Source organism: Adiantum capillus-veneris, chromosome 6 (assembly GCF_014529385.1).
Source record: "Adiantum capillus-veneris isolate H3 chromosome 6, ASM1452938v2, whole genome shotgun sequence".
Taxonomy (NCBI): domain Eukaryota; kingdom Viridiplantae; phylum Streptophyta; class Polypodiopsida; order Polypodiales; family Pteridaceae; genus Adiantum; species Adiantum capillus-veneris.
The window spans coordinates 11,919,708-11,991,796 of NC_140936.1; the positions used below are offsets into that span (position 1 = coordinate 11,919,708).

The following is a 72,089-nucleotide window of genomic DNA, read 5'->3' on the forward strand; positions in this document are numbered from 1 at the left end:
ATCAGGTGCACTACGCATGTTTTCCGCAATAGAGCGACCGATAGTTTGAGCAAATGCTGCCAAATCTCCTATTTGAGCAGGTATAATGGGTGTATGTGCTCCTGGAACCACATGTGAGATGGGAGTTGGCCTTGGCCTTGGCCTTGGCATACGCGCGGCTCTTGGGTCCCAAATCTCGTATGGTGGTGTACCAGACGGTGGTCCAAAGTTTACAGGCGTGGCCCTAGGCATAGGGGGTACCTGATATGGCATGTTATTATTAAATGGCATGGCTCCACTTGTATAAGAGCTTGGATAATTCCATTGTGGATTGTAAGCTCTTGGAATAATCGGAGGTGTAGGAGCTACATGAGGTTGAGGTACGACAGGTGCACATGATTGATACATACATGTAGGTATAGTTGGGGGCACTGTGCTACTAGGCATCGGCGCAGTGTTAACAAATGAACTCCATGGTGTATTTCTTGTCATGCTCACCATTGGGATATGCATGGTAGCCGTAGTGTCATTAAGAGAAAGATGAGCTAGATCTGGGAAGGTAAAGCTGCCACTTGTGGGCTCAGATTGTACAGAGGCTCCCGGCGAAACAACATATGGAGGATCAATGGGGCTCACTGAGGGAGTCTCCATTTGTGATAGGGTTGGTTGGTTGGCCTTTCCCGTATCCAAGAATCTCATTAGGCCTGTTGAAGGCATGTTGATCCCTGTGTTCTGTCTTTCTAACTCGACAATCCTATGGAGGACATCACAGACTTTCTGTTGTTGTTCATCTATGCTAGTAGCACCCGATGTGGATTGTAGAACATCTAACCAACCCACATGATAGGTGTGTCCTGTGTACCGATCAGTTAAAGCTTCTGCTTGTAGGTCATACTCCCAATTTTCGTTTAGGAATATCCCATCTAGGCCTGGCGTGCTGGAGGTTTCCCTTGAAGTGGAAGCATTATTGCTCCCCATAGCTTGCCCCTCCGTGACTGCTACCTTGGGAGCACTCGGTTGCTCGGCTGGCATGATTGTTGTCATAGGAGCCTTTGCTTTCAGGGCTCGACTTTGTTCTAGCCTTCGTAGGTTCTCAATTTCCCTCTCCCTTGTTGGTTGCATATAGCGTTCGATCTCTTGTACTTCGGCAAGACTCCTACCATCGGGTAGTAAAACCTCAGAGGGAGATAGTCCTAAAGGATCAGGAGGTGCAGTGGATGGAACATTCACATGCACACTCTCAAGAAGCATAGGGTCTATTTTAGGTATGAATGACGAATTTACTTCCCCACTCCCTTCATTTATTTCATTAACCGCATGTTCGGAGCGAGTAGCTCTACTAAGGGTCTCTTTTAAGCGGCTAAACACGCTGGACCTGGGCCGTGGGCCCATGGCATGCATGTCTTGACTTGAACTATCAGGGTTTGGTGTAGGATACCCCTCCATGACTTCGTAGTCAGAGGAAGAATCACTATACGCAATATGAGGATCTTGGGTCGCGCTACCTTGAGTCCCGGCTGAAGGTCCAGAACCTAGGGTGGAGGAATAATGGGTGCCCGCGTAAATGGAAGCACTATCAATATGCTCGTGCTCTAACACTCGTCCAGAGCGTAGGTTCATATGACTTGGATCCCCTAGAAGTGTCAGTGAGGGCCCGTGAAGGCTGCTCACCTAGTAATTTTGGGTGTTTTGCAACCCAAGTCTTTTCTTATTTATTTATTTATTTTTTGATTTTTTGGTCCTTTTTTTCTGACCCAGCTATAGAATAGAACGTATGATAGCTCAAAACGAGCGTCTCGGTGAGAGGGATGTGCCGTGCTTTACAGCCCTCCGTTTGGTCACTTTATGCCCTCGGAATCCCTAAAACCGTCAATTTCTAGTAAGGAACTAGGCCCAAATTAGAAAGTCTAAGGGTGCAAGTGGGAAGAGAAAGGAGGAGAGTGGAAGACTTGCCCCACATGCTCTCATTTCCTCTTGAGGGGTAGGGTATATATATAAGAGTGAGTCTAGTACATATCATAGGACTGAGGCCTGGGCTTGGGCTTGGGCTTGGGCAAATGATCCCGATCCCGATCAAAATTTTAGTGTAGCCCCCCAGTCACTCACGCTTAAATATTTTCGATTTTTTAAATTATATATATATATATTTAAATTTTTCTAGTTTTTTTAAATAAAATTTTTTAGTTTTTTAGTTTTTTTTTTTTTAATAGGCGATGACCGCGCGCGGTTTAGGTGACCCTTTCTTGGCCACACACACTGTCACCTACCTAACCTCCCAGTCAACAGCTCACAGACAGCTCACTACCTTATCTACTTACTAACAGTGCTGCTAACCATTGACTAATCTGTTAACTGCTTACTGACAGTGAGCTAACTGTCCACCTACTTCCTCTCTCACTACCTTACTGTGCAAAGACTGTGTGCAGCCAAACCTTGACAGAAAACTGTGTACAGACTGTGTGCAAACAGAAATTGCTAACTGCCTTCCTACTTATTCATTCACTGCAAACAAGCTAACGACTACTAATTGTGCAAAGACTGTGTGCAAACAGAAAACACAACATTATGCAGAAATCACAGAACTTGCAGACAACACAGAAATTAACAACTTACAGAAAAACAACTCATTCCTCTTCCTCTTCTTTCCTACTACAAACAACTCATAGGAGAAGCACAAAGTGCCTCTTGGGCTTAGTGCAGGGCGATTCCCCGGCAACGGCGCCAAAAATGTGCGCTCCTTGCCGCACTGTCGAAGCAAGGGACTTGCCGATACACCGTGTACGAGCCACAAATGGCTCCAAGCACACAACAAGACTAATCTAGCAAGCTCAAGAGAGCAAAGGGTGTGTCACTCACCGCTCTACGCTCGCCTTCGTGGTGGATTCCTCGCCGCGATGAAGAAGAAGCTGCAATCGTGCCGCGCTCAACCGCTTCGCCGCCGTCGTGCCTTCGTAATGCTCGATCGCACACACACTCTCCCTCTCTCTCTCTCTCTCTCTCTCTCACTCTCTCACATACACACACACACAAAGAGGTGAAGAAGAAGAAGATGAAGATGGCGATGGAGCAAGAGCACTCTTCTATTGCACAAATGAGAGAATGAGTAAATTTTAGGTTTAGTTGGCTTTTATATGAGCTCACCCCATTCACACTTGGGCGCCCATGCTTAGCCAACTAATCCCTTGAATGTCCCGGTTAGAGTGCGCCTCTCATCGGCGATCACTCTTACCCTTTTCCTATTGGTCCGACAAGCCCGGTACCTGACTCTACCAAATACATAATACACGTCCGTCGTAGGTGATGGGGTGTCCGTGAGCCGTGAGGGTTAACAGTGTGACCAAAAGATGAGAAATTTTACATGTTTCTTATTTTTTCCATGTGTAGTAGGCCTTGAACTATAACCTCATGAAAGGATTTTACAAAATGAGTGGATCTACTATGGTTTTGGAGGTTTTTTTCAGAACCCTGAAAGGACACTTTTATGTCCTGTTAGGTTACCAACCTAGTGTTAAACTTTGAAATTTGAGCCAAGGAGGGGCAACCACTATAGGTGACCTTAGTGCATTGCAAGCAAGTAGCTACTAGCAAGATTCAAGAACACAAATTTCCTTTGTCCTTTTTGTGTAAGAAGGTGGTTCCACAATCTATAGCTTTTCCAAAAGGGTATTGAAAAGACCCTTTTTGGCTTCTAGGTCACACACCCACAGACATTGAGGGTACACACACACTCATTCAAGGGAGCACACACACACACACACATGCAACACTAATTAAAGATTAATGAGCAACAAATTAATCAAGCATAAGAGTTCCTTGCCTGACCGCCGATTCAGAACCGCTTGTGACAGTTTCCTGTCATACGGAGGCCCGCCCCTATAACACGTCTGTAGGCGCTTAGGGATGAGGGGAATTTATAGTCTATGCATAAGCGTCCATAGCACCAGATTTTGGATTGAGAGTTCAGCTCGTGCAGATTTAATCAAAGTGTTACTTCTTGATGCTTGGGCCAAATGTGGCATAAATTTTTGCATTGAAAAACTCATGAAAGTGTCTACACATACACACACGTTTCAATTCAGTCAATGCTTTCAAGTGAATTAATTTGGCTTGAGAAAAAGAAAACAATGTGCGCAATCAATAAAATGCACAAAAAAACGTACAAAATTAATGCTTAATCTTAATTAGCTCTAATCACTTGGTTAGGGAAGTGGTCATATAGACGTACCCAAATCCAAAGGGAGAGATAATTAGACTTAAGCTTAATTAGCTTACTCTTGATAAGTTATGAATCATTTTAGTGCTTAGAGAGAGAGAGAGAGAGAGAGAGAGAGAGAGAGAGAGAGAGAGAGAGAGAGAGAGGGAGGGAGAGAGCACTAAATATAGCATAAGGATCTAAGTAATGTAATTAGGAGATAATAGTTATATGCAAGCTCTGATACTACATGTAATGCCTATGGTGGATAGACCAATGAGGCATTCATCATAATCTCATCAATAATAGGAGATTCATAACAATTAGGATTATGTAGATTAAAGAGAGTGTACTCAATGCAATAAAAAGAAATGAGCTTGCTTTATTGATTATAATTGGAGAGAGAGATTTACAAGCTTTCAACAATGACCATTTATAGGCTTGTGATAGGAGATGTGAAATCGATGATTGGTTGGATATGCACTGGAATAGGCAATGGCAAGGGTCATGCGAGCTCCGACAAGCAACATGTGACTATCAAGTGGGTAACATGCGTTTTAGGGAATGAGTAGCATGTATATGAGGCTTATAAGGTTCACAAAAATAAAGTGTAACTATGCACAAAATGGTGCATGCTTGGCATAAGGGTTTGTTCTCGTTGTGAGTGTAAGCTACAAGCTTATCTCAACAATGTCTTTGGTTTTTAATTTTGATTTTCTATGAACATCGAAGTATTTTCATCCATCAAGTAGTGATCTCTTGATTTGGCTCCAAATTTGGCCATGGAGAGTAGGATTCTCTTTCGTATGGAATAGTATCTAGAACTATTCCATAACCATCACTAGGTTCCTCATAATAAGTTGTAATTGATACAAGTGCTTGGTTTTCTTGTGGCTTGCTAGGTTGAGTGAATCTAATAGCAACTCAATTGTTATTTGGCAATGGAGGTTGTTCTCGTAACACTCATTGTTGCTTTTCACCCTAGTGCATGTCCAACCGGATATCTAAGTGGTGGTGGTTGATTCATGGGAGAAGGATTATATGGCTGCTCTATAACATAGTTACGATTATAATAGCACTCATTTGTCTCATGGTTTGTCAATTTTTGTTTGATTGTACACCATTTCAATTATCGTGCTACATTTGCAACTAATGGTTTTGGTTGAGTATAGGATTGGGTTGCCAGATGATCACCCCCACAAATGTCATATTTCCTTATTTGAGATTGTATAACATTTTGTACTTGTCTGAAGGCTTGGTTCATCCTTTTGGCTGCCACTTTAGCTAGTTGTTCAACATTAGTTACTAGTTAGGCTAAGTTAATCTTTTGACTTGTAGTCTCACTAATGGTAGAACTTGCATCATTTGTTAAAGCATATGTATCCTATGCAATCTTGCCGTAGGTCCACAAGGTACAAACCTCCCTTCGTCACTCCTTCTGGGGATGCAAAAGCCATTAAGTGAAGATCCTTTTGGAATGTGTCTTTTTTAGACCTTCAATGAAAACCACTACTAGTCATTCTTGTGCGGTACCTCCTGTAGTGGACGTCTCTCAAGGTATTGTTTGAATCTCAATGAAGCTTCCCTCACTTTCTTGTTATCCTTTTGTTTGAAAGCATAAACCTATGATACAGTTTTATGCTTTAGTCCTTGTTTATAAAATTATTTAGCAAATTTCATGAAGATATTTTCAAGCAAGCTTATTGATTTAGTGGTTGGAACCATGCCAAACTTGTTCCTTCCAAGGTCAAGCCAAATCCCTCATATTGAATATGAAAATCACGCACTTGCTCTACTCTCAAGACTTGCTTAAATACAGATTCATGTGCATGAGGATCTTTAAATCCACCATATTTTTTGCTTACACATTTTGCTACTTGAGAAGGTTTCCTTTGTTGTGGTTTGAAAACATATATTATCATCCTCGGGTCTCTAGCAAGATGTCTCTCCCCACATCTTGCCGTCTCGGAGGAATTCTGGCTAGAGATCTTTCTGGTACATGCTATGGCACTTTTATCGAACTCTCTCTCCAAATTGTGGCACTCTTAAACCCACAATGATTGTATAACCACCTGTTTGGTACACTATATTATAAATTGTACTCCTTTGAATAAACATTATGGATGTTTGCGATCCCATTTATCTTGTAGCTTTTGTTCATTTATGAGCCTTACAGGCCCATAGAAGAGTAATCCATCGATGCTCTCCTCGCTTTGTTTATCTTGATAAATCTCACTGTAGGTTTATTTATTGTAGGAGGTTTCTCTTTTGGTATCAAATTTTGTCTTTATGCCGATATAAATGAATGAATGAACCATACAAATAGCTAATTACACAGATCCGGGAAGAGCCCAGAAAAAGAGCCATAGAGATAAAGAGGATGCTCCCCCACCACTATCAACAATGGCACCCCTAAAAGATTGGGAAGAGGATGTGGAAATGGGCTCCTTGACTCACACATTTAGGGAGAATAATGACATTGAAAGAAGTAGTTTTATAACATTAAAGACCTTTCCAACTACGTCAAATAATTTGAAACATAATTGAAAGCAGTGCCTATTCCATCGTTGCCCCTTCTTCTAATCAAGACCAAAACCCTAAGAGAGAACCTCATAATATGCAAGCAATAATGTTAGCGCCTATTAACCGCTGGAAGATTTTAAAAGGGTGCACCCTCAATTATAGAGGGACCTTTTGTAGATTAAATTGTCACCAAATACTACACAAAGCATGTTTTGGATCAAGAATTCCTTGAGTCAATTCCTAGGAAAAAACAAAGACCCATACCTATCAAAAAAATCTCCTATAAGGATGATGATGTGGCTAAGGGAAACATCATCTTGCCAATAGAGTACAAGGGCCACAAGTTTTTGGAAACTTTGGTCATGGGTGTGTGTGTGTGTGTGTGTGATAGCCACAAAAACAATTGGGGAGGAATGGGGTTGATTGGTAGATGGTAGACTAGAAAATCCTACAAGAGTTTTGGAAAACATTTGAGTTACTAGTTATGGGGTGCAATACTTGCACTTTTGGAAGATACCCCAATACTAGGGTGACCTTTCACTAGATAGATCATGGGGTCCCAAGACTAGGATTCAAGTATTTAAACACACGCCACGAGGGGGTGACAATGAGAGTCAAAACCAGAGTCAACCTTGTGACCCACGGTTATAGGGATAGAGCAAGGATCCCTATCACAAATTTAAAACCAAACACAACCACAACCATCCCATTGAGTAGGGACAATGAATTTTATGAAGGGGAGAATAGCTTACTATTGTTTGAGGAAGAAGAGAATGACTTGTTAGCTATAAACATAATAAAAACAAACATGACCTTTCTGACTTGCATGTGCAACTTGCACATGCATTCTGTGTGTGTGTATGGAGAGAGAGAGAGAGAGAGAGAGAGAGAGAGAGAGAGAGAGAGAGAGAGAGAGAGAGAGAGAGAGTCACATTGTAGCGATGTTCGAACGCCCAAGGTGTGAAAGCTTGATTAGAAGAAGCTCTAACGTCGTAGGAACAATCGCAAGAGATGTCGTGCTTGGGCTGACGTGCACGTGCTTTGACCAAGCAGTGTACATAGATGGAATAGGATCTTTGCAAGCTGGTGAATGCACGTAGGAAGGGCAGCTTTGCACCGCACACAATGGACGACTAAGTCTCTCCCATGTGGATGTTGCTATTCGAGCCGCCCAAGGTGCCATAGGTGCTCGATGTGGCTACAAAACTACATAGTGAGGTGCGAATCACGCGATGGTGTGTGGCAGACTCGGAATAGGCAAAGCTGCCCATGTTGTAGTTGCTTACGATGGAGCAATCCTAAGTGCGCAAGTGAGGTGATCGTTGTCCAAGATGCTCATGGTAACATTCCTAGGTGCTGCAAGTGAGGTGCCCTCTGTGTGAGTCCTAGGGTGCACAGTGAGGTGCCCGATGTGGTTGCATTGAAGGTGCATAGGTGAGGATTTTGTAGGTGAGGTTGTGATTAGGTGAAGGAGGACGATACCTATAGGGAAGGGTAACGAGGTGAGGATAGGGTAGGAGCGGTGGGTATAACAAGAGCAGGGGTGAGCTGTACTTACTGAAGGCAAACACAGGGTGTCTATTGAAGGCATCGCATGGGTTGAGTGGCCCAAAAGAAGTCATAAGGAGCATTCAAAGCATCGAAGTGGTGTAGGAGAAATCACACACACACGCGGGCGCGCGTGCGCGCACACACACACACACACACACACACACACACACACACACACACACACACAGAGAGAGAGAGAGAGAGAGAGAGAGAGAGTGGAATTTCAACAATGGTAAGAGCTGCTGCCACATGATAGCCTGCCGTCAAAATTCATCTTGCCTATATAGATAAAATAGGCACTACAAACACTACGATGAAAGACATATGAATATGGACAACTATTTGTTAATAAAAGGTTACATTTCGTGGTTATGAGTACTAAGAGCGGATTTGCACAAGGAGGGTTCTACCCCTGCCATGCGTCAACAATTTTGGCATGGAGTTGTAAAACGCAACGGGCAAGAGTAGCGCCAGCTGAGGAGGGCGGGGTATACACAACGTTTCTCAACTTTGCCAATTTCGGCATAGTTGAGTTTGACAACGTTGGCTGACGTCTGCAGGCGAGGGTTCAACCCCGTGCGTGCAAACGCGCTGGGCCCTAAAATGAGGTGTATATAGACAAATATTTGTCAATTAAAAGTTACCATTTCTTGGTTATGACAAGACTCCGATATTTGGGGGCTGTGCTTTATTTCCAACTTATTTTTGGGGTTTGCTTGGTGATCCCCCGTCTCTCTCTCTCTCTCTCTCTCTCTCTCTCTCTTTCTCTCTCCACCCCCCCTCTCTCTCTCTCCCTCTCACGCTCTCTCGCAGACTGCCACGCTACGAGGTACTTTATCTGATGTGGTTGCGCCCTTGTCCACGTTGATACGATCAGGTGCTGGCTTCGCTGCGCCATGGCGAACGCATTGGAAAGAGGTTGGGAGGTGAGCTTTCATTACCATACGTCATTCCGTAAGAGCTAGGGTTTCCTCTGCAAAATTGGAGATATTCTTGATTCCAGTAGGCTTTTCTCGTTGATTTGATTGCTGCACAACTCAATGTATCTCGCTTACACAATACTGCATCAAGCGATTTGAGTCGCATAAATGCTGCAAAAGTACTGCATGTAAAGAATGTAGATCTCAAGGGTGGGTTTCTTTTGTAAAGGCATTGCATACTAATCTTAAGGATTTTGGGAAGATATGTTGGTTTTAAGCTGAAAGCATTTGGACCTTCTTCATTCTCACAAAGCTAGTTTCTCTGATTTGCAGTACTTGATCAACAACTTTAGTGAATTTCAACTTGCTTCTCTTGGAAGTTTCATCATCCATGAAGGCGTCTTCTTTTTATCGGGCTTACCATATCTGTTCATGGAAATGTGGGGCTTGAAGAAATACAAAATCCAGGTTGGTAGATGCAAGGATACACATTTTGAATGTTTTTGCTTAATGCTATATATAGCATTTTTATGCTGCCAACTATGTGCAAGTGAGTATTCATGAAATCCAATGTTTTGGAAAGTTTTTCTTGAAGGTAAGCTGTTGATCAGAAATGCACTTTTTATGATTGCACAGTTGTACATTTTGCATGTGCATGCTCATATTGGGGTTGTTGCGTGTGACTATGCAAGCAATGCGTATTTGTGAAAACCTTATTTGAAAGGTGGCAACGTTCTAGGAATGATGTATTGACAGCCCTTTGTACATTATACTTTGACAAAGATTCTATGTGGTATGAAGCACAAGTTCTTGCTCAAATAAGCCATACAGTGTTTTGCTTTACAATCTGAGAAAGGTTGCTAGATACATCATCCGGTCTAGGCTTGTTCTTCTTGTTGGTTGTCGCTGTTTTAGTTGTACAGGCCTTCCCTTTTGGTTTTTGGGATCGATTCAGTTTTTACATCTCTATAGAAGAAGCTCGAAGTACTGTTCTAACCAACATTCATTTTTCAGGGTAAAATGAACACACCAGAAGCTCAGACAAAATGCATTATTCGCCTACTCTTGTATCATACTTGTGTCAACTTGCCATTGATGATGCTTTCATATCCCGTTTTCACATGGATGGGTATGACAAGCAAGCTGCCCCTGCCTTCGTGGTAAGCAAGAGTACAACTGATGTGTTTGTGTTTATAGCCCTTGATGTTTTGTGGCCTGTCTTTTACTTACCGCTACATTTTGCAACTTCTGACAGGAAAGTAGTCACTTTCCAAATTGCATCCTATTTTATCCTGGAAGACTTCATTTTTTACTGGGGCCATAGGATCCTTCACACAAAGTGGCTTTACAAACACATCCACAGTGTCCACCACGAGTAAGATTTCAAACACCTTGGCTCTGATCTCATCATGGTTGGAAATGTTACTGGCCAACTTATATTGGCATGCGGATTGTATCCATGCAGGTATGCTACTCCATTTGGTTTAACATCAGAATATGCCCATCCTGCAGAAATACTGTTTCTTGGGTTTGCAACTTTCTTTGGTCCTGGAATCACTGGGCCTCATCTTTTTACCCTCTGGCTCTGGATGATATTGAGAGTTATAGAAACTGTTGAGGCGCATTGTGGCTATGATTTTCCTTGGAGTTTTTCAAAGCTTTTTCCATTATATGGCGGGTACGTTTCAATGGATGAGGAAAAATGTGAAGGATGTGTGAACATGTTATTACTACAAATAAGGTTTCAAAGTTCAGTTCTTTGCATCAGCTATTTGTTAGTAAAGATCTTCGCTAGTTCTCTCGCCTCCCCTCTAAAGAAGGACATTTAATTTATTTAACAAACTTTGCTTTTCTTTGGTTTTCATCTTTTTCCCTTCTCCAGTATACTACTCTTCAAAGTGTCAGGGGAGGATACTGTGGCCTCAGCTGAGGCACAATCGCTTTCTGATAATAACTCTCTGGACAGCAGTCAGCTTAAATATGAAACATGCACACATACACAAAGGTTGTGCAAAAGGGGACAAGCCCTGTTGGCAAACCCTACACACAAGAGTAATACAGCTAGCATGATCTGTTTGCAAGGTTCCCCCCCCCCCCCCCCCCCCCCCCCCCCCCCCCTCCCCCAACCCCCACAAATATAGAAGTACAGCAAAAGTGCCTGATCCCCTCCAATATACCCCAGAACCCATAAATATGGGGAAGGCTAAGGGTCATAGCATAAAGTACGGGTGCCCTCTAAAAGAGGCCCAGTGGTGTGCACCCCGGAGAAGAAGAAGAAGAAGAAGAAGAGAATTCGCCTAGAAACTAGAACCACCTCACAAAACTGGGCACAAGCACAAAGGAGCCCTCACTCACTAGATCTAGATGGAAAACCAAGGCGACGACCTCCAAAGCACTTAATACTTCCTCATAGATCTTTGGTGCACAACAAGACCGGGAATTGGGGGGCCCTCCAAGAGTAGAGGAATCTGACAAGTTTAGTCTACCATTGTATCAAGCACACAACTCTCTAGAGAAACTAAGCAAGGTGCCCCACGCGGTACTTCTTTCATTATTGATGATCATAGATACAATCGTCGGGAGTCTCTCCACAATCTTGTAACCATGCACTGATTTGAGAAGTGACTCATAGGGCACTCTTTTATAGGCATGCATATAGAAAAGCAATCGATATCAAAATTTGAGTCTAAAAGCTCGGGCGACCAAAATCTAACATGTCACAAACGGGAGTGCGCACGAATAGTCAATAGACTTAAATCCGACAGAGAGAATAGGGAGAAGATAGAATAAGAGGATCGACACCGTAGAAGATGGCTTGGTCCACAACCCCCCCCCCCCCCCCCCCCCCCCCCCCCCCCCCCCCCCCTCCCCCACATCACAAACTGCTGACTTATCTAGTCACTGAAGAACGGAGCTAACATTCAGATCCTGACCGAGGGGCCTAAACCCTAAGAAGAAGAAGTCGAAGCAGCAGAAGGAGTTTTACCAACTTGCAAAGTCTTGTCGAGTGGCCTATTTTTAAAGGGAAGTTCCCACCAACTTATGGGACCCCGTCCGATGGGGCCCAAGTGACCCAAAGACATTGAAGTAAAGCAAGCCCGTACACACGCACTCAATTGCGTGGCGAGTTGATGACATGGCAGCAATACAAAGTTCTGGATTTTGCATTGACAAAGCTGTACGGATTTTTGAATTTTACGCTGGCTTGATGACGTGGCTCCTGTACAGATTTGTACCTTTTACGCTGATGATGTGGCAATTGTATGGATTGCCGCAAAACGCGTTGGCAGCTTTTGGGACCAATTTCTTTTGAGTTTATAGCTTTTCATGTAAACTGCTTTTCATAGGCCAAGGGTCTTTAAATATGAGCCAAGGGCTCATTCTCTGGCATGCTCCATGTGAGGTGCAGAGGATGGATTACTGGTGATGAACTGAATTCCAGCAATATAAAGAAATACCGAAAGGGGCGTCTGTAACAAACTTGGACGCTCCAAGTCAAGATTCTACCGCGACACAGCAGAGATTCACTTCAAAACAGTTCACAATTCACAATTGATTCGACACGGCCCGACGGAGTTCCGTGTCTAGAGATATTGGCCCCATAGACTAGCGCCCCTTTCGGTATCTCTTTTTGTATTAATTTGCAACTCAAAGTACAAGGAGTGGGAGGGGTCTCACTCTCGGACTTTGCGTCTTGATTCTCTAAAGAGTGGGAGCCTTGTCCACTTATTTATAAGTTTATAAGGGATGCTAAAAGCAGAGCTCCAAAAGCTGCCAAAATCAAAAGCTCTTTTAAAATAGGCTTAAAATAAAGCAAGGCCCAAAAGCTCTCCCAAAAAGCTTGCGTAGAAATTCTCCTGCGTAAAAAACTACACTTCCGTACAGTTGTTGTAGTGCTTTTCGGAAATTTCGCTACAAATTTTGCCACGTTTTTCGGGGGTCCGTACGTTGCTGCCACGCCAGCACTGCAATGCGTTTTTTTTGGGACTTCCTGCTAGAGAGAGTGTGTGTTTTTGCTACCCAAAATGGCAACGCCACGTCATCGGTTTGTGACAGCATCAAGGTTTGGAGCCAGTGCTCTCTGGGGTGGAACTCTGCCACTCCTCATCTCGTGTGTCATTCATCTCTTTCAGTTCAATTGTTATTTGAAGTGCTAAAAGTCTGTTCAGTCTGTTGTTTTCCGTTGGCACGTGGTGCTCCCCCCCCCCCAAAAGAGTTATCTTTATTTATTTGAAGAATCTTATACGATCACAAGGACAAGAGAAACCCTCCGTTTCAGATCTCAGACTTGGTACTTCCTTTCCTTGTCATGAACTCGAGAGACAGAGCTCTCTACTCGATGATCCTCTGGTTTGATCTTAGAGCATAACCGCTCTGCAAACTATCTTGGATTCTCTTTCCGAAATCCTTCGAGCGCAGGCCATAGCCACCTGTGAAAGTTGACGATGCGGAAGGATGAACTGAGAGAGAGAGAGAGAGAGAGAGAGAGAGAGAGAGAGAGAGAGAGAGAGAGAGAGAGAGAGAGAGAGAGAGAGAGAGAGAGAGAGACTTCTGAACCAACCTGCCTTGGCAATGAATTGTTTATTATACGATGGGGGCTAGATGTGCTTATATACTCACCTTAGCAAATTGCCCCTCCTAAGATTTGACAAATAAGTAAATTACCTAGACAATGAACTTTGAAACACATCTTGTCCCTAATCTGGCCAACAACAATGGATTGGTGGACTCATCCATAGCGTTTTAGATACGTCGCATACGACATCCACTTGACTAGATTCGAGAGTTCTTGCCAGTGTAGTCTCTACCACACTAGCATACTCTTTATTATCCTTCCTTGAGTCATTATCACTGCTTTCCTCATCATGCTTGCCTTTGCCTTTGTCCTTTGTAGAGCTTTTGTCTTTCCCTTTGGATCTGCAATCTTTAAACAAATGACCACGCTTCCGACAATTTCTCTTGTCTACTCGGTCATTTCTCTTCCAATTAGGCATGCCACGTCATCACTTTGTGACAGACTGCATGGAACGAAACTCATCGTAGAATCTCGATCAAACATTCTGACGAGCTTGGACCAGATAGCATTGGCAGTCTTCAAAGTCTTTATGGCTTGAGAAATTTCCTTAGTAAGAGATTTCGCAATGGCTGACATTGCCTTCGCATTGCTCGCATCCCAATCAACTCATGATTTTAGGTGCTCCTCATCTTGAAGGCAGGTGTACTTGTTGTTGGTATCTCTTGTAGGATGCGGCTCCAAGCCATCGACTATATCTTGTAAGCCTTTCTACGTAAACGAGAGTCGCATGATCAAATTCCAATGAGCATAATTATTGTCGTTCAATTTGTTGTTGGCGCTCGAGCAAGCGGGGCCCATGTTGGAGGTGCAAGATCTAGAAATAAATAGTCTCCTTTCTCGCACTTCAAAAGGGCCGCAAAAAGCTCCACCAAGCCGCTCCAAAACTCCAATAATTTTTTTTTGGTGCCCTTGCAAGTCGCTTTTACACTTCCCAAAGCTGATCAGGAAAGGACCACCTTCGATGCCCCTCTGAGCTTCAATCCCCAGGGCACAGCCTGACACAAACTGCTTACGTGTCAAGTCACTGAAGAACGGAGCCGACTTGCAGATCCCGACCAAGGGGCCTAAACCCTAAGTGAAGAAGCAAAAGCAACAGAAGAAGTTTTACCAACTTGCAAAGTCTTGTCGAGTGGACTATTTTTTTAAAGAGAAGTTCCCGCAACTTATGGGACCCCGTCCGATGGGGCCTAAGTAACCCAAAGACATTAAAATAAAGCAGCTGATGACGTGGCATTAGCACGAACATTCCGCAAATTGCATTGACATGCTGACGTGGCAACCTGTACGGATTTTTGCGATTTGCGTTGTTGACGTGGTAGTTGTACGGATTTTCGTAAATCACGCTGGCAGCTTTTGGGTATCTGCTTTTGGACTAGATGCTTTTGAGTTTGAAGGCTTGTCATGTAAACTGCTTTTCATAGGCCAAGGGCCTTTAAATAAGTGCAGAGGGCTCAATCTCTGGCACGCTTCAGTGAGAACGTGTAGAGTGCGAGTATCGGCATTGTACTGAGTTTAAGTGATATAAAGAAATACGGAAAGGGGTGCCAAGGTTTGGGTTGAATACTCTCTGGGGTGGAATTCACCACTCTGTGTCGCATGTCGTCTCTCTTTCTGTTCGGTAGTTATTGAAGTGCTAAAAGTTTGGTCAGTCTGTTCTTCTCTATTGGCACGTGGTGCCCGTCTTGTGATAGTGGTATCAGAGCATTAGGCGTGTGCTTTTCTAAAAGCATACCGGTCCTACAAAAGAGTAGACAAAGCAAACTAGAGTGTACTGGAATTTTATTTGAAGTATCTTCGGGTCCCGACCCGGGACTTATTAGCCACTCCCACGCTTACTTCATCGCACATCGGGCGCTCTCGTCTTCATTGCTCTGTCTTACAGGGCATAAGCCATAAAGAACCCAAGACATGGCGTTCATGGATTCAACAGAATATTTGCAGTTTCTTCTTGACGAGCTTCACGACATTCTTTCGCGGCATCCTCAACAGAATCTTCCGATGCTGCAAAGTTTTCAACAATTTCTGAACTACATGTTACCCCCTCTGATGCCCCAGGTGGTACATCCTCCTTTGACACCAGAAAGGACAAGAGCTTCCAACCGGCAACCTTCTCAGCCGTCTGTCTGATTGGGGGAGTCTTCAAGAATATGGTGCAGCCATCTGACACTGATCCGCCTTTGCCACCGCCATTGCCCCCACCTCCCCCACCACCACCGTCATTAGGCTACAATGGTTGGAGCCCATATGGATACCCTTATTATCCATACCCGGGATAGGCGGCTAACGAACCCAAAGATTTCAAGGATGGCGGCACGATAGTCAAATTTTTCACTTTTTCCAGGGTGAAAGATCGGAAGAAAGCATTGCAGTTCCTACAACAATTCGACAACATCTATGCTTTGGGGAACTATACAGAAGAATCCAAGATTTCTCGAGCAGCGGGATTTCTTAAAGATAATGCTATGCAACGGTGAAGTTCAATCGTGACACAACTGCATGCTCTAGAGTCCAAGGACCTGGCAAGCTTTCAAGAAAGTTTTCGAACGCAGTTACACGACTTATATATTTGAAGTCCGGATTTTGGCAGAGTGGGGCAACTTGAAAATGCTTGCCATCGAAACCATGGATGACTATAACCAAAGGTTTCTCGATGTGTACCTTCCGGTGTCCTTCCTTAAGTTCATTCCCTTGGAGGACCAGACGCCCGCGCCGATGGTCGACAGAAACCAAGGACCATCTCCAGCCAATCGAGCTAAACCGGCCATTGGATTAGTACGTGACATCTATGGCATATACCTTGAAAGTACAAATGAATTGTGTCGAGCATATGGCAAAGTCAACGGTTTGAAAGCCCTGATTTTCTCTGACCCACGAGCTATAGAGAACTTCATTCATCCAGAATTCTTGAAGCAGATGGACTTTGTCTATGATGCAGAGGATGGAGAAGTCGAAGCTGAGCTAGCCACACGGCAAACTCAAAGAGAAAGTGGTACTGCTCATTGTTGCTCTTCCAGTGACTATCCAAGAAAGCAGTCGTTACTCTCAGCACCTCTAAACGACGCAGGCTGCGGTTTAGGAGGCGTTTGGTTGTAAAAGACCTCTATATCTCATGGCTTGGACCTTTTTAGGTTATTTGCGGGAGGAGTGATGAGGGAGTCGTTGAACAACTCATGGCCTAGACTTGGATGGTTATTTGCGGGGGTAGTGTCCGTCGGCGACTTTATGTTTATATGTCTTATAACATGCATATGTGAGCGTTTGTGTTGCATTGTGATGTGCCAACCATTGAATATTCCTAATTGGATGAGATTGCCTGGGTATGTAATTTTAGTGCATTAAGACACTCGTGGAAGATCAGTGCCGTCTGGGTATGATGACTAATTTTACTACGCCGGAATATCAAGAGCTCCATTTGGACCAAAGGAGAAGCCAACTCCTTAACAAAAAGAGCAAGCTGATTGTCCCTCGGAAATTTTTGAGCTAACTTGAGTTGTTTTGCAGAAATGCTGTAATCGCGGATGATTACTTTCTTTCAAGAAGGGGAGATGTCACAAACTGCTAACGTGTCAAGTCACTGAAGAACGGACCCGACTTGCAGATCCCGGCCTAAACCCTAAGTGAAGAAGCAGAAGCAACAGAAGAAGTTTTACCAACTTGCAAAGTCTTGCCGAGTGGACTATTTTTAAAAAAGAGAAGTTCCCGCCAACTTATGGAACCCCGTTCGATGGGACCCAAGTAACCCAAAGACATCAAAATAAAGTAGCCGATGACGTGGCATTAGTACGGACGCTACACAAATTGGGTTGACATGTTGACGTGGCAGCTTGTACGGATTTCTTCGATTTGTGCTGTTGACGTGGCAGTTGTACGGATTTCCGTAAATCATGCTAGCAGCTTTTGGGCATCTGCTTTTGGACTAGATGCTTTTGAGTTTGAAGGCTTGTCATGTAAACTGCTTTTCATAGGCCAAGGGCCTTTAAATAAGTGCAGAAGGCTCAATCTTTGGCACGCTTGAGTGAGAAGGTGTAGAGCGCGAGTACCGGCATTGCACTGAGTTCAAGTAATATAAAAGGGTGCCAAGGTTTGGGGCCAATACTCTCCGGGGTGGAATTTCGCCACTCCGTGTCGCGTGTCGTCTCTCTCTTTCAATTCAGTAGTTACTGAAGTGCTAAAAGTTTGGTTAGTCTGTTCTGTTCTATTGGCACGTGGTGCCCGTCTTGTGACACAGCCACATGCAACGCTGGTAGTTGCGTATATCGAAACGAGAAGAGGGGGAGAAGGTGTTTGAACACGCCGTACAATTGCCGTTGGAGCGTCTCAAAACGCAGAGGGCTAGCAGTGCTGCCGGCAAGTGTCCCTGCAACTAGTGTTTCAAAACGTTGGCAGTGTGCTCAATGTTGACGGCCATAGTTTGGGGACGGGTGACGACGGCACCTCCTCCAACTGCATTTTAAAACGGAGGAAGGAGCAATGAAGAAAATGCCATTAGTAACGGCTCTTCTCACGACTTGTGGGACTCCTCCAAGGTCTTCAAGCACGAAGCTCTGATACCATGTCAAAGTTGTCAGTGCGGAAGCGATGAACCAATGTGTGTGTGAGAGAGAGAGAGAGAGAGAGAGAGAGAGAGAGAGAGAGAGAGAGAGAGAGAGAGAGAGAGAGAGAGGATGCAGGATCCTGGAACTACTGTGCCAAAATGAGCAGCAATCATCTCAAGGAGATACTCATCAATAAAATGGAGAGGCATATCCGGGAAGGAGAGCGTCAGAGGGAATCTGGGAATAAGGTGTCGACTGTCAAACTCCTCAGTAGTAAACTCGGGATACCACCTCGTCAAGTATATCATCCTGCGATCAGAGAGTATCGGAGACCGAGCCAGGAGAGCTGAGGCAGTGGCGGGATTTGAAAGACGTACCATGAAGATGCCTCTGCCAAGAAATGTAAGCTCCGAGACCCGTCCTTGAGTAGTACCTAATACAGTCTGACACCAATCACTTATAGAAGAGCGAGGTGGAGACTGTCCAATCATCCGGCCAACCAAGGCATGCTGTGCCAAGTGTTGTATTTTGGAGTCAATGCGTGTCAACAGGTCGCCAGTACAGTCCTCTGGTCCACCTTGCATTCAGGTCTTGGTGTTTGGGGATACTTCATTACCAGATACAGTTACTGTGGCTGTGCGTGATCGAGACTACTCTTGCCGTATGGTAGTCACCGGCCGCCCAGGGCAGTGCTTACATTGTCACGAGATGGGACACTTGGCACGAGATTGCCCCACCTTGCCACGCCATCTGCGACAACAACAGTCGGCTCCTGGCACTCATGCTCAGCCACGTGGTCAGCGTCAACAACCGGTTCCTCCTACTACTACTCGAGCACCTCGACAGCTTGCAGATGCTCCTCGAGCTTCGACCCTTCATGTCCCTCCCTCCGCTTCAGTTCCTACTGAGACTGCATGGCAGACAGTGGGTCGTAACCATTCATTCCGTCCTCGTCAACAACCTCCATCGCATGCTGTCCCCAGTGTTACCTCTCCTGCTCCCTCTCAAGTTTCCACCACCCCATTACCCCTTGCTTCTCCTTGCCATTCTTCTTCTTCAGCACAGGATCACTTACCTCTGCTACCTGCTCCTCCTTCTCATGCCGTTCTCCCGCCCGCTCCTTCCCCTCCTCCCGAGATCCCTATTCCCATGCAGATGACCATCCCCCGCTATTACCTCTCCCTTTTCCTCCTCTCCCTCGCCCTTGCCCCCCCCCCCACCTTCTGGTCCTTCCCCTCCCTCAGCCGCTCATACTTACGTCCCACGCAGTTTCCTCAGCTCTCGTCCTCCTTCCTGGGGCACTCATCGGGCCGAAATGTGCGGTGACTCAGAAGGACCACTGCGGGTGCAGCTCTACCTTATGCATCACAAGCCAGGTTGTGTTCCCTCTTTAATAGGCAGTCGCTCTCAGCCCACCCATTCTTTTTTCCTTCCATTCCACGCAGCTCAGGAATGGTCTGAGGATCAGGTTCTACATTTTGTGCATGCCCAATCTATGGCTCAGATTCATTCATGGTTGTCTACTTCCGCTCCGGATGAATTGTCTCCACACTTCCCTTCCTGTATTGGTGCTATGGAATGGAGTGATGTTTATGCTTGCTATTCATTGCCTATGGTCATTCATGTATCCTCAGATGTGGTGCTTCCTATGTCTATGCGCATTTGGGGTGTCAAAGCTGTAGCATCGGTAATGCAATGTAAACAAGCTGAGGTCCGCAGTTGGTGCAATGAGACGCCATATTTTAGAGAGGGCTTGAGGGTTGCTTTCCTCCCGCCTGAAGCTCACCCCTTGGATGGCCCAGCTGCCTCCAAGAAGATGCGCAGTTAGTCAGATGCTTTACCAATTCTTTCATGCAGACTATGGATTTACATGTAGTTTCTTGGAATGCTAATGGTTTACAGACTTCTCGAGTAAGAGGTTCCCGCAAGCTTTTACTTCGCAGAGATTTACACGCTCATGTAGTAGGCATTGTGGATATATTATTAGTACAGGAGCATAAGATTGCCACTCCCTTTGGTAATCTCATGCCCTCCGGCGCTCACACTTATTGGGAGCCTGCTTTGGGCATTCATGGACAGAGTTGCGGTGTATGCATTTCAGTGGGGCCACGTTACTTGGCCTCAGTTCAGCAGCATGGCACCCTTGTCGCTGGCAAAGCAGTCTATGTGTGTCTTCGGATTCATGACTCTTATCATTGGTTTTATGTCAGTCTACGCACCCACTACTCCCCGGGAGAGGGCTACTTTTTGGACTTCCTTGGCTACTGTTCTACTTGCCGTAGACTCTTGGGTTGTTGGAGGCGACTTCAACAATGTTGAAAGCGACTCTGATTGGCGATCTATCACACCTCCTGTTTTATCATCCATTTCTCCTGATGAGCAGTCAGCTTGGGATCGATTTCTTCTAGCAATTCAAGGTGTTGATGCATGGCACATGCCCTCTTTTGGTCATCATCCTGCTACACTTCATTACTCGTGGGGGTTTCAGAGACAGCATGGGAGATTATTAGAGCGACTTGATTGTTTTTACATTGGCCCTTGGGCAGCTGCTCTAGGTGGATTTACTACTATTTGGAGAGGGACCAGCCTCTCAGATCACTTACCCATCTCGTTGTTTATCTCCTTCACTAGATCCTCTGCACAGAGACGGGGCTGCCGCATCCCTGACAGTGTTCTCAACACTGAAGTTTTGCAGCAACAGATTCGTGACTTATGGTCCACGGGTGCTTCTTATTGTGGTCCCCCTGGCGAGTTCCTTGCTCATTGCATTACTCAGTCTAGTATTTATTGCCGTGATCAAACTGCTATTATTCATCGACAATTGAGAGTACGCGAGTCTGATCTTCACATTCCTCTTGGTTCCACACAACGCTTGCTTGAGGAGTGGCCTCAGGATGCTTATCTCGCTGCTAGACAGACAGAGCTCACAGAGGAAATTCGTCGTGTCCAGGAGGCTAGGTCTGAGTTCACTCATCATGCTTCGGTATCTCATTGGATAGCTAAAGCTGATCGAATGAATAAAGCCTTCTTCGCCGCGCACAAAGAGCGCCCTCCTGGCACCACCCTCCGGACTTTGTGCGATGCTCAGGGGACACTTCATATGCATCCTGATGTTATTCTTGATATGTCTGCAGATTATTTTGAGGCATTGTTCACTGCTGATGTATGCACTACTGAGGTTTTACTTGCCCGTGAGCAGATCTGGCATCACACCTGACGCCGTTGTACAGATACTATGGCCGACATCTTGTTGGCACCCTTCACACTTGCAGAGCTTCATGCTGCTATCGAGAGTCTCGATCCATCCAGGAGAGGATGGCCTCACTAGAGCTTTCTTTTTGACTTATTGGGATGTATTGCATATACCACTGCTTCGCGGTTGTCAGGACATCTTTGCATCAGGATATATGCATCCGGATCTTTGCTCAGGTCTAATATCTCTTATTCCGAAAGGGGGTGATACCACTCAGCTCCGCCAGTGGAGACCTATTATCCTACTCCCTTCGGTCTATAAGATATTAGCGTTACTGATCAGCCATCGCTTGCGACCGTTCTTACCAGATATTATTCATACTTCTCAGACAGGCTTTGTCATGGATCGATGCATACTGGATAATATCTTCACTTTTTATGAGGCAGTAGAGTGGGCCAGATCATCTTTTGAACCTCTCGCTTTTTTCATTCTTGACTTCGAGAAAGCATACGATCGTGTTGAGTGGGACTTTCTCGAAGGATCACTAGCCAGGATGGGTTTTCCCTCGCGATGGATAGTAGGCGTTTCTGCTCTCTTTAGGACTGCCAGCAGTGCTATTACTATTGGTGGTCGTGTTAGTCGCAGTTTTGAGCTCTCTCGATCTGTACGACAGGGATGTCCTTTAGCAGCATATCTGTATCTGTTTGTTGGAGAGACTATGTCAGATTTTCTTCGTGCTCAGAGTCATGCATTTCGTGTCTTGACCATGCCCGTACCTTCAGCTCCGGACCTTATCGATCAGGAGTTCGATGATGACACTATGCTGATGTTGCACTATCTGCTAGCAGCGCTTGATGCCATGAGGGAGGCCTTGGGGGTTTTTTGCATTGCCAGTGGTGCACGTATTAACTGGCATAAATCCTATGGGTTATTGGTTGGCAGTGATGACATACCTACTTGGGGGGTAGCTGATGGTTTCACATGGCTGCAGCCGGGCCAGACATGCAGATATCTGAGCTTTCAGGTTGGATTTGATGTTTCCTTACAGCAGCAGCTTGCACCCGTACTACAGTCTATTCGCAGGAAGCTATGTCATTGGTCTTCACGTCATCTGTCGTTGGTTGGCCGTGCATTGGTCGTCAACCAGGTCGTTCTGGCTACAGTATGGTATACGGCCTCTTGTTGGATGCTACATTCTGGAGTGATAGCTCAGCTCCGCAGATTAGTGCAGAACTTTTTATGGAGTGGCACAGATGGGACTACTGATACTCGTGCTCGAGTTCGCTGGTCCACGATTATTCGACCTAGGTCAGAGGGAGGCCTTGGCATTATTGATCCAGAATTATAGAGTCGCGCCCTTCTTACCAAGCTTATTGTTCGGGGTCTTTTTCCCGGCCAAGAACCTTGGAAGATGCTTCTTCAGGCCGCTCTTTGCACAGCAACTCCACGCCTCGGCACTAGAGATGGTCATACTTAGCATACAGGGTTTCGTTTTCTATTTACGGATGCCCCCTTGACCACCCGCACTCTCTCACCCTTCATCCGATCACTCCTTCAGATTTGGGTTTCCATGCGACGAGCTCTCATACGCTCACCTCCCTCATGTCGTCAGGAGATTGAGCGCCAGCCTCTCATTTGGAATGATGCAGTTCTTGATTCTTCGGTTAACCCACCCCGTCAGCTTGGAGAGAGGACTCACATTGATTGGGCTGCTTGGGACACTGGCCCTGCTGCCTCTATGCGGTTGTTTCATGAGACGCGTATGCTGGATGCAGATTTCATAGCAGAACATTATGACATTGGTCGCGGGGTGACAGACAGACTTCTTGAGATTGACTCCACCGTTCCTTCACAGTGGGATGCAGTCATGCGCGGCACGGTTCAGATACCTCCACGTAGTGGCTGGGAACCATGTAACCGGCCTGTTCAATCCAAAAAGGGCGGTAGACTTTACTTCAAACCTTGATTTAGCTTTCACCCATTATTAGTCGTCTATTATACCTGTGCTATAGTGACACAAGACAGGGGAATGGGATACAGATGCTAGAATGCACCTGTATGAGAAGACCGACACCAGATTGGCCCCTAACTTAGGCGCCCCTTTCGGTATTTCTTTATTGTTTAAAAGAGGGAATAAACGCTGTGGTTCTTTCCAAGCTGCCCCGCACAACCTTGGTTGAATTTTGATTGTTCTGGCCTTATTTCGACAGCATAACTGTACTAGAACCCTTCACGGTCAGTATTCCCATGTATTAAATGACTTTCCCGACGCATACGGGCACTTTGCAAAACCTGGCGAGAATCTGCAGCACGCTGAATTCTCTGTTTTCAGCCCCGAAAATGCGCCAGATCACCTGTACAGCGGTCCCCTTGCGTCCCCGAACCTCTTGGGGGTATTAGGGTCCGTTTAGGGCCAAAACCCTAAACCTGCAAAAATACACAGCAGGCTGTAATTCACTGTTTCGGGCTCCGTTTCGCGTGCCGGTCGCATCCGTAGCAAGTCCTCGAGCTCCCGCACCTGTAGGGCTACTTGCCCTTTGAATCGGACGAGATTTTTGGCGTGAAACCTCTCCGAATTCACCTGTACCTGCGGGGGGATTAGCCGCTAGCTAATCCAGTACTTGTGCAAGAGGCTCTTGCCTCGGCAATCGCGCATGAACCCACACAACTGTACATTGGTCAAATGAAGAGCCCACTAGAGGGGCATAACATACTGCCAAAGGGGAGAGAGAGGGCAGTGCGTAGCGTGCAGGGCATCACTCCTGGCACCGCACTGTACATAGGAGGGAAAGCAAGCACTCCATAGCTCTTAACCTGTGACAAAACTGAAAATGAGGCTCTCTTTCTCCTAAATTCAGCGCCAACTCTTGTTGCATGAGGCAAGTGCACCAGAAGGTGCCACTTGGCACATTTATAAGCATTTTCCCGTTTCGGGGTTGCCGTCTAAAAATATCCCAACCGGTTGCCCAGTTGACTTCACGGCAGAGTAAGAAAATGTTCCCCTTGTCATTCCGGAGGTAATGACGTCAACACATTTTCAGGTCCCAAAATAGCAATTTCCTAAATTTTAGGAGATGCTGCCATTGTATCTTTCTAGGTCATCCGACCCTCTTTGTACACTGTGGCCACACCCAGAATTGAAATGTAGCCTCTGTAGCAAAGGATTCCACTTTGGCTAGTCAATGACCCCACTTTGGCTAACCATAGTCTTTGTCCAACCTTAGTGCTCTCTTGCCCTCAGGCCTGGACTCCCTCTGGACAGTTCCACACTAGCTATGCAATGCAGGCAGTTAGATTTCCCGAGGGGTGTTTCCAAAAAGTGAAAGTAAATAGATAATAAGAAAGAAATCAACAAAAAGGATAGATAGTAGTCACACACTGGTGGCAGAAGGTCTCTTTGCTCAGAGCACTCTCTTATTGGTTCGTTTCGACACCATGTTGTTCACAGTTGATTTAGACTCCTCTCAGGGGATTCATGCTAGATTGACATATGCTACCACCTCTCCGCACCTTGTCTACCCTGGCGCTCGATGGGAGGCCATACGAGTAGTTGGCTCTCGCGGGAAGCGTCGTTTTGTTGACCCTCGTTTCGCATCCGCTGATGCCGCCCTTTGGAGGCTTTGGGTGTGGGAGGGTCGTGCCTTATCACAGCTTTATTGGGACCCAAGAGAGTGGCACTGGCCTCACTCTAACCCCACCGGTGCACATGTATCATTTTTTGAGTACACTGTCAGAATTGGAAGATTCGCATTGATGAGACAGCACCCAAAGCAGCCCACTCGTATGCGTTTCTGGTTACATTCAGGTCTCTCCCATGCCTATCTACAGCAGTTTTGGTCAGCCTTCTGGGATTTACATGCGGCTCGTCGTATTTCTTTTTTCATGTGGATGATTGCACATGCAGGACTTCCAGTTGGGACTTGGCTTGCTACTATGGGTCATGATCCGTTATGCGCTCGATGTCCTTCGCGACTACATGAGTCACCTGCACACTGTCTTTGGTCATGCTCCTCTTCTCATATAGTGTGGCTACCAGATTGCTTTTTACTTAGCAGAGCAGGTGTTCAGGATGGATTTCTCACTTGGGGCTCTGTCTCATGGTTGATGCCGGTGCCTGGACCGCATCTTTTCTACGAGGGCTCAGACACAGATCCAGCTCTTATGCTTACCTCGACTGGTTATCGGCGAGGGACTTTGGCTATGTTACCACAGATCGCATGGCAGGGGGATCCTCAGACACGTGATGAAGTTTTTTCAGTCATCACTAGCATTACACTATGGAATATTTGGAGAGCTCGTTGTCTTCACATTCTCAGTGCGGCTCCACAGCTCCTTCAGGATACCCTTACTGCCATTTGGCTGGACATCATTCACACCCTAATTTGGCAGTGGGATTCTTCCTCAGGTACATCTAGAGCAGCCGAGGTTCGACGATTTGCCTTTCTTCGGCGTTGGGCCCGAGCTCCACTCTTTTTCACACTTACAGGTCGTCAGATTATCTGGCATTATGCCCCCCCTCAGTGGTTTCTCCTCCACTCATCACATAGACCACCATGAGATTGTACTAGTTGAGTTGTCACTCTAGTGGCTATCATCCTTACATTCAGCTTGTACACCCCACGTGACAGGCTATTTTGGCATCTGTTGGGGATTTTATTGTACTCAGTAATATACAGCCCTGATTTTTACAAAAAAAAAAAGAGAGAGAGAGAGAGAGAGAGAGAGAGAGAGAGAGAGAGAGAGAGAGAGAGAGAGAGAGGGGAAATGAAATGAAATGTTATATTAACGTCTTCAAAAGGCCAAAGTGACCTATGAGACCAAAAAGTTACAATGTGGTGGATCTGATACAAAGTCAGAGTAACAAGATGACATAATGACAGAAATGACAAAATAAAATACTATGGAATCCTAAACTGCAAGGTGTGAACTAAGCAGCTAAACAGCTAGCTGGGATAGCTAGATCACAGGAGATCCAGCGTCGGTCGCTAGCGGATCTCATCAATCTCCTCCATGGCCAGTAGTCTGACTGGGCGTCGTGCATGTCGAGCCAAAGTGATCCGAATTCTCTGATGCAGCCTCTGTCGATGTTGTGTAGTCCTCTGCAGTTGTGGGCGTCTGGATCTCCCCAGCTTAGTCGCTCGGTCGATCAGTGTGCCTTTGGTGTGAGGCGACGAGCTCTGCTGTGGTAGTAACTCCTTCGGGAGTCCAGTGGCAGCTCTAAAGAAGTCTGTGATCTGTCTTTGAGACTGGCTAGCCTCTCCTCTCATCAGGCTCTCTCTGTGTCTGCGCAGCTCGAGCAAAAACAAACCCAGGCATCTCTGATCCTCGTACCGCATGACTCTAGAGAATGGTCCAAAGCCCTCTCTGAACAAGCAATGGAAGCGGCCTCGTATCTCGTAGTAGACGGGGCAGTGGCATGTGTAGTGCAACTCTGTCTCAGGCTCGATGTCATACAGGGGGCATGTCCTAGCCTCTGATGGTACTCCGCTGTATCTCCCAGTCTCGATCCGCAGCTGGTGTGAGGATGTGCATATCTAGCCAATAGCACATCGTATCCCATGAGACAAGTGGGTGTCCATGTATTTGGGCCTCGTCACAAAACCATCCTTTGAAGCTGGAGGAGATGCTCTTTGTAGAAAGCCATCTTCGTGCCTAGCTCCTGTGCTGGCTGTATCCATGTCCTCTTGGTGTCTAGCTGAGTCAAGTCTTGGCAAATGAGCCTGGTGATCTCGGACTGTGTAAGAATCAGAGAGGGCCCATCCAGTGAGTACTGGAAGGGAGGCAATCTGTCTATGCTGAACCCATGCGCCTAAAACCATGATGTCATCTCCCCATACCAGCATGCTGTATCTCCCTGCATGGCTAACTGTCGAGAGGACTCAAGTGCAAGGCGTGCATATCTGTCTCTGGGAAGTTCCCACATGCGGTGTATGAAGGAGACATATCTGGTGAGCGCCTCAACCACTAGTGGGGGGGCAGCTAGCTTTGCTCGTACAATAGCACGTGGTATTGAAGCCTTGGCTCTAATGAGCTGCGAGATCATAGAGACCAGAGGCTTCTCCATGTCCCCCCATCCATCACTGCGGCCTGTCCTCCCATGATGATCCAATGAAGGGCCCCAAATCTCAGCTCCATAAAGCAATGCCGAAGCCACCAAAGTGTCAAAGAGCCAGAGCTTCGTCCGAGGCTCCTGAAACTGAACCTGTGAACACATCCTTTCAAATCTACCCAATGTTGCATGGGCTCTGGTCAATCTAGTCTCTGCTGCCCTCAATGAAAATGCTGGCCCACTAAAAACCACTCCAAGGTAAGTGTAAGCATCTGTATACTCCACCTTCTCTTGGCCGTATGTGAATGCTTGCGCTGACCTCATGATCCACTGTGGGGTGGTATTTTATACCATGACCTTGGTTTTACCAAGGTTGACGGACACACCACTTTCCTGGGCAAACCTATGCAAAGCATCCAAGTGACGTTGCATCCCCTCTGGAGAGTCGGAGATCAACACAATATCATCAGCATATAACAATAGTGGAATCCATGTCCCTGCCAGCTGTGCACCTCTATCACCATCTCTCTCAATGTAGTCAGAAACCTTACCAAATAGAGTAGGAGAGAGCGGGCAGCCCTGCTTCACCCCAATAGTGGAGTAAACCGGTGTGGAGAGACCCTCTCGGGTGCGTACATGCCCTACTACTGACCTGTATAATGCCATGATCCCCCAAATGAGCTCTGTGGGTACTCCCATCTGTTGTAATCTGCGCATCAATCTAGCTCTGGGCACTGTGTCAAATGCTTTGCAGAAATCCACAAAGCTACAATACATCCGTCTCCCACGCGATCTGCCCTCCTCAATGATGGCTCTGAGTGTCAAGATATGGTCAAGAGTAGAAAAACCCCTCTTGAAACCTGCCTGCCTGGCTGCGCGTATCCCCTCCCTCTCTGCCCATCTACTCAGCTGCTCCTCAAGAATAGATGCGTACAACCGTGCCAATGTGTGTCCAATCATGATAGTGCGATAATTCCCAGGCTCCATAGGGTCTCCCGATATAGTAGATAGGCTCCAAGTATCAGGCAAGCCCTCACACATGGCACGGTTAAACATAACTGCTAGAAGCTCTGCTAGTAAATTTCTGGCATGCGTGAAATGCTCATCCACTAAGCCATCATGATCATATGCTCTCCCAGTCCTCATCTTGTCAATGGCTTTCCTCACCATCTCAGCGGTGAAAAAAGCACATGTGTGTGGGCATGGATCGGGGAGTCGGGAAGGGGGGGTTGCTCAGGAACTGTGTACAGAGATGAGGCATTCTGGGCCCTGGCCCCAGGCGTCTGTAGAAGTGAGAGGGATGTTGCTAAATTGGCGTTATCTTATAGAAAAATAATTCTAAATGAATTATTGGATTTATAAGTGAGGGTTTTCTCGCTTGGAACACCAAGGAAAAATAATTCTAAATGAATTATTGGAATTTTAAGTGAAAGGGCTTTTCTCACTGGCGACATCCGAGTACAGAGTATTCCTAGTGCGTCATTTAAAGTAATGACGGGAACACTGAGAACGGGAATATCTGTAAGGCCACCAGGAACGGGTACTTCTGATGCGTCACATCGGATGGGTGACAGGGAGCATCGGAAAGAAGTATCCGACCATCCGGGAACGGACATCTCTGATGCGTCATAGGATGGGTGACATACAGCATCGTGAAGGAGATTGTACCGTAAGTTCGGTAGGAAAGGACTAGGTGATGGGTATTCCTGATGCGTCACAAGGTGGGTGACGGGTGCATCGGAAAGGGAATATCCATAGTCCGGAGGAAATTCCGAACTGTGTTAGAATTGTGCACAAGGAAAAAGCAAGCACTTGAATGAAGATGGGTTCAGAGGAAACTTTGAGGAAAAACAGATGCTTTATGAGAAAGCAGGATTGCCTTTCGGGAAAGCAGATGCTTTCTCGCGAGGAAGTCTATGTTTGCATTGCAACTGTGCATGTGATTGCATCCAGGGACGCCTGGGAAGTGATGTGAAAGCATTGTTTTTAACTTATACGGTTTTATTGAGTTTTTGGACAGATTCAAACCATTTTTAAAGGTGACCGACCGCCCACTTAATAAGTGGGCAGCCATCTGATAAATAAGGCAACAGATCAGCCAGCCTTTTCTCTCTCTTTTTCTGGCAGAGCATCGAAAAAAAAAAAAAAATTGAAAAAAAAAAAAAAACCCGGCCGCGATCGCTACGCGAGGAGCTATTTGTGCCCGTGGCTAGGAGCTATACAAGCATCACATGCCCTTACTCAGGAGGAGGACCAATCTTTGCAAGGAGGAGATGCTGCTGCAAATTTCAGCCGTAAAGAAGACGTTGCCGGTGATGCCCATGGCTGCCCCAAGTGTACCAGATGTCTCCAAGACATAGTGCGCGAGTTCCCTCGTGAAGAAGTGCCTACGAAGCGTGTTTCCATCGCGACAAGTTGCTGTTTTTCTCTGTTTTCAGCCCATAAACGTCATAGACGGGGCTGATTTACGAGAGGGAACCCGAGAACACACCTCTTTTGTGTGTAGGATTGGAAGAGAGGATTTTCTATGGAGAGATCTCTTCCGGGGAATTGCTTTTCGAGAACGGAGTTGCGTTTCGAGCGTCGAGACTTTGAAGGTAACGATTTTCATGTTATGAACTCTGAGTATTTGTTTGCAGGTGTACTTCCTCTTAGTGAGGGAGTAGAAGCAGAGGAAGGTATGAGCCTCTGCAGGAGAAAAGCGCTCTGAGGAACTAGAGCCAGATCAACCCAGGGGTTTCGTACCCGAGTTTGGGAAGTAGATCCACGGATCGGAGAGAGGTAGTCTCTCAAGTTGTGATCCGGAAGTTGGGAGTCCCAAGTAAGGACTTCGTGTCCGGGAAAGCAGAGTTGTTCTGCGGGAAGAGGACTCTGGAAATAGAGTTCTAAAAGAGAGTTGCAGGGATGTCATGCCCTGAGTTTGGAAGGTGAGATCCAGAGGCGAGAACCTTGATTCTCGAGGAATTGGAATAAGGAACGGAAGTTCCTTGGAATAGGGTTTTGCTCTAGGAATCGGAAGCTGAGGCTTCCGGGAACCATCGAGTCTTATTCTAGAACGAACGTGGTAATACGTTCGGTTCAAGTGCTTGTATAGACTTCTCCTCAGTAATAAAGATACTATTACGGGGGGGGGACCGGCCCATCTTCTGGTCCCTAGTACTCTGTCGATCTTCTCACTCTCTATTTATTTCTCTCTATATCCTCCAACTTCAGTAATAAGTGATAAATCCTATTTATCCGAATGTATTTTATATTGTTATGCGCTCCCGTTTGTGACAGTGGTATCAGAGCATGGTCTCCTCTCTTTCTTAGTAAAGGAGGACGACTCTGGGAAGATACGGGAAGAAGCCATGACAAGCCAAGAAAGAAGTAAGCAGGCGGAAATCTAAGTCTTGCAGGAAAAAGCTCGTAGAGTTGGAATTTTTTTCTCTCTGCAAGAAGTCGACACAAGACTTGGGATTCTCTGAGAAGGCAACAAGAGCATGACGCTCAAGAACCTAGAGAATCCAAGGAGCGGAATGCTCGAGGTCCTTCAGAATTCAGAAGATATCCATGAACATCAATCCAGAACCATAGCCAAGAAATCCCGTCATCTCGGGAAGGATATGAAGAAGGTCTCTAGACCTAGGAACACTTCCAATCAAGTTTGATACTTTTGACGGAAGGGAAGATGCCCCGAAAGCTACCGCTTTGATTCGACAAGTTTGAAGTTGCCTTTGCAAACGGCAATTTCTGAAAAAGCGTCGAAGATGAGGCATGTGATTAAACACCTCAAGGGGATTGCAAGTACTTGGTGGTATACCAAAGCTCTGCAAGGAACTTACAACAAGACTTGGATTCAATTCAAGGCTGAATTTTTCGACAAATTTTTTTTACTCTGCACTTTGAGGAAGGCATCCAAGAAGATTGGGATGGGTTTGCCCAGTAGGAACACGAGTGAGTCAAAGCAAGTAGTGGTTCACTCTTGCCAAGGTAGCTCCACTCTCGATCCTCTCTGAGGAAGGAAAGATGAAGAAATTCAACAAAGGACTTTTGCCCGAAGTTTGTAGACCATCTGCAAAATACTTTGCAGCAGATGGTAGAGTCAGCAATAAAAGCTGAAAGGGTACACCTTAGTGTACATAGAATCCAATCCCCGTAGTGGGACGGGAATCATTGAACACAGAAAGTTTGGAGTAAGGGAATTCAATCTAACTCCTGAGTTCTTGAATAGAAGACCCTCGAACTTTAAGTGAGAGGGCAGGTTTTCAATCCAAGTTACATCTTTGAGGAAATCATAAAGTGCATTGTGCTTGTTTGCTCTTTTGCACAAGATATGGTTATGTCTAACCGGGACTATCACTCTCGAGTGTTTATGAGAGCAGGATCAAACTGAAACATTGTTTTCTGAGATGAATTGGTTTGCTTAACTAGCCGGAAGGTCAACTATTGATCTGGTATCCGGTAATTCTCGAACAGATTACCTGCTACTGCGGGTAGGAAATTATGAAGGAACCATTCTGAGCTTTCAAGCAAAGAAAAGCTTTCATGAAGCTTGAGTACTCTTTAAGCTCACACCCCCTTCACGGTAAGGGAAGATATGGTAATGCTTTTTGCACAAGTGAATGAACACTCTCTTAAGGAGAGAAGGAACAAGCGACAACTACGGCTTGTGCTTGAGGAATCTAGATTATTTGATGAGCGGGTTTTGCTCTAAGATCGAGCCAAGTGATCATCAAGTTGAGCGTCTTCGCTCTAAGGATCTTATGAAGGGAAGGTAATTTCCCAGGTTCACCGAAACTTTAACACAACTTAAGAATTATGTACACTTTTGAGATGTATACAAGACCGCGATGTGGATGTCCTTTGGATTGTACGAATATTTGGTGATGCCTTTCTGTCTCATGAATGATTCCGCAACGTTCAATAGGATGATAGACAGGATTTTTAGAGAGTACCGGTCATTTGTGGACACCTTTTTCGACGACATCATTGTTTTCTCCAAGAGTGAGGCAGAGCACAATTACCATCTGACAGGTTTTGCAGGCACTACGGCAACATCGATTGGTAGTTAAAGGGAAAAAGAGCGGGTTTACCTTGCGAGAGATGGAATTTTTGGGACATTGTTTGTGCAGAGGGTCTAAAGATGGACCCGGCCAAAGTTGAAACCATTAGAGGTTGGTTTGATTTAAAGAATGTACATGAAGTTGGTAGTTTCTTGGGCTTGTGTTCGTATTACCAGCGGTTCATTCAAAAGTTTGTGGAGATTGCTTCTCTGTTACAACTTATACATTTTGACATAGAAAGTGGTTCTTTTTTCTTGCAGACCAGACGAGATCGCGACATTCAAGACTCTAAAGAAAAAGTTGACCAGTGGCCTAATGTTGGTACTACCACATTTGCAGAATCCCTTAGAGGTTTATTGTGATGTGTGTGGTCGCAGTCAGGGAGCGGTCTTAATGCAGAAGGGCCATATTGTGGCTTATGAGAGTAGAATATTCTCGTGACCAGAGCAGGTTGCACAGATGTGTGAAAAAAAAGCTATTGGTAGTCATCCATGCTCTTACTCAGAGGCGCCATTTCCTATCGGGGCCGATTTTACAGAGTTCATTGATCACAGAAGTTAGAGATACTTCTTGTTCTAGAAATAGCTCTCGAACAAACAGATGCGACGAGCGAAATATTTTGTCGAAGTTTCAATTTGAGATCGTCCATGCTAAGGGAAGAAGAAGTTGGTGGCAGACGGTTGTCTCGCAAGCCACGGATTTCGGCTATTTGGGTGAATCATGTCACAAAGTGATGATGTGGCATGACCCAAAGGATGGACTCCAGACAGAGAGGGTCATATCCCTAGTGAAAGATGCGGAAGTTTTACCAACTTTAAAGTCTTGCTGAGTGGCCCAATTTTAAAAGTTCAATTCCTACCAACTTATGGGACCCCATCCTATGGGGCCTAAGGGACACAAGGATTAAAAAGAATTTGTGTGAAGGCTAACGACATGGCAGCTGTACGAATGCCCGTGAATCGTGTTGATGGCGTGGCAGTTGAACGGATGCGTGCGTTTTACATTGTTGACGTGGCAGGCCATACAGACTTCCTCAAAATGCGCTAGCAGCTTCAGTGCTAGCTTTTGGGGGTTCAGTGCTTTTGGGGCTCTACTTTTGGGCATCCCTTGTAATGTTTATAAGAGCCCCTGGGGCCTCACTTTGCAGAGCATTTGGATGCAGAGTCTGAGAGCAGAGGACCCGAGATTGTACTTTACAATGAGCAATAATAAAGGAATATCGAAAGGGGCTCCACTCTTTGGGGCCAATGCTTCTGGGTGCGGAACTCCGCCGTGCACGTAATGGGGACAGGCACCATGTGCCAACGGTAAAGATCATACTGAATAACTCTAAGCACTTCATATAACAACTGAACAGAAAGGGATACACGACACGAGACGGTAGTGGCAGAGTTCCACCCCAAGCGAACGCTGGCCCCAAACCTTGGGGCCCCTTTCGATATTTCTTTATATTGCTTGAACTCGGTACAACTCCCATGGCTTTGCTTTGCATCCCCCGTAGGTAGACTACCAGAGTGAGAGCCCATGGGTCATATTTAAAGGCCCTTGGCCTCTAAAAACAGTTTACATGAAAAGAAGTCAAACTCAAAAGCTTATGGTCCAAAAGCAAGTGTCCAAAAGCAACAAGCACCAATTGCGGAAGTCCGTACAGCTGCCACGTCAGCTCCTACAACGTAAAACACGGAATTCCGTATTGTATGTCGCGTTAGCATGTCAACGCAAATTGCGTGGGTTCCATACAATTGCCACGTCATCAACTTCTACGCAAGAGATTGTGTGTGCATGTGATACTGCTTTATTTTAATGCCTTTAGGTCACTTCCCATCGGACGGGGTCCCATAAGTTAGCGGGAACTCCTCTTCAAAAACAGGCCACTCGGCAAGACTTTGCAACTCGATAAAACTTCTTCTTCTGCTGCTTCTTCTTCTTCTTCTTAGGGTTTAGGCCCCTCGGTCGAGATCCACAAGTTGGCTCCGTTCTTCAGTGGCTTGACACGTCAACAATTTGTGACACCGTGTTGACTCTCTCTCTTTTTCTCGTAAAGTTCAACGATTTTGCAATTTCCGTTTGTGTGTTGCTATTGATTTCTCGCTTGGAGTGTCCAAGCTTGTAACAGTAGTATCAGAGCTCAGAAAGATTCTTCTTCTACTGAGGATCCGATCCCTTTTGCAGCACACACAGGTTCTCGAGGAGAATCTAACAGAGCAATCATGATTTTGTTTGTGAAAGAATCTTTGTGTCCTTGCCCCAGACTTACTAGCCATTGCTACCCTTAGTCCATCGCGCATTGAGCGCACTCCCGTCTTCATTTCTCTGTCCTAGTGGCATAAGCCATAAAGAGGGGTGGTGTAAGGTGTAGCGGAATGAATGTTTGAACTTTGCTCAAGATGAGTGCTCCGAACTGTGCTCAAGGGTTCCTTTTACTTACGGAAGGGAGAACTGCAGGTCTTTAGGGCTGAAAACTACTGATGCTTATTGCTGAAAACGCCACGCACATAGAGGGCGATGGAGGTCCAGAAAACGCTAGGGTTGCATGGAGGAAACATGCTAGCAAGAAGTAGATCTTTGGCGATGTTGGCTTGGATCAAAAACGCTAGGCCTGGGACTGTCTTTGCTGGCGATGCTTGATGAAAACGCTAGGGAAAGTCTTCTTTGCTTGGAGGAGAAACCGCCACCAAGGTTCTTGCTGAGAAGTTGCTTGTTGAGCAATGGTGCTCTTGCTGCCTCTTCTGCCAATTAGTGCTAGTCTAGGTTTGCTTATATACAAACTTACCCAATTTGCCCTACCTACTTTCCAATAAAAGTCACTTAAAAATAATAAGTGAAAAATGTCAAAAATAGGGAAAATAGGCTAAATGCACTGGAAATTTCCCCTGAAGGACTCTGATGGGAATGCTTATGATCATGCTGTGTGCAACCAGAGGATATGCATCTACACTAAGTGTTTGGACATGCACGGTCTGCGAACAGACTCACAAAAGTGCCAGATCACTTCCTATTCTAGACTGACTTGACTGAACTGAACCCTTGTCATGCTGTAGCTTGTCCACGGACACTTAGGGTTGGCTGTGTCACGTGACAGGTGGGGGGGGGGGGATGGAGCGCTATTGCTAGGGGCTCAAAATGCAAAGCTCTATGCGTAGGGTATACAATTATGATATGCGGTCTAGCTAACTCCATCCTGTACCATACTTTGGGTATAAAATGGTATACATCAATGAAGGGTGAAGAAATGCCTCGATCTGCTCTAAATCAAGCCAGTAACTCCGTAGCCTCTTTGTGGAATTGATCTCTATCATCTTTCTCTAGTAGGGGCATGATATCCGAAAACAAGGTGCCCTCTGTCTCTTGCGGGCATTGAGTATCTGTGCTCTGTGGAGAGTAACTCCCTGCTATCTGGGTGGCGTGAGGGGTGTAGATCTCTAGACAAATGTGGTAATTTGTGTATGATGTCCTTCCTCAGGAGTTGTCCGGGCCTGTAATGATCTCTCTTTGTGACGTATGTCTATAATAAATCTCCCTACTATGTGCTGGTCTGTTGACTCAAATAGCTGACCGGGAGAATGTGGCTCTCTAAATAAGGTGGGATATCTCTCTCCGTTGGTTGTTTATGCTGTGCATTTGCATACTTAATGCTCCTCTCTCTCCACCTCATCTCTACAGTCTACACATCCTCTCCTCTCTATAGATTCGTGATCTACTTTGTTTTTGTACTTTTCAGACATACTTTTGGGTGTGTTGTGTGTGTGGGTGTGTGAAGTATGTCGTGGAGTACGTTTTTTTGTTTGTTTTACTGGCTTTCTGTTTCTTGAGTTTTGTTGTCTTTCTTGTTTTTGTTTCTCCCTCCGTTTTGGTTTTTCTTTTTGTGTTTGTCTTGGGATGTGGGAATCTGGTGTGCTAGTCCGCTCTTGCTACCAGGATTCTACAACAAGCTATCACACGACGGTCATCAACGAAGCCTCCTTCACCGTTTTTGCGAAGTTCCCTCCCCAACTTTGGATTTCAAGAGCCACCTTGAGCAAGTGGACTGGTCTCTATCTTGGCTTGCAAATCCGTGTCTGCTCGAGTGCAGTGCTTTGCTTGTCATCTTGTGGCTTCCTTCTACAGTTATCTTGAAGATGCCAGTTGTTCTTCTCTATCATCTTCGTCATCATCTGCTCTTTCCCTTATGCTGTTCCGCTGCCTTTGCTATCAGATAGTACTAGTTGGCAAGCGTTGCCCGACATTGAGCTATTGCCATTGCAGTTGTTCCTTACTCCACTTCACCGCTTGTGGCTCTTTAGTAGTTTTGGCTTATGGTATGCAATAGCTGAGGGAGGTTTTGGTGGGAGTGCCTATCCTTCAGAGGCTACTGTCATCCTCTCTCCTTTTAGTTTGCCGGGGCACTTTTCTACTCTCTTAGGAGAGGTTTTTTTCTGGATTTTCAGTTTCAGCCTTATGGCTAGTTGTAGATAGGTTTTCCGGATATGGCCTTTGGGCTTGCTCTATGACCAGTTTTGTACTTGCTCTCAAAATCGGCACCATTTGGGCATTTTGAGGGACTTCAACACTCACGCACACTCACGCGCACGGACACACACACACACACTCCTTTGCCCTTTCCCACTTTGTGTTCACAACCTTTTGCCTCCTCTTTTTGGGTTTGAAATTGGGGTATCACCTTATTAGCCCTCTCTCAGGTTATTTTAGAAGATCTATAGCGCAAAATTGGTGATTGTATTGAGATTCTCTCTCAAAGAGGGACAGTTTTTGAACTCTTCAAGGAGCATTAGGGAGAAATCTTCTCCTTTATGTCTCCAAACTCTTGACTTTACAATGCTATATATGAAGCTAAATTTGGAGGACCTTAAATTCAGAGTCAAGTCTCTCTTATATCAAAAGTTTTTGTATACAAGCTTGAGAAGGATAGGTATAAGGCATTGCTAGTAGAAAAGTCAACCTTGAACTTTGACTTCTTATGGTTAAAAAAGTAAGAATGTCTACGTAGACAAAGGAAGAAAGAGATTCACGAGGATTGTAGATGACATTGACATCATATCTTGGTTAGATTTTCTTTTGGATAATTTATATTTAACCGTTGGTGACTCTCTTTTCAAGCAAAAAATTGGTATCCCAATGGGCACCAATATTGTTGTTTTCTTGCTAATTTCTATCTTTTTACTTATGAGTTTGATTTTATGGAGCGTCTTGTCCTTGCTAATACTTGCCCAATATTTTTGCACAAGTTATGCAATTTAAGACGCTTTGTAGATGATCTTTTTGCTCCTAACGTTCCTTCTTTTCAAGATTTTATGTACTTGAATTCGAGTTTTGTAGGTGGAGAAATTTATCTTAAGGAGTTTAGTGAACTTAACTGTACCACAAATAGTGATTGTTGTGCCTCTTTAGACCTTAAGATTTTTCAGACTCCCTTGGGATTGGAAGTAGATATCTATGATTAACGCCTTGAACCGGAATATGCCAATCTAAATATCATCTTAATGCCTCACATTTCTTCAAACATTTATCTTTTAGCTAAGTACGGTGTCATTTGCTCTCAACTATTTAGGTTTTCTCATCTTTGTTCTAGTAAATCTGCTTTTGTTGTTCAATCGTGCCATCTTATTTCTTTACTCGTTGAGAAAGGATACTCATTCAAAAGAATTATGAAAAACGTTCATTCATTTTTGCATCGTAGTAAGTTTATTTTCAATGTTTCTTCCTTTGGAACGTTCAAAATAATAAGTAGTAAATTCAATAAAAGTGGGGAGCTTAAAAGCCAACTTATTGTTTGTCTTAGTACCACACTATTTTGATGTTTTGATCTCTAGCGTTCTAGTATTTATTTCCTAGCTTGACAAATGCTAGCCTTTATCATGGCTGAATATGACCATCACCTCCAGAGGGTGATAGAAACTTAGCTCGTTGGTTTTATAGAGTACGTTCAAAGCATGAATGACCTCTAAACAAACCTGCACCTACTCTTGGGCATTGACGACGTGTGTAGGGATGTCATAACTGTTGTCCAAACTATGTATGATAAAGGTGATAATCTTATTCTTCGTGTTTGGACAAGCAATGAAGTTGAGGTCACATATTGTACTTCTTTATTAACTTTCAGCCTCTTCTTTGTAGGTTTATAACTCTATAGTAGTATTCATTTCTAGTATTTAGCTTACATTAGGTCTTAACAATTTGTTCCTTTAGAAGTTGTTGTGTGGAGTTTGGTTTCTAGGATTAAGTCTTTAAGATGTCTTATTCAAGTTTTAACCAAGTAAGCTTATTTTGCGTATGCCTTTTTCAATGGCCTTTTTCAATGAAAAAAAAAGTAAATAATGGTTTGTATTATCTACTTTTGTTTAATAGCAAATAAAGTGATTTAGCTTTTTTATTTCTTGTGTCCCTTGCTTTTGTAGTTGTATGAGTGTTTTATCTCCTCTTATAATTCGTGAGTTTAGATTATTATGAACTTATGAAGGTATATATATGTTGGCCGCATGGTAGGGTGTTCCCATGCTCGTGTCAACATTCAAGAGTGGCTCTCGTGCACTCTATCTGGTTCGGACGAAGGCAAAGTGGAGAATATCATCTTGCTCGGCAGAGTGTCACGTGCACATTGCACTTGCGCCACGTGGACAAGCTTGTGCTACAGTCTAGCATCAATCTTAGCTTAGGACCTAGCCTGGCACCCTTGTGAGCCTCTAGCAAGACGTGCATGTCTAGGCCGCTTATAGGTGCATACCCTCTCTTGCACAGTACAGTCGATCAGCATCCAAGCATTTACCGCGTGGGCTGATTTAGGAGGCTGCTCGACCCAGTGTTACAAACTTGGACACCCCAAGTCGGAAATCTGGCACGGCATACGACATACGAGAGAATCACTTAAAATACTTCACAAATTTAATCACAGTTAAAAAGAGAGACGACACGGCCCAGAGGTATTGACCCCAAAATATTGTGTCCCTTTCGGTATTTATTTTTATATTAATGCCCGCGGGCCCTCTCTGCTCAAAAGCTCGTTGGCTAACCGAGGGAACGAGTGGCCTTGGATTCTTCACGGCCCCAAGTTAGAAATCTGGCACGACACGAGATAATTACTTAAAATACTTCACGACTTAAAAATTTGAGTCGACATTGCCCGACGTAGTTCCGTGCCCAGAGGTATTGGCCCCAAATTCTGGCGCCCCTTTTTGTATTTATTTTTATATTAAAGCTTGAGCAAGAGGGGACCTTTGCTCTCAGACTCTGCGTCCAGATGCGTTGTAGAGTGAGGCCCCAAGGGTCTATTTATTCTTACAAGGGATGCCCCAAAAGCAGAGCCCCAAAAATAGTTAAACTCAAAAGCAACTTGTTCCAAAAGCATTTGGTCCCAGAAAAAGCAGCCATCGCAAATTACGGAATTCCGTACAGCTTGCCACGTCATCAGTTGTCAGTGCATAACGAGGAAATCCGTAATGTCTGCCATGTCAGCATGCTAGTGCAAATTTCGGGGGTTCTGTACGGATCTGCCACATCATCAGTTTGTGACAATTTTCGTGATTTATACTCTGCAGTTTTTAGCGCCGGCTTTAGAGGCCATATGTTATTGAGTTTGAATGCTTTTCGTGTCACCTTTTTTCAGGGCCAAGGGCCTTTAAATATGTGGAGAAGGCTCATTCTCTGGTACTCTTTTGAGTGAAGGTGCAAAGCGTGAGTAACGACATTGTACCGAGTGCAAGTAATATAAAGATATCCCGAAAGGGGCACCAAGGTTTGGGCCAGTGCTCTCTTGGGGTGGAATTCCGCTACTCCCCGTCTCGTGTTGTCTATCTCTTTCAGTTCAGTTGTTATTTGAAGTGCTTAAAGTTGTTTAGTCTGTTCTTTTCTGTTCGCACGTGGTTACCGTCTCGTGACAGTGGTATCAGAGCTTCAGGCGTGTGCTTTTTTGAAGTACACCGGTCCCACCAAAGAGCAGATAGAGCAAACCGGTGCTTCCAAAGTATACTGGAATTTTATTTGAAGAATCTTTGTGTCGTGACCCCGGACTTATTAGCCACTCCCACCCTTACTTCATCGCGCATCGGGCGTGCTCCCGTCTTCACCGCTGTCTTAGAGGGCATAAGTCATAAAGAACCCAAGACATGGCGTTCATGGTTTCGGCAGAATACTTGCAGTTTCTCCTCGACGAGCTTCGCGACATTCTTTCGCGGCATCCTCAACAGAATCTTCCGATGTTGCAAAGTTTTCAAGTTACATGTTACCCCCTTTGATGCCCCAGGTGGTACCTCCTCCTTCGGCAGCAGAAAGTACGAGAGCTTCCAACCGACAACCTTCCTAGCGGTTTGTTCCGATCGGTGGGGTCTTGAGGAATATGGTGCAACCATCTGACCTTGACCTTGTACAACCGCCATTGCCCCCACCTCCCCCACCACCACTAGGCTACAATGGTTGGAGCCCATATGGATATTCTTATTATCCGTATCCCGGATACGCACCTAACCAACCAAAAGATATCAAGGATGGCGGCACGACATTCAAATTTTTCACCTTTTCCGGGATGAAAGATTGGAAGAAAGCATTGCAGTTCCTACAACAATTCGACATCATCTATGCTTTGGGGAACTACACAGAAGAATCCAAGATTTCTTGGGCAACGGAATTTCTTACAGATAATGCCATGCAGTGATGGAGTTCCATTGCGACGCAGCCGCATGCTCCAAGGACCTGGCAAGCTTTCAAGACAATATTTGCACGCAATTATATATGACTTCTCTCTTTGAAGTCCGGATCTTGGCAGAATGGGGCAACTTGAAAATGCTTGCCACAGAGACCATGGACGACTATAACCAAAGGTTTCTCGACGTCTACCTTTCGATGTCCTTCTTTAAGTTCATTTCCTTGGAGGACCAATGCGAGCGATACACCATTGGACTACCATCACCGTTGCAGGAATATTGTCTATCCAAGCAAGTCTCAACCATGCAAGAACTTATGGACCATGCCGCGGTTGGCTACAAAACTGATCAAGGGAAAGTTAGAGTCTTCCACAGAACCAACTCCGGCCACCAACCAAATCTCTCGGCAACAACGAACAAATTCTCGGGAGTCTCGTGAAACCCAACCTCAAAGGCCTCGTCTGACACGATGTCAATGAGAAACCCTTTACAAGAAGCCCGATGCTTCGAATGTATTCAAACAGGGCATACATTCACTTCATGTCCTGAGCAAGCCTCAACGTCTTTAGAGCAACCTTTTGCTCCCACGACAGAACGATCCTCAAGGCCACCTCCAACTAAAAGAGCTAGACCTGCTATTGGACTAGTCCCTGATATCTATGGCATACGCCTTGAAAGTACAAATGAATTATGTGGAGTATATGGCAAAGTCAACGGCTTAAAAGCCGTTATTTTTTAAGCCGTTATTTTCTTTGACCCTGGAGCTACAGAGAACTTCATCCATCTAGAATTCTTGTAACAGATGCACTTTGATTATGACGCAGAAGGTGGAGAAGTAGAAGTCGAGCTAGCCACATGGCAAACTTAGAAAGTGGTACCGCTCATTGGTGCTCTTCCAGTGACTATCCAAGGTTATCATGGAAAAGCCGATTTCCACATTATGAAATTGCGACGTTCTCTTGGGCATGCATTGGCACGGCAAGAATGATGTGATTCTCCACATTCGGACCTTTACTCTGATGCAAAAGGACAAGCCAGTCATCCTCAAAGTTCGGCTGTCCGAACAAAAATCTGAATGAATTTTCGAGTTGTTTTGTAGCTAGATACTTTTGAACTTTGTTTGAGGAAGTATTGTTTGAAATGGATGCTATGTATTTTAAACCTGTCTTGGTGCCGATTTGAACTGTTTGACTTTGATTTTAAATTCTAGTTTCGTTGATTGGTAATTTACTCTTGGGTGGAGTAGTGAGAAATGATGTTTTGGTATTGTCTTAACCTTGGAATGACGCAGACGGGATGTTTGGTAAGCGTTTCCTTGTATGTTGGAAAACCTCCAAAAGATGTAGACGGGATGTCTGGGGAGCGTTTCGTTGCATCCTCCGAACGATGTAGACAGGATGTCTGGGGAGCGTTTGGTTGTATGCTTGAATTGTCACAAACTGATGATGTGGCATGTCTATAACGTGTACCCAACTTATCGGTACGTGTCAACAAGGCCATGGAGACATCTAGAAATAAAAGAAAAGAAGTGAAGGGATGGCTATAGGGAAATCTGCAATTTGCGTTGGAGTGCTGACGTGGTTGGCCGTACGGATTTTCGTAAAATGCTCTGTTGAGCTAACATGGTAGACTGTATGGAATTCCACCTTTTGTGCTAGCTGCTTTTTGAGAGCCTATTGCTTTTGAGTTTAGAAGCTTTTTATGTACTGCTTTTCCCCAAGGCCAAGGGCCTCTAAATAAGCCCCTTGGGCTCTCTCTGGCTCACTTTTGTGTTGACGAGCCGGTGAGGAGAGGCGACCCAAGGGCAACTGTACTTTGCTCAATTATTAATACAAAAAGAAATACCGAAAGGGCGCCAGTCTTTGGGGTCAATCTCTCTTGGCACGGAAGTTCGTTGGGCCGTGTCGACTCAAATTGAACTGTGATTTAAGTGTGAAGTGTTTAAAGTGATTCTCTCTCGTATGTCGTGCCAGATTCTAGACTTGGGGTGTCCAAGTTTGTTACATGAACCTCCAAGCGATGCAGGCTGCGTTTTGGGGAGCGTTTGGTTGTACTAGTCCTCTGAACTCATGGTCCGGACCTTTTTAGGTTATTTGTGGGGGGAGTGACGAGGTAGTCGTTGAGTAGCTTCATACTGCAGACGTTATGTCTCGGGGGGAGTGACGAGGTAGTCGTTGAGTAGCTTCATACCGTAGACATTATTTCTTGGGAGAGTGCTCAGCGGTGCTGTTCGTTGTGTCTTGTAACATGCATATGTCAGCATTTGTGTTGCATTGTGATGTGCTAACCACTAAATATTCCTTATTGGATGAGATACTTATGGGAAGTCAACGACCCAGGATATCGAGAGTTTCGATATGGAATGAGACTCCTTTTTTGAAGAGATACTTCTGGGAAACCAACGACCCAGGATATCAAGAGTTCCGATCTGGAATGAGACCCCTTATTGGATGAGATTCTTCTTGGAAGCCAACGACCCAAGAAATCAAGAGCTTCGATTTGGAATGAGAAAACTGATTGTCCCCCAGATTGTCCGTCGAAAATTTTTAAGCTAACTTGAGTTTTTGCAGATATGTTGTAATCACGGATGATTACTTTCTTTCAAGAAGGGGGGATGTCACAAATTGCTGACGTGTGAAGCCACTAAAGAACCGAGCCAACTTGCAGATCCCGGCCGAGGGCAAACCCTAGAAGCAGAAGCGGCCTATGTTTAAAGAGGAGTTCCCACCAACTGATGGGACCCCATTCGATGGGGCCCAGGGGACCTAAAGACATTAAAGTAAAGCCGGCACACACACACACACACGTGCGTAAAGACTTGATGACGTGGCAGTTGTACGAACGTCCGCCCTTTGTGTTGACCTGCTGATGTGGCAATCTGTACGGAATTCCACGTTTCACGCTGACGTGTTGACATGGCAGCCTGTATGGATTTCCGTGATTTACGTTGGGCAGTTTTCAGTGCCAGCTTTTGATGCCATATGCTTTTGAGTTTGAATGCTTTTCATGTAACTGTTTTTCAAGGCCAAGGGCCTTTAAATATGTGCAGAGGGTTCATTCTCTGGTACTCTTCCGGATGAAGGTGTAGAGCGTGAGTACCGACATTGTACCGAGTTCAAGTAATATAAAGAAATACCGAAAGGGGTGCCAAGGTTTGGGGCTAGTGCTCTCTTGGGGTGGAATTCCGCCACTTCCCGTCTCGTGCTGTCTATCTCTTTCAATTCAGTTGTTATTCGAAGTGCTTAAAGATGTTCAGTCTGTTCTTTTCCGTTGGCACGTGGTGTGCGTCTCGTGACAACTGCCATGTCAGCATGTCAACGCAATCTGTGGAAATCGGTACTGCTGTCCGTATTGCCAGGTCATCAATTTGTGACATACCCCCCTCTTGAAAGAATTGTAATCGCCCTCAATTACACTTGCAAAATCAGACACTAAGCCATAAACTAGTTCAGTGGACACTAACTCTAAGTACCGACGCACTAGATGACACAAATCCAGCACTTTTACAAAGAGGATAGTCACATCACATCACATTCAAGTCATATCACATAAAATCCATTCAGATCTAGGACCATGATACCTGGCAACGTGTTTAGTAATCGCATCTAGATCCACACCGAACTTCACTGATGTCGGATTAACTAATTCTTATTGCGATCATGTCCATAGATTTGTCAAGACCGAAATGGTGCGGTCATTTCGTCTTTCAATCCTGCACTCGAACACAATCACGTGAGTGAGTATTCAAAAATGTTGCAGTCATTTCTTCTGTTAGTCATTTCGATTCGGTGAATGAGTATTCAAAAATTAGGTTCATTTTCGGGAATTCAAGTTCATCAATCACACACTCAGTTCATACTGAATAGAGTGTTTGAATCATTTAGTCTAGTCATCTTATCGCTATGTAGCCATCTCATCCCTTGGGAACTCTTGATGCGCTCACCACAGTATCCATTCATATCATTTATCATTCAAAATTCATGTTTCTTATCTGGAATCGTGATCAGGTTTATTTTTTAGCTGTCATTGCTCCAAATTGCATTCATATGCAAATTCGTCATCATCTCAATCTCGATTTCACCTGTTACCTGTTCACAAACAACCAAATCTTCCAAACACATTAATTTCATACATAAATCAGAGTCATCTTCAGTCATCTTTAGAAATTCCTATTTCAAAATTGTTCAGTCATATAGCAAAATACTGTCAGCACATTAGTCTCTTTTTCAATGTTCTATCCCGTATCTGATCTGGAGCGAGTATCTCTGTAACAGACTTGGACACTCCAAGTCAAGAATCAACCGTGACAGCACCAAATAACCACTTCAAAACAATTCACAGTTCACAATAGATTGACACTAGCCCGGCGGAGTTCCGTGTCTAGAGATACTGGCCCCTAAGACTGGCGCCCCTTTCGGTATTTCTTTTTGTATTAATCAAAGTTCAAGTATAAGAGTGGTTGGGTCTCACTCTCAGACTCTGCGTCCAGATGCTCTGCAGAGTGGGAGTCCAATCCACTTATTTATCTGTTTACAAGGATGCCAAAAGCAGAGCCCCAAAAGCTTAAAATAAAGCAAAGGTTCTTTTCTCTCACTAGCTCTCTTGAGCTTTCAAAATTAAAGCAAAGGAATTCTCTCTCTCTCTCTCTCTCCCTCTCAAATTGCGTAGAGAAAAGCATCAACGTTGGTTGCCGTAAATTATGCCGCAAAAAGCGGGATTCGGTCATACGGTGCCACGTCATCATGTCTTCGCAAATTCCGGGATTCCCTTGCTCCCATTAGGGTTAGGGTTAGGGTTTCTGCAATTGTAGGCTTTCTCGCAAGTTTTAGGGTTAGGGTTTCCAAAAATTAGGGTTTTCAGCTCTCGGGCAGCCACGTCATCACTTTGTGACATACCCGCCTCTTGAAAGCATTGTAATCGCCCTCGATTACGCTTGCAAAACAGACAGAGTCCATAAATCGTCTTAGCAGACACTGACTGTTAGTACCTACGCACTAGGAACACACATCTAGCACATGTACCAATCGACAGTCACATCACACGACATCACAGGTGTCACAAGACGGTCACCATGTGCCAATAGAAAAGAACAGACTGAATAGACTTTTAGCACTTCAATAACAATTGAACTGAAAGAGAGAGACGACACGCGACACGGAGTTGCGAAATTCCACCCCAGAGAGTATTGGCCCCAAACCTTGGCGCCCCTTTCGGTATTTCTTTATAATTACATCAACATAGTACAAGCCGGTACTCCAAACTCTGCACCTTCTCCAGGAAGCATGCCAGAGAATGAGCCCTAACCTCATATTTAAAGGCCCTTGGCCTAAAAAGCAATTACAATGAAAAGCCTTCGAACTTAAAAGCATCTGGTCCAAAAGCAAAGCCAAAAAGCTGCCAGTGTAAATCACGGAAATCCGTACAGCCTGCCACATCATCAGCCAATGCAATTTTCGAAAGTCTCCCTGCTGTCCTTAGGGTTAGGGTTTTCACAGTTTTAGGGTTAGGGTTTTCCAGAATTAGGGTTTGCAGGTTTTAGGGCTAGGGTTTCTAGAATTAGGGTTTACAGGTTTTAGGGTTAGGGTTTCCAGGATTAGGTTTTCCACAATTAGGGTTCTTGGCAGAAATTAGGGTTAGGTTTCTGCTCTCGGGCAGCCACGTCATCTCTTTGTGACAGTTTAGGCCCCTCGGCCACATCTGTAAGTTGGCTCCATTCTTTAGGCTTTGACACGTCAGCAGTTTGTTACAACAGGACATCACTAGACATCCATGATATTCAACATTCATTCGGATCTTAGACCATGATTTATCAGCAATGTAGCTAGGAATCGCATCTAGATCCAGTTGGGACCTCATCGATGTCCGATTGACTAACCCCTATTGCAACCATGTCTATTTGAGATCAATCAGACCAAAATACTGCAGTCATTTCGTCTATCAGTTCGTGCACTTAAAAAGAAGTCAAGAATAAATCAGTATCATATTCAAGAATTTCATTTCATAAAGTCATACAGCAGAATACTGTCAGCTTTTAGTATCCCTGAAGCTCAAAGAGACATCAGGGATTCCATTTGGAGTAGACTATGCTAAACCAAAAGCGTCGAGGTAAAGTTTCACAATCTGAGGAGTATCTGCTAGGTCCTCCTCCTCCATCCATTTCGCATCCAATGTAGGATAGTTCTTGAACTTAACCAAGAACCTCCTTCGGACTTTACCTTTATTCTTTGTATCCTTATGTGCCAAAATCTGTTCACGAACAAGGATCTCCTCGTTTTCTTCCACTTCGGGTTGCTCATCAGGCTCCCCATCATCAGGCACATCTCCTTTAAAAGGTTTCAAGAGACTCACATGAAATGCATTGTGAATCCTCCAAGTGTTAGGCAATTTCTGTCGGAAGGAGACATTATTTATCTTTTCAGAGATTTGGAAAGGTCCATAGTATCGCATACTAAGCTTTGGAAAAAGCCTCTCCTTTCCCTTTTTTCTTTCTCAGGCATGCCTTCTCAAAACGTAAGAGCACCCAATCATCCTCCTTCAATTTCAAGTCGTGATGATGGCGATCCGCTGCCTTTTTCTGTCGTTCTTGAGATTTTTGCAAAGCCTCGCGAACCTTGGCAAAAGCCATATCTAAGTATGACGTATATTCATTTGCTTCAAAAATCTTATCTTTCGTGCTTAGGAAGGGTAAAACCTTCGCAGCACCTTCAACAATCTCAAATGGTGCCTTCCCCGTCGAAGAGTGTATCGTGTTATTGTAGGCAAATTCCACCAAAGGTAGGTACTTTTCCCATTGAGTCTTCTGATCGGAGATATAAGACTTCAGTAAATCTAGAACCACTGAATTGGCAATCTCAGATTGCTCGTCAGTCTGCGGGTGGAACGATGACAAGAACTGCAACCGCATGCCAATGTTCTCCCAAATTGCCTTCCAAAACAAACTCGTAAATCTGGGGTCCTTGTCGGAGACAATTGTCTCAGGCATGTCATGTAATGTGAAGATCTGGGCCACAAACAGTCTTGCTAAGTGATCCGGCTTGACTGTTTTCTTCAGTGGAATGAAATGAGCCTGCTTGCTAAATCTGTCAATAACAATCCACATACCATCGTGACCACTCTGTGTTTTCGGAAGATCAAAAATGAAATCCATTGGAATACTTTCCCAGGGGCGGGTGGGTATGGGTAAAGGCTGTAACAATCCCTGTGCTTTATTCTTGTCAAACTTGACCTTCTGGCCTACTAAGCAACTGCGCACAAACTCTTCCACATACTTCTCGAGTCTCGGCCAAAAGAAGTATCTCTCTATCCCTTTCATGGTGGTAGCAATGTCGCAGTGACCCGTAAAAGGTGGACAATGGCATTCAGTCATAACCTTTTCCCTCAACGGTTGTGTAACGCACAACATGGTTTTTCTCATCAAATAGCCATCTCGAATAGAATATCCCGCTATCCCGTATCCGTGTGAAAACATCTGCAAAATCTGTATTTGTGGCATACTAGTCGACCATATCCTCGAAGCCCCTATGATGTATCGTGGAAATAGCCAGAACCAACAGCCTTTGAGACAAAGCATCTGCCACCACATTCTTCTCTCCTTGGCCATGGACAATCTGGAAGTGAAACTGTGACAAGATGTTCGCCCACCTCATCTGCTTTTCCGAAGCTACTTCTGTGACAAGAAGTAGCGCAAACTCTGATGGTCTGTAAAGACAGTAAAATGCGCTCCGAGTAGGTAATGCCGCCAGTGAGTAAGAGCATGGATAACGGCCAAAAGCTCTTTCTCATAAATCTGTGGTGTCATTTCCGGCCTTGAGAACAATTGGCTCTCGTAAGCAATGACATGGCCTTCTTGCATTAAGACCGCAGCCAGACTACGACCACAAGCATCACAATATACTTCAAATGACTTCTGGAAGTCCGGCAAAGTCAAAACTGGTCTCGTAGTCAATTTCTCTTTCAATGTCTGAAAGGCAGTCACCTCTGTGGGGCCCCACGAGAAAGGGACTCCTTTCTGTGTCAAGATATGCAAAGGGCAAGCAACCTCTGCAAACGTTCGAATGAACCGCCTGTAGTACGAACACAGTCCCAAGAAGCTTCTAACTTCATGGACATTCTTCAAATCGGGCCAATCACGGATAGTCTCTATCTTGGCCGGATCCATTTGCACTCCCGCTGCTGAGACAATGTGTCCCAAAAAGTGTATCTTTGGTAGGAAAAATTCACTTTTCTTTGCATCTGTAAGGTGCAGCGGAATGAATGTTTGAAGTTTGGTCAAGATGAGTGCTCCGAACTGTGCTCAAGGTTCCTTTTGTTGGGAGAGCCTTCCGTTCTTAATGAGAGAGTGCAATGGACACAAACAAAGTGAATGGACATTGTGCGTGAAAGTGTATGAGACTGAGAGATAGAGAGAGAAGAGAATACGACACCAGAGATGTTGTCAAACCCTCCTCCGAAGGCCCCACTCTCTATGGCGAGAGCGGTCTACTTATGATTGCACAAATCTCTACAATGCTTGGACTTGCCAACGATGTCGACGACGATGAGGACGATGACGAGACGGGCTGAAATTTGAAAACACTATTGGCTGAAATCTGTAAATCTTTATCTGCTGAATTCTGATTCTATGTCGACGACGATGCGACGACGACGTGCTGAAAATGCAGATGCTGAAATCTGCGTTTTCCGGGCTGAATCTGTAAACCTTGCGGAATCTAACAGTGTGGCGAGGATCAGCTGCGGGAAGGTGAGATCTGCGAGGTTCGGGACTTGATCTGCAAGTGCTAAAGGCTGAAAACTGAAAACGCTTGTGGTTCTTGATGTTCGGTCGTGGTGAATCTGCAAAACGCCGGGGCTGATCTGCAAACCAAAAACGCTAGGGCTTTTGCTAGTTCTTCTATTGCCGGATGTCTTGCAAATGCAAAACGCTAAGCTGATCTGTGGTTCTACTATCGCTGGGAATCTGCAAGTGCAAAAACGCTGGCTGATCTGGGTTCTTGATGCAAAACGCTAGCCTCGCTGCTGTGTAGCAAAAACGCTAGGCCTTGGTGGGGGTTCCTGTTGAGAAGGTGCCTGTTGAACCGAAGCTCCTGTTGCCTCTTCTGCCAGAAAGTGCTAGCGCTAGGTTTTTATTTATACAAACTCAACAAAATTGCCCTACCTACTTTCCAACAAAAGTCACTTAAAAATAATAAGTGAAAAATATCAAAAATAGGGAAAATAGGTCTATGCACTGTAAAAATGCTACTGATGGGATCTGACTGGAATCTGATGGTCATGCTGTGTGCAACCAGAGGATATGCATCTAATCTAAGTTTTTGGGCATGCACGGTTTGCGAACAGACTCACAAAAGTGCGAGATCACTTCCTATTCTAGACTTGACTGACTGAACTGAACCTTGGTCATGCTGTAGCTTGTCCACGGACACATAGGGCTGGATGTGTCACGTGACATCCCCTCCTTTTCAAAGTGAGGTACTGGTACCAAACTGTATGGCGTCGGGGGAGATCTCCAATAGCATCCGGAATCTTGGAAGGGACTCTTCGTCGGCCCACTCTGATGTGTGGGTCGTGCGGTACTTGAACTTCATAAAGGTCTGCAACGCTTGCTTATTTGGGCCGTGCCGAAAGCGACAAAATCATCTGTAGCTCCTTCAATGCTTCAACTTTGTCTATGGACGTAGGTCCACCTTCAAGAATCTCCACGGCTGAAAATTCCTGAAACCACTTCCAACACAAAAACATGAACATACCCATTTCATGTAAAGTGACTGGAAAATAACTTGTCTTTCGAAAAAACTGTGCATGCAATGTAGATGAACAAAGAGACGGAGTGCCAAACCGTTCACCACACACACGCAAACAATGAGATCGAATCTTGTCTTGCTGATCTATATCAATGAACTGTGGCAATTCACAACGGAAATGCCCATGCTTGGTGCTCATACTTTCATGTGCTCTTTCTACAACTGTGCCGTGCCAAGGAAGAGACATGGAATGTGACTTCCTTGAATGCATACTTTTCAGCTTTTTATGAATAATCCGCATACATTCGTGCTCATTCATGAGTGAAACGTACTCAACGTACAATATGTCATGCCTAGGAAAAGGGATCACATAAAGACGCAAAAATACAGGAAACGATCACGAATGAAACATTCGTACAATGCGTGCTAACAAATCATTCGAACACATAGTACTTCCTGTAAGGGTTCTTTGGACCTAGGCTCAAGAGCCAAGATCGGTTTGTCCTGAGGGGGTTCTTTGGACCTAGGCTCAAGAGCCAAGATCGGTTCTTCCTGAGGGGTTCTTTGGACCTAGGCTCGAGAGCCAAGATCGGTTCTTTGTGACTGATCGGATCTGCAATGAGGTTAGCTTCACTAGAGAAAGTATCAACTAACACATCATCCTTGTGAACAATCACATCATCTTCATGCAACTCATCATGCTTGTGAGAAATTACATCTTGATCATGCTTGTGAGAAATCACATCTTGATCATGCAAATCATCATGCTTGTGGGAAATCACATCTTGATCATGCTCATCATTATCATCCAAATCATCATGCTTATCATTGTCATTCAAATCATCATCATGCAAATCTTGTGTATCATGCTTTGGAGAAGAAGAGACTGAGAGAGTCTCCTTTTCCCGAATCTCTTGCATTTGTGCCTGCACTTGAGAAAAGAGTCGCAACAACTCTTGCATGTGTCGCGCTTGTTCATGCTCACGCTCTATGGCTGCCTTTCTTTCTGCTTCTCTTTGTACTTTTCTTTCTTCGTGTCTGCGATCCATTTCTGCCATTCTTTCTACACTTCTTGCTTCGCGTTCTAACTTCCTGTCCATAAACATTTGCTTCAACTCCTCCAAAGAAGTTATGGTGCAATCCTTGGCGTAGATGGGGAAGGGGGACACTTCCAAGCGAAGTATCCAATCCGCTTCAAGTGATGACCATCCACTGAAGTCGTGGGTTCTTGTGGTCTTGGGTTCTTAAGTTCACGAGGAAATTGGGTTCTTGTGGGTCTTGAGTTCTTGAGGTTCTTGAGGGTCTTCTTTCGCTTGCAATCTGTGTTAGAGAAGGATCTTCTCTTCACCCGAGTTCTGCTCTTTTCCGCGGGCGCACCCCTTGGCGGCCTTGCCCTCACACCAAGGTTGCTTTTTCCCACCTCACGTTGATTGGCCGGCCGCTAAGTGCACGGTCCCGTACTGCCACGTCATCAGTTTGTGACACCCAGCATTTGGCACCTATAAATGAAGCCCCTTGGACGCTAGAGAAGGCAGAAGAGGCAGCGAACCAGCAGTACCACAACACCCCGCAGTACCTTTTTCCAGCCCTTCTCATCAGCATTTTCAGCCCTTTAGCACCAGTTTTTTCAGCATGGAGCATCTTAGAATTCAGCCAGCAGTCCAACGTTTTCAGCATGCAGAATTCAGCCCCTTCATCGCCAGTTAGTTGCAGATTAGAGACGTCAGTCCCTAGCATTTTCAGCATTCAGCCATAGCCTCGTCGTCGTCGTTGCCATCGTCGTCAGAGTACCAAGCACCAGCAGTACCAAAGTACCCCGCATTATCAAGCACCAAGTACCCGTTGTACCCAGCACTTAGCCTCGCAGAACCAAGCATCTACCGCAGTACCCTTCAGCACTTTAGCAGTAACCAATACCCATTACCATCTCAGCATCTCAGCGTTTAGCATCATTGTATCAGCATTGTGCAAGTAATAAAGAAAGTACTTGCTTTGGCAACAGAGCAAGGGGGCCCTTGAGGGTGGTTGGAACCCGACATGTCGTGTCGTCTCTTTTCTCTCTCTTTACGTCTCTATCGTTCATTGTGTTCAATTCAATTTCTCTTTTCAAGTAAAGTAACCTTGTGTCTGTGCGGAGTACTAGTGTTAGGTGCAGCGGAATGAATGTTGTATTTTCTCAAGATTAGTGATCTTTATTGCTCAAGGTTCCTTTTAGTTCTTAGGGAAAGAGAGAGCTTTCCGTCTTGTAGAGTGTTGTGGTCACGAACAAAGTGAGTGGATATTGTGCGTGCAAATGAATTAGACTGAGAGAAGGAGAGAGAAGAGATACGACACCCGAGAGGTTGTAAAACCCTCCTCCGAAGGCCCCACTCATGTCGGCGAGAGTGGTCTAACTTTGATTGCACAAAGGTGTACAATGCGTATGCAATGGACTGATGCAACTTGGTCTATGCCAATGACGACGATGACGGTGACGATGGCTAAAATCTGAGATCTTCTAATCGCTGAATTTCGGGACTGTTTCAGTGGCTGAAAATGACTGTTTTGGCTGCGTTTTGTTGGGCTAAACTTGGGGGTTCATCTACAACTGAATGGGGGAAATCTTCTAATGTTCTGCTGCTGAAAACCTGCGTTTTCCCATGGCTGAAAACTGCAGATCTGCTGGCGTTTTTGATGGGCTAAAAAACGCTGAAAAAGGCTGAAGTTGCTGTAAAAACGCTGAGGCTGCAAAGCTTGCTGATGCTAGCGTTAGTCCAAGGCTGGAATCGCTGATGATCTGCAAAGCTTGCTGGTGTTTTTATGGCTGAAAACGCTGGGCTGGTCATGCACAAAAACGCTAATGGCTGAGGTACTGCTGATGTCAAAACGCTGATCTGAAATGCTTGGGGGCGATGGTTTGTTGTAGGGGAGAAACACCAAGGAGATGAGTCGATGGCGATGCTGATGATGGGGGCTGCCCGGCGAGGATGGAGACCATAAACGCTGGGGGTGCTGGGGGGTACTGCTGAGAAGTTGCCTATTGAGCTGGAAGCTCTTGTTGCCTCTTTTGCCAGAAAGTGCTAACTTGGGTTTGCTTATATATTAACTTAGCAAAATTGCCCTACCTACTTTTGTTGGAAAGTCACTTAAAAATAATAAGTGAAAATCCCAATAAATAGGAAAATAGGCTAAAATGCACTGGAAAATTCCCCTAACTGATGCTAATGGATTCTGATGGGAATTCCGATGATCATGCTATGTGCAACCGGAGGATATGCATCTATGCTAAGTGACTGGGCATGCACGGTCTACGAATAGACTCACAAAAGTGCCAGATCACTGCTAATCTAAACTGACTGGACTGATTGAACCCTGCTGTGGTGTAGCTTGTCCACGGACACATAGGGTTGGGATGTGTCACGTGACAACTAGATCAGAGCTAAATTCTTAAACACTTCCGCAGAGCATGACACAGAGATACTTTCATTGCTACTTTTTCTTCAAAGGAACTTGCCTCTAGGGTCATTAGCGGTACTCCTCTCGACTTTGGGAAAAGAGTGGTTTTTCTCCATCCGCGGTACGAGGATTTTCCATTAGCTGCTTTTGAGGATAAATGTTAGGTTTCAAAGTATCTAGTAAAAATAGCGTTTTGAGAGTTGCTTGCACATGTTTGGTTGCCAGACATGTTGAGGCAAATGGGTCCTATCTTCTGCATGCCATTTACATGTTCAATGCAGCTTCAGACATCTGTGCCATCTATTAAGGTGGCTACTACCCTTCCAGAGTCTTTCCAGATACCATCACTTCTGAGTGGAAAGGTGTGTTGCACTCGTAGAGGATTGTGGCTAGGGTAAACTGAACTAATGCCATAGATGTCATGAGATGGGGCTCTTGGTGAGGGATTGCCCTAGAGGGCAACATTATAAAGAGACTGGTTGGACAAGAAGACAACCCTCACGGCCGCAACAGAGTTCTACAAGACCTCGCGTAGAGTAAGAAGCAGCAGAGTGCTCAGCAACAACCCAGTACTGAGCAGACACAAAGATAGAGACAGAGACCGGCAGCTAGACGGGTACAGGCACAACCTATCGTGGTCTATAAAAGGGTAGTGAGACAAAGGTTGGCAGAGGCAAGAGTAGCCTCGAGACAAACCTCCGGAGGAGAGGTTACCAGACCAGGATCGAGAGGAGGTTCCAAAGCAGTTGGACAGAGGGGAGGATCAATAGTCGATGGCAGTTCAGGAGCAGCTTGAGTCGCTAGGATAGGCTAATCCAGTAGACTTTGGATCTCTTGGAGATTCAGTCTCAGGTGCCTCTCACAGTAGGCATTGTGTAGAGGGAGCAAGAGAGCGAGTCTTCGCAGTTTGCAAAGGATTTTGACTATTCAGCAAGCTTCGCATCTCTAAGGGATGTCTTGCTTTCTGAGATCCTGCCAACTCAATTCTTTGCAATTGGTCCATGGAGATCTCCAGATGTTTCTTTGAGGAGTGGGCCACTATGTGTCAACATACTTTTTTAACAGTTGTCGGGATTACGCCACATTTTCCTCGGTTCGGAGAGAGCTCCCATGATCAGATTCAGAGTACAAGCTTTACATGAGGACTTCTTTTGGACTAGAGAAGCTGTCTATGATATCATACAAGAGCGGACAATGGTTGAAGCCAATTACTTTATGGATATTAAATAGTTTGCAGATTTGTTTGAGAGCTAGTTTAGAGAGGCCTTAGGGAAGTTGGCTTGGTCAAAGAGATGTGCATCTTGGTACCCTCCCTTGGCTTTTGAGGTGGTCAATGAGTGGGTCCCCCAAGCCTCTCTTATAGTTTGGATGTGTTGTAGATCCGCGTCCTTTTTTGGGATACATCATCAGGAAATGTTGGAGTGGATGCGGATGATCTTAGAGGCATGGCCTAGGGGTTCAGAGTCCCTTGGCTTTTGTGAGCTTCTGCAGGAAGTTTTAACAAGATGCTTTATATGAGTCGAATACCAGTCCTTCGGCTTTTGTGAGCTGCTACAGGAGGTTTTTATAGCGGATGCTTTATATCAGTCATATACCCAGCATTGGACTGTGGTTTTCGCTACGTCACCCGAGGTGGACAGAGATTTGGGCAGATTTGTGGACTTGATCACTATCCAGATAGCTACATTTCACCACTTGATTATATTATCTTTATCCCAGATGTATCCTGTGGTTTATTATGCGATTTTTCCCCATGATCTCATTGTACATTCATCAGGGTTTTTCCCATATTTCTTGTATCCAGACCGTTGGTCGATTCTTATGTAATGCAAAGGGTCAAAGCCCCACTTTTATTGCAAAAACAGAGAGAGAGAGAGAGAGAGAGAGAGAGAGAGAGAGAGAGAGAGAGAGAGAGAGAGAGAGAGAGAGAGAGAGAGAGAAAATATAATGATATATTAACGTCTTCAAAATGCCAACATGACCTATGAGACCAATCCGTTAGAAACTGGTGAATCTGATAAAGGTGATAATCTTATTCTTCTTGTTTGGACAAACATCGAAGTTGAGGTCACATATTGTCAAGTGTGGATCTTTGTACTTCTTTGGTTATTTTTAGCCTCTTCTTTGTAGTTTTATAGTGGTATTCATTTCTAGTATTTAGCTTACATTAGGTCTTTAAGAATTTGTTCCTTTAGAAGTTGTTGTGTGGAGTCAGATTTCTAGGATTAAGTATTTAGCTTACATTAGGTCTTTAAGAATTTGTTCCTTTAGAAGTTGTTGTGTGGAGTCAGATTTCTAGGATTAAGTCTTTGAGATGTCTTATCCTTTTTAGTTTAAAGTTGAGTACTTGTTTCAAGTTTTAGCGAAGTAAGTTGTTTCAACTTATTTTGTGTATGCCTTTCCTAAATTTTTATAAAAAAAAGGAAATAATGGTTTGTTTTATCTAGTTTTGTTTAATAGCAAATAAAGTTTTTTTTTTTCTCTTTTTTTCCCTTGTGTCTCTTGCTGTTGTAGTATATGAGTGGTTTATCCCCTCGTATAATTTGTGAGTTCAGACTATTCTGAACTTATGAATGCATATATATAATCTGATACCATTGTTTGAGTACAAAAAAGGAGATACTAAAATGAATATATAAGTGCTACTAGGTAGAATTGTGTGGGGTATGTGATCTCTTGCCCAATACAAGAGAGACAAGATTAATTGCTTTTGTACTTGAATGTAGGGCTGATTTTCACGACTATCACCACCGGTTGTTGTATACAAAATCTGGGAACTACGCATCTACTTTTACATACATGGACTGGTAAAGTAGGATCTGATTGATCTATAGATGCAAGACAAATTACACATTGGTGATCTTGATATTTGCTGAATGATCATACTTTTCAGGATATTTGGGACTGATAAAGGGTACCGCAAATTGAAATCTTTAAAGCAAGGAACTGAAGTTTCAGATGAGTTTCTAGTAAAGAATTTATTGGAAAGGATGGATGAGAATGATGCAGACAAAACATCATAGATTTTCTGCGTGGTCATGGAGTAGGCTAGCAGCATTGTGAGTGATGAAATCTCTCCTTCACATAGAACATTTTCCTTCCGTCATCCACTTTTCTGAAAGTTTCCTTTAGTTTTTACTAGGAGATTATTTGGATGTACATTTTGATGTCCACTTCAGCTAAACTTGAATGAGCTCACTCACATAAATCTGAATAGGATCACAGTATTCTTGTTATCAACGTCGATGTATTTTTAGTTTGAGTCATGGCTTTTGACTTGGAATATATGGCTTTATTCATCCCACTAGTTTGCAGCTTTTGTGCATAATAGGGAACGGGAGGTATTTTGGGAATTCGCCATTTTTGTGTTTTGAGTCATAGCTTTGAGCTTGGAAATATGGCTTCTTTTATGAATTCTACTTATTTTGCAGCTTTTGTTGAAATTTGGAGTGATATATATCTTGGACCTGGCCTCGCACCCACTGTGAATATGGGGGAGAATCCATCACTTGCTACGTTTTTCACTTGTCACCAGATCCTCTCTCTCTCTCTCTCTCTCTCTCTCTCTCTCTCTCTCTCAGGTCTCTTGGGAAGGTTTCCTACGATGTTAAAATTCTCCTCTTCTTGTTCTTCTTCTCTCATTGTTTGCAGAAAAAGGAGGGCTTGATCCTTTGTATAAATAAGTTACAAGCCCGTAGGCAACACATAATAATTGGAACTGGTAGAGTTCACCCTCTGCATGTACATCTCTAGCTTAATACAGTGATCATTTTGTATGTCTTTTGAGATTTGTGAAAGGGATAAGAGGCTGCAAGTTTTCAGAAGAGTGCCTAGTACAGTTAACTCTAGTTGTAAAACCTGCAAGAATGGTCTATATGCCTTGAGGTTCTGGAAGGCATCAGATGAGAAAGGGGCTCACATTCAATGTTAAATGCAATATTCGGCATATGACAATGAGAATGCTAGTAAGATCATAAAGCCAGTGAGCCGATTCAACTTAGGCTAGGCTGCTCAATCCGGTGACTTACCGCCAGAGGAAAGCTGCATCGAATGAGTCAAGTATCTAGATGTACTTGCCTGCACAAACTTCTCCAACATTATTTGGTTTCAATTCTCAAGTCAAAAGAGGGCCTTATCTCACATTAAACCTGCAGCATGCTAATGCAGGATCTGAAGAGACATGAAGAGGGAGGCGACGAGTCACCAAAATGCCTAGTAATTATTTGGAGTCAACATGTGGAAAGCTCCAGCGACTTTAAATTTTGTAGGCTAAAAATGTGAGTTATTGATGCGTCAGCAATAGAGCACTAGCATTATCACCCATTGTGCAATTGATCATTCATTGATGAAGGTTGTTTCCATCATCCATGTCTTGTCTTGCAGTTCCCAATTGGGCTAGTGTTGATTCAGTTTATAAGTGACCCTAACTCAAATCAACTAGTGCACAACAACATATAGTGTCAATTGTAAGCTTAGGCTTTAGGGGAGGGGGATAGGGTAACCTTAGCTCATTCTCTTGTCATGGATATCTTTTCCGGTGGCATATACGGCATTGTTGTCTTCATTGTCAAGTCATGAGTAGACATGCGAAGGTCAAAGTTTCTGTCTACTTGTAGATTTACATGTGATGCTATATAGCAAAATGTACCTCATGATGCAAGCCCATTATGCACTCCATGATGTCACAAGATGCTATGAAAGAGAAATTAACTCTCTTTTATAAATGGAAGTTTTTCATTGTGTTATACATCATAGATGCTCCATTTTTCTATCACCACATCAATCCACATTCTATAACATGTGGCTTAAGCCTTGCTTGCTATGGTTGTATTCTTATGGTCTTACTTTTGACTGAGGAGGAGATACACATTTGGATGTACACTTCCTAACACTACTTGAAAAACATACATATTTTTGATTCATTATCTCATGTCAAGCACCTTTTTGTAAAGATGCTTGAAATGAGATCTGTCAGTCTTATGTGAGCTGCATTTTTTGTTTGACAAAGCGTTTGAAGTTTCGAACATAAATGAGGCAACACAATGAACCAAGCAGTGCTTCATGTGCCGAAAATGAAACTAATTTGGATAGTGCTTCATCATCTTGAGCAACATATCTCACATAGCTTAAAGGAAAGCATTAAATCGATGTCTCTCTTGACAATCAACATTCGAATTAGAAGTTAGTTGTCTTCTCAACACCTTTGTAGCTTCTTCTAGGAACATAAAACAATTTGCAACCCTCACAAGCTACATGCCTCTTTTCCTCAAGCAATTGTTTAGTGTCTTGATGAACAACCCTTTTTCTTCAGCAAGTCCTTGTGTCCCTACTTGATCACAAGTGACCTTTCACCTTATTTAATCCAATTATACGATCCATTTTTCATGCAGTTCTTGTGCTTGCTTTAGTTATGCTAGCAAAATGGGTGGCAATTAATAGGCACTCAAGCTGCATGCACCTGCTCTTCTAAATTGACTTCTTGAAAGGAGACAAGGGCTTCACCCTTGTTAGTCCAAACATTCCTATCTAGATTGTGGTCCTAAGCAATATATCAATGCTATATTGCTCCTAGCCACCAGTTCAAGTTTCTTTATACAATTGGTGATGGATGTATGTTATGAAAACTTTTAGATCTTGCCCTTTCTTTTTGGGGGCACTATTTGGAAGCCTTTTCTCACACAAGAATTTGAATGTTTAATGTTTCCCTCGCGGTCTATGGTGATTTACTAAGAAATTGCAATTCCATAGGCAAATGTGTTAAGCATGCATGATAGCTCATCTACTTCGTGTTCATAGCTTGCTATGAAGAGCCACCACTAAATGGGGTGCTCATGGAGAATGGAAAAAGACCAACACCTTTGCTTTCAATATCGATCAACCAAGAATAGTTTTTATAAGATTGACAAATTCCTCATTTGGAAAAATACATTGTTTCCTTTCTTGTCCATTTGATTTGATATTTTAAAAATCTCCTGCTTCATGAATCGCCAATTTATTAGCCCTCCATATATCTCTGATGGTAAAGAAGGAAGGCGTATATGAGAAAGAAGCATGCCATGACATATTTCCCACATTGAGTTGCTCATACAGACTCTTGCCATGCATATACATGTCCATGCAAGTGCCTTCTCTAAGGATTGGAAAAATGATTTATTTGACTTTCCACATTCTTCTCTTTTTTTGAAGAAGTGTTTTGTATGCACGTAGTTGCTTTTGATAGTCTTTATTAGCTTTGTTTGCATCTAACTCATCAAATACTTTTGGGCTTTGTTACAACATGTACCAAACCATTTGCTTTTTGAGGTACCTTTATTCACATCCTTGCAAGACATATGCTTCATGTCAAAGCATTCCTCTGCAAAAGAGAAATGACTTGCTTAAAAGATTCCCAAAAGCATTCTATTGTTCGATCATTTGGGAGTTTGTCTTCCATAACATTTCCTCAACCATAACAACATACATAGGTGCCCGTTGATGTCTATGCACAAAGACGGCTATCCCACACTATGGTTGGGGTTTACATGCTTAGGTCTCTTTGTACTTTTGAGATCAATATTGAAAATCTTGTGAGCCGATTCTGGATTCCATTGGCCAATTGTAAAACTTTTTAATCAATATAAGATGGGTTTGAAATAACATATAAGCAATCTTAATATATCCATTGTGTTTTCTAGATGGCCATAACGATACGCCATTTGAAACAAGCATTCCAGAGCTATTGCATTGATCTTGCTATTTTTATTACTAGAGGCTCATCAATACATCCTCTAATCTCCTTGAAATATGCGACATGTCATATTGTTGCAGGTCACGATACAAAGTTCTTGTTTGTGGATCCATGTCACCAAAGATGTCACCTCACTTTTGTCTTTGACGTGAGTGTCTTCTTCTACATCAACAAAAGGTTGATCTCAATCTACGCAAGCATAAAGTTAGAGTCACATAGAGCAATGTAACAACTCACCACCATAAAAGTGGGTGTCTCACTTGGTGCCATTATTTTCAACAAAATGTAGCATTTATGCTTGTCATCTTTGATGATAGAAACATAATCTTATAATTCTCCTTAATTTTAGATACCACACCTCCTTGTCCTCTTTGTTACCTTGGATTTATGCCCTATATCAAAGAACTTACATCCCATGTTTCAACAAGAAGTATGATATTGGATTTATTAGTTAGCTCATTTATGGTAATTATCACATTCCAAAATCCCACTTGAAACCATGAGTTGGTCTTAAAGCTCATGTGGATGACCTTGCTTCATCCTCGTGTGTCTTCCTTCCTGAGATAGCTCCTTAAGCGTTTTGTTTCTCTCATCATATGCTTTGCAATGAAATTTGGTTGAATAAGGATGCGGTTTTTGTACACAAAACATCCTATCCCCTTGAGGGAGTTTCAACTAGTCAGGGGGGGGGCAGAGAGAGAGAGAGAGAGAGAGAGAGAGAGAGAGAGAGAGAGAGAGAGAGAGAGAGAGAGAGAGAGAGTTATCATCCTCAGAGGTCAAATATGACCTATAGGACCAAAGATACATGATTTACTAGTGTAGGGTTGATATGTGATTCTCTATGCTCAAGGATTGTGGTGATGAGAATTGTATTGGAAAGCCCACACTGTGTGTGCATGTGTGTGTGTGTGTGTGTGTGTGTGTGTGTGTGTGTGTGTGTGTGTGTGTGTGTGTGTGTGTGTGTGTGTGTGTGTGTGTGTGTGTGTGTGTGAGAGAGAGAGAGAGAGAGAGAGAGAGTTATTGACACTTTGCACTAAAAGCCCGTCCTACATTGTGCACATTTGTTTAATCCGCATTTGAAGAAGCATCAATAATGCTGCAAGCGCCTCTTTCTTATCCATCTTTAGCCTTCAATTTAGGACAATGCTTAATGAGATGATAATTTTCCTTAGAGTAATGAAATTTCATCTTCTTTTTGCATTTATCTCCAAAATTATCAAATTTATTGTTGCTTGAAGAAGCAGTAGCTAAGAGGGCGATTCCGCTACTTAAAGAAGCATTGGAGTTAGCCACAATGCTATTATTCTTTTGTTGTGCAGTCGCAAATGCCAGCATGGTGCTTAGCCTTGTTTTCTCCAGAATGGGCAGTTTATTCTATTCACACGTGGAGGCAAAAATCTCATAAGAATCTAGTAGAGCATCTAGAAATATCTGCACAAGAGAGTTGTCGAGAATGATCTCACCAGTATATATTAACTTCTCATTGATATCTTTAACCTTGCTATAAATACATGCATACCATCATTCTTGTGCATATCCATTCACTTTAACTTCTTATGGAGGTAAGCAATGTTTGCCAAATAAGGACATGCATTCAAAGAAGCTAGTCTATCCCATGCATGTTTTGTTATTTGTGTTGAGTAAATGTGTGGAGTAATGAGACCTTAATAAAAGGTGCAATCAACACATGAGCTCAAGGTAGGATCCGTACGTACGTATGGATCTGTACGGTATGGTACGTCCGTACCGTACGGTACCGTACCGTACTGATTCGTACTATACGTTTTTTTTTGGGTGTGTGCTGCAATGCTGTGGGTAATATGTGGAAATAAACCCTATTGTGGCATGAATTTTTGGTTTTCCCTTCTTTAGCCTTATCCCAACACCTAGTTTTGTAGACATTTGGACACAACTTGCATTTATAGAGCACAAGCGAACGTCATTGCGGTGGTGAATATAGGAGGGCAAGCACGATCAGGAACTCGTATGAAAGCTTTGCCTTGGTTTATAGAATGGTGAACTAACATCCTTGGAGTGATACTTGTGAATTTTTTATCAAGTATAGACCGTATTGTAGGTTTTTGGAATTAAAAAAAAAAAACCTACGAATTATACGTACCTAACAACTCTATCCATTCGGTACTACGTACAGGTCGTACCGAATACGTACCGTACCTTACCACCTTGCATGAGCTACACATCTTTGACATCCCAACATGCTTGCTATGCAAAACAATTCGCAATACAATTGCTAAAACTTGCACTGCGGTGTCCCCGCAAAACATTTCAACCTCGAAATGTTTCATAGAAAAATGGTATTTCACTCGGAAACATTTTAGCCTCCATGAACACATTAGTGAAATGTGTGACTAAAAAACCAACATACCATATACATGAATATGAATGTACTGAAGGAAATCCAAATTATATTATGAACAAAACGTAAACTTAGATATCTATGTGGCTCCACCAAGATGGCGGTCTCGACGATCTCCAATTCCTCCCAAGAGGAAAAGATTGCCATATACTCCTTCTCCTCATCACACCGAAAGGGAAAAGAGGAATCAAAGGAAGAGAAAGGTGAGAAAGAGGTCACCCTCTTCTACATATTCATCATGTTCCTCCTCTTCTGATGAAAGCAGCGGTTTTAGTCCTAGAGAATAGAAGAGGGGAGGACATCGCAAATCCTATGCTGCTTGGAAAAGGTCCTACAATCTTAAGAAGTTCAAGGAGGGAGGAAAGAGCATCTCTTTTCTAACCTATGATGGCACCTTTGGTGCTACAGACAAATTCTTGGCCTTTATCCAGCAATCTGATGCGGCCTTTGGAGATGAGGGCTTCATTGAATCCTCTAAGCTATGTCATGTAGCTATGCACTTAATATAAAAAAATCCCACTGCTGATGAGGGAAAACCATGAGGAGGGACATGTGGTGGTGATGTGTGTGAACACACTAGGACCGTCGGGGCATGCAAAGTATCCTCTCCTTGCCCCTTTCCCCTTTCATGTGTTACCATATACATGTGGTAGTGATGTTTGTGAACGCACTAGGACCGTCGGGGCATTTTTTCCCTCTTTAGGAGGTTTTTCCCCCCTTGCATTGTATATACGCCCATCATTCTAGGGCTATCTATCTTTCCATTGCACACAAAATAAAACACTCTCTATTGTGTGCCTTGAGCTTCCTTCATCTTCTCCAAGCTGTGTGCATTTCTCTGCAATCCTAATTCCAACAATTGGTATCAGAGCAGGTTGCGTCCTCTCGGGCTTAGTTGCCAGCTGCTCCAGCACACGCCTGCTCACTTTCTCCAATTTCAGTGAGCTTTGGCAAGCGTTCGCAGGTTGACAAAATATTTGGGGCAGCTCGTAGAGCTGAATCTGCTCAGATTTTTGATTCGCGACCATTTTGGCCTACGTTTCCACTACAGGCAGTACTGCACACGCTATTTCGTCATTTTGTGCAAAATTTCTATCAGTGCCGCTTTTTGCATAAGAGGTGCCTTACAGTCTTCTATGGTTTGTGCTATATAGCACATGTTGTTCCCACTCCGTTTCTCCTATTTTCGGGCAGTTTTCACATCAGGTGCAACATTTACCATGGCTAACAACAACAACAAAGATGTGTTCAAGATGTTTGCTGCTGAGGACAGGTTGGATGGGGACAATTGCCCTATGTGGCCTTATATGATGCAACACGTTCTTGTGTCAAAGGGCGTCTGGAATATTGTGCAGGGCATTGATGTACGTCCTGGTTCTGAGAATGTAGGCGATGTTGAGGATGTTGCAGGTCTTGCTGCAAGGATTGCTACTGTTAGAGTTGTTTTGCCTACGGCAGAACAAGCTCGTTGGGATGTTAAGGATGCGCAGGCTCATGAATTGATTGCGTTGTCTGTGAAGCGCACCATTGTTCCTCACATCTGTTCAACAAAATCTACAAAACAGGCTTGGGATATTTTAGCAGGTCTTTATGCAAGTCGCAATGAGGCTAAAATTGCTTTGCTGCGTAAAGAGCTGGAGTCGAAGATTATGCATGAGGAAGATGATATGGACACTTTCCTTGCTAGTGTCAAGGATATCAATGAGAAACTTATTTCTGCAGGAGAAGTCATTTCAGATAGTTCCCTTGTGCAGACTGTTCTTGATGCCTTACCAGATTCCTACCAGACTTTTGCCAGTTTTGGAGACTGATGACCCAAGGAAATCCAGAAGTTGTCAAGTTTGATGCATTATGCACATTGCTGTTGCAAGAGTCACTTTTGAGAAAAAACAGGACTAGACAGCGTACAGTTGAACATTCTTTTATTGCTTCTCAAAGAAAGGGTGGTAACAGCAATGCAGCCACTTCTTATGGTTCTGCTGCAAGTGGCAAAACTTCTGTTCCTAATGCTTCTGCTGGCAGCAATTCGTCGGGCAATTTTGGTGACAAGGGCAAAAATAATATGTGTTGCAATTATTGTAAAGCTAATGATCACTTGATCAAGTCGTGTCCTAAGTTGAAGGCCGAAGAGGCTAAGAAGAAAGAGGGTGGTTCCACTACAAATGCTGGTTCCACTAGAAATGTAGCCATTGTTGAGTCTTCTGTGAAAGGAGACTGTGATGCTGATGTTGATGCAGACTGGGCTTTTAGCGCAGAGTGCACTTACAATCCTGTTGTCCATGATGCATGCTTGTCAGTTGCTGCAGATTCATATGTGTGGTATTTCGATAGTGGTGCTACAAATCACATTACCTCACATCGTGAATTGTTTACCTCTCTCGAGTCTGTTCCTCATGGGAATTCAATCACTTGTGCCAACAATGCCTCTTATCCGGTTCAGGGAGTTGGAAAGATTGTGCTTATTGCTGCAAATGGAAGTTCTTGCACACTTGTTGATGCACTTTATATACCTGGGATCAAGAAGAATCTCTTTTTTGTATCCGCACTTGCTAGACTTGACTTGTAGTCAAATTTGTGGATGCCAGATGTACAGTTCATGATCTCAGTTTTGGTGATGAAATTGTTGCATCTGGCCTTTTGTGTCCTGGGCTGTATAAGCTCACTTTGTATGACAAGTGTGGACAAAATTTTGCAAATGCTGTTGCAGATTCAAGGGCTATTTCAGATGCAAAACTTTGGCATGCACGTTTTGGTCATCTGAATTTTGCCAGTTTGCTACGTTTGCAGAAATCTAATATGGTTGCTTCTTTGCCGCCTCTTGAAGCACCTGTCAAACATGTTTGTGAAGGCTGTATTTTCGGTAAGATGCAGCGTTCTAAGTTTCCAAAGGATGGTTCAGTTCGGGCCACATGCAGGTTGCAGCTTGTGCATAGTGATGTTTGTGGGCCCATGCAAACTCCGTCCTTGGGCAATTACGTGTACTTCGTGACTTTCATTGATGATTACTCCAGGCATGCATGGGTATTTCCGCTTAAAGCGAAGACCGAAGTTTTTATGTGCTTCAAACAATTTCTGGCTATGGCTGAGAATGTCTCGAAATGTACTATGGGCACCCTCCGTTCTGATTGAGGGGGGGAGTATATGTCTCATGAACTTAATGCATTTCTGGCTAGTCGTGGGAAAAAACACCAATGTACAGTGCCTTATACACCTCAACAAAATGGTGTTGCTGAGAGGAAAAATAGGTCACTTACGAAAATGGCACGATGTATGGTCAAAAGTCAAGCTTTGCCGCATTAGTTTTGGCTTGAGGCCATCATGTGTGCCACTTATGTACTTAATAGGTGTCCTACGAAAGCTTTGCAGTCTATTACTCCATATGAAGCATGGCATGATAGAAAGCCTTCTATTGAGCATATGCGTGTTTTTGGCTGTTTGGCATATACTTCGGTGCCACAAGCGCAGCGCAGAAAATTGGATGATAAGGCTGTCAAATGTATTTTTGTTGGTTATAGTGCTGAAAGCAAAGGTTACAGGTTGTATCATCCGCAAACAAAACGTATTCTGGTTTCACGGGATATAGTGTTTGTGGAAGATTCTGTTCAGCCCTTGCTGTCATGTACTAGAGACAGTAATGTAAGCTCACATGACATTTATGACACTTTGTTGCCTCTTTTCAGTGGTGGAAATACGAATGTAAGTTCCAATGAGGCAAATGTACAGCCCATGGGGGTTTCTGAAAATGTTGTAGATCAGCCTATTACTGATGCAGATGTACATGATGTACTTGATGAGGAAAGGGCTGAAAATGAGCACGCTAGAGGTATACCAAGATGGCTGGTGCACACTTTGCGTGACAGTAAATTGGATGCACCTTTGTCTAGTCGTACTCGTTCAGGCTCTCGCCATGCATCTTATGCATCAGATTGTTATGCTTTGGCTGTGTCTAGCTTACATGATGTTGAGGAGACTCTGTCTTTTGATGAAGCACAGAATTCAAAAAATTGGATGGCTGCCATGCAATCAAAATATGATGCACTTATAGAAAATGACACATGGACTTTATGTGATTTGCCTCCGGGCAAAAAGGCCATTGGTACAAAGTGGGTTTACAAGTTGAAACGCAAGCCGGATGGTGAGATTGATCGCCATAAGGTTGACTTGTTGCAAAGGGTTATGCACAGCAAAAAGGCATAGACTATGAAGAGACTTTTGCTCCCACTTGTCGTATGACTACTGTGCGCTTTCTATGTGCATTGGCATCTCATTTTGGTTGGGATGTACATCAATCAGAAATTATTGCTGCTTTCTTGAATGGTGACATATTTGAGGAAGTTTATGTAACGCAGCCTCGCGGTTTTGTCATAAAAGGACAAAAGGACAAAGTGTGCAAATGCAACAAGGCTTTGTATGGGTTGAAGCAATCTCCTCGTGCTTGGTATGACAAAGCTGACACTCATTTGGTCAAACAAGGCTTTCGCAACAGTCCAACAGATAGCACATTGTATGTAAAGCGTGAGGGTGATGTACTTCTCATTGTGGTTCTTTATGTTGATGATTTGATGATCACTGGACCAAATGAGAGACATATTGTTGAATTTAAGGCTGATTTGAATGCTACTTTCAAGATGAAAGATTTGGGGCTGTTGCATCATTACTTGGGTATACACGTAGAGACATTGTTATGTAAGTTTGGACTTGAGGATTGCAAACCTATTGCCACTCCCATGGAAATAGGTTTGAAGTTGAGTCTACATGATGCTGGCGATCCTGCTGATGTCACTCTTTATCAAACTACTGTTGGTTGCCTCATTTATGTATGCAACACGAGGCCGGGATTCAGTTTGCAGTCTCATTGTCAGCAGATTTATGCATAGCCCAGGGTCTAAGCATTGGCAGGCTGTCAAGAGGATTTTCCGCTACTTTAGTGGCACTTTACATCTTGGCTTGTTTTATCCCAAGGGGGGATCATTGCCGCCAGACTTACATGCTTTTTCGGACTCATATTGGGCTAGTTGTTTTTACACACGAGTGTCCACAAGTGGTTTTTGTTTCATGCTTGGCAGTTCATGTATATCATGGTTGAGCAAGAAGCAACCTAGTGTGGCCACTTCGAGTTGTGAGGCTGAGTACAGGGCAGTCTTCACAGCTACGATTGAGTGTGTATGGCTCAGACGCCTTATGGTTGATTTGGGTGCTGGACATGAAACTGCCAACACTATCTACACTGACAGTCAGAGCGCATTGGTTGTTGTGAGGAACCCAGTTTTTCATGCTCGCACAAAGCACATTGAGGTGCATTACCATTATGTCAGGGAGAGGATCTTAGCAGGAGAGATCAGCTTGGCTTATGTTCCAACACAGAACAACCTTGCATATCTTGTCACAAAGGCATTGTCTCGTGAGAAGCTTGAAGCTTTCCGCAAAGCTTTGGGCTTACTCCCCTTTGTGGACTGATCATGTCCTCATGGCATGGCACTTCCCTTTACTCATGTGCCAGCTCTCGTTCACCGCATCACTCCAGGGGGGATTTGTTACCATATACATGTGGTAGTGATGTGTGTGAACACACTAGGACCGCCGGGGCATTTTTTCCCTCTTTAGGAGGTTTTTTCCCCCGTGCATTGTATATACGCCCATCACTCTAGGGCTATCTATCTTTCCATTGCACACCAGATAAAACACTCTCTATTGTGTGCCTTGAGCTTCCTTCGTCTTCTCCAAGCTGTGTGCATTTCTCTGCAACCCTAATTCCAACATCATGCCTTTGCTGATTTTTTTCTCTGTTTGGTGCTGAGGTCCACCTACTCCCTTCCCCCTTGGCGAGGGCATGTATTTAAATGACACGCTTGTTAATTATCTTTTTCGTAGCGAGGAACGACCCAATCCTCTCAATGCTCTCTTCTTGTCTACATCATTACGAAAAGGGGAAGCTTCCAGCCCCCCTCATAACTTGGGACCAGGAGTGCCTGCCCCTCCATTTAGGCTTGAAGCTCTAGGGCCCCTATCATATGCACATGCAGTGATCGATTATACCTATTGCATATAAAAGGTACAACTTACTAGAATCTATATTACATTTGACAAGAGGCATGTAGAGAGAGACAGAGATAGAGAAAGAGGGAAATCAAAATCATTCATGGCATTGACAAGTTACAAGTGATGAGACTATTTATAAACCCATTGTGTGACATGCAAATGCAATGAATCATGAATGTGTGTTAGATGGCTGGCTCCATTAGCATAATGAGGCAAACTAAGATAGACATGGAGAAGGATGTTTCATTAGGGCTAGATTGCTACATAAAAGATAAATAAGGAAGACATTAGTAAGATGAGGAGATAAAATTTCCAATAGAAAAAACCATTGATTGGAGACTTTGGGTTGTTTCACATTTTAGACATACTGAAACACGATTCACAATGATCCTATTGCACCATTATCCGCAAAACTAGTATCCAAAGAACCTGGTCTTACATAATAACCCAAAACAATGTTCCAAATTACCTTAGCAACAAGGAGATGTTTCATCATGTTTGCTAAAAGAGGGTAGTTGTCCCCATCCAGTTTGTCCTCAAGAAACAACATACAAAAAAAATAATCCTTGTCAGCCATGGCCATTGACTACACTTGATGTAAAAGCTGTTTGTGTAGAAGAAAAGCTACCCAAAACCAACCTATGCTACATAACACTACCTACGAAGGACTAGGAAGTGCTTGTTTGTAGAAATTTGTGTTGTCAATAAGCCTACACAAATGGACATATTGTTTGTGCAATATTGCTAATAGTGGAAACAATAGTACTCATCACAACATTGAGGCTTGTGTGTTTCAACAAGAACAAGTTGGTATGATGCCCACAAGTTGGCTCTAATACCACTGCACAGAGATAAGACCATGGTGAGTGTAGTGGCTAAGAAAAAGATGACATAGGAAAAAATTCAAAAAAATCTATTTTTCTTTATCAAAAGGAGCTTTTATATACATATACGGTTTTTGTTTGCATGCAAACTCCTCTAAGGCTAAATTCTATGGTGGACAACTATAATACCTTCTTAAAGACCTAATGGAAGGACTTAACTCTAACAAGATAGGTATTCTTGAAGCCAACTCTTTCTATTATGCAGCTTGAATTTAATGTAAAAAATGATATTTTTTTTGGGCAAGAACTACATGTTATGTTGTTGCCCATGCTTGTTTCTCATGTGGTTTGCTTTTGTTTAAAATTTGCACCTTACTTTTCACAAAAGGATGGGCTCACCTTGCACACAAGAGCACATAGATGCTTGGATTGCCTTTCGCATATAGGACCAATAGATACACATGGTGATGAGGACTGGGGTTCCTCCCTTTTGTGCAATACATCATCGTAGCGCTTGGAGGTCAGTATCCAATCAATGACCATGTGAGTCATTGTACCTTTGCTACCTTAGCAATAAGGGCACAATGGATGCTATGGTGATGAACCAAATGCCTTTTTCCCTCCATGATCCCACAAGGCATCTATACTATCACTCTCCCTTACCGAAGCCACCCAGTTGGCATAGCCTTGCCATCTACCCCCCATTTTTTATAGCCTTCTAGGTGAGTTCATCATCGATGAGTACAAGAAACAGTGGATTCATAAATCAATCAAGGGAGGAGTTCTACCTATGCATGCAATCACTCTTAGGCTAAAATTTACACAATCCCAACACTAAAGCATGTGCGCGTGCGCACACACACACATGATGTAGATGTCACGTCTCTCAATCAAAGCAAGCCAATGCACAGAGGATCATTCACACATGGAAAACAAACAGTAAGAGAGCATTAACTTATTAGAGAGCAAAGAAAATGTTAATTACAAGAATCTCTTGTCATAAAAACTAATATCTAATACTCCCAAATAATTTTCTCATGTTAAACTGATCATTTAATATGGGAAAGTACGAGGGGAGTAAAAGCTACAATATTGGTAAGGCTGCCAGACCGGTCTCTGTGAAGGATCCAAAGGAGGGAAAATAGGGATCCAAAGGGGGAGAGTCTGCAAAAGAGCAATGTGCTTCAATGGGGCTTAAAAGACCTAAGGTTCAACCCCATTAAGACTTCCATAGGCTAAAGTTCCTAATTTTAATTGTATTGTCCAAAGACCAAAGTAGGGGAAATATTGGATGGTCATGGGAAGACTAAAAAGTCTTCCCACATCCCTAGGAAGGAGGGGGCGAGCCCTTTTAGTAGGGGCTGAGAGAGAAACACACACACACACTCCAAAGCTCCCCCTTTACACAAAGGGAATACTGGACACATGTCAGGCTCCTAGGCTAGTTGCCCCCAACCTCCCCTCAAATCCTATTGGATGGCCACAGAGGTGGACCAATGAGAATTAGGCTAGAGTAAAATTATTCTTATCAATTTAAAAATGCTTGATAAAAGAACCAATAGAAATTAATCTCCCTAGAAGACTATTGGACAGTCTACCAAGGGGTCCAATGAGCATCCAACAACCCAATGGCTTGCCTAATTCCTATTGGCCAGAAGACTAAGAGGTCCAATGAGAGTTTTATTGAATTATTTAATTACCTAAAGCTGTCACAAAAGGGAAAAGGGGGACACATGTCACAAGCCTATCAA

The 72,089-nt window shown here is 44.0% G+C and overlaps 1 protein-coding gene across 2 annotated transcripts; it reads left to right on the top strand.

Moving 5' to 3' along the window:
- The first annotated feature begins 8,973 nt into the window (after positions 1-8,973).
- On the top strand, positions 8,974-58,151 carry LOC147455154 (methylsterol monooxygenase 2-2-like). 2 transcript variants are annotated; one of them, XM_086513993.1, is made up of 8 exons: positions 8,974-9,171; positions 9,499-9,633; positions 10,180-10,325; positions 10,421-10,540; positions 10,631-10,843; positions 57,098-57,178; positions 57,265-57,430; positions 57,803-58,151. In XM_086513993.1, exons 1-7 carry the CDS (start codon positions 9,142-9,144, stop codon positions 57,392-57,394), a joined length of 855 nt encoding a protein of 284 aa, XP_086370119.1. In that variant the 5' UTR covers positions 8,974-9,141; the 3' UTR covers positions 57,395-57,430; positions 57,803-58,151. The 2 variants fall into 2 exon arrangements, with proteins under 2 accessions (XP_086370119.1, XP_086370118.1); XM_086513992.1 differs by lacking the exon at positions 57,803-58,151 and having other exon boundaries at positions 8,975-9,171; positions 57,265-57,675.
- Positions 58,152-72,089: the final 13,938 nt, after the last annotated feature.

Excerpts from the sequence above, each read along its gene's own strand:
- LOC147455154 (XM_086513993.1), top strand. The coding sequence starts at position 9,142 with ATGGCGAACGCATTGGAAAGAGGTTGGGAG. Across the intron at positions 10,326-10,420 it reads AAGCTGCCCCTGCCTTCGTG|GAAAGTAGTCACTTTCCAAA; the intron begins GTAAGCAAGAGT and ends AACTTCTGACAG. Across the intron at positions 57,179-57,264 it reads ACTTTTACATACATGGACTG|GATATTTGGGACTGATAAAG; the intron begins GTAAAGTAGGAT and ends CATACTTTTCAG.